Raw genomic sequence first — 72,089 nt, forward strand, 5'->3', positions numbered from 1 at the left:
CCTTTAAACAATGGGACTCTGCTGAAATCAGTTTCTGTCTCCAACCCAATCCCCACCATTCTGCACAGTCAGAAGCAATGAGGCTTGATTTTCCCTGGTGCAGGGACCATGAGCTTCGAGGTCCGGTGAGGAGCTGGAAATACTCCCGGTGTCCCTCCTGACTTTAAAATGTGTGACTGTGCTTTCCGCCAGCCTGTAGCTGCTGCTGCTGCTGCTGCTGCTGCTGCTGCTGCTGCTGCTGCCGCCACCATACCATGTCCTCTCCTCCCCGGCTCCACCCCTCCTACCTCTCTGGATGAGTATTTCTTCTTTATATCTTTGTTTGCTGGGCTTCCATGCAGTCTGATCTTCTGGAACTTCTGGTTGTTTCTCTGTCTTTTTTTTTTTTTTTTTTGGTACACTAACATCAGGAATATACCTGTGAACATTATTTATATACAACATTAAAATCCAGAATAAAATTAAATTTTTATGTTAATGGATTTGTTAAGTAGTTATATTGTATCACTTTTAAAATGTACATGTATTTTGGTTTATTTTATAGATGCCTTTTAAAAATGGTGATTAGGAATACTTTAATATTATTTATTATTGCTATTATAGTATTTATACTATTTAAATAGTGGTATTTTTCATTAAAAAATTTTAAGTATATTTTATTGATATATTGTTACAGTAGTTTCATTTTTTTTCCCCTTTGCACCCCTCCACCCAGTAGCCCCCTTCCCTCCAGCAATCCCACCCCAACTTAGTTCATGTCCATGGGTCGTGCATATAAATTCTTTGGCTTCACTCTTTCCTATATTATTCTTAACTTCCTCCTGTCTATTTTGTACCAACCAATTATGTTTCTTAGTCTCTGCACCTTTCCCCCATTTCTCCCCTTTCCTCTTCTCAGCTGATAACCCTCCAAATAATCCCCATACCTATGATTCTGTTCCTATTCTGATTTGCTTAGTTGGATTTTGTTATTATTTTTTAGATTCAGTTGTTGATAGTTGTGAGTTTGTTGTCATTTTAGTGTTCATAGTTTTGATATTCTTTCTCTTAAGTTCTTTTGACATTTCATATAATAATGGCTTCATGATGATGAACTCCTTTAGCTTTACCTTGTCTGGGAAGCACTTCACCTGCCCTTCCATTCTAAATGATAGCTTTGCTGGATAGAGTAATCTTGGTTGTAGGTCTTTGCTTTTCATCACATTGAAATCTACTTGCTAGTCCCTTCCTGCCTGCAAAGTATCTTTTGAGAAATCAGCTTATAGTCTCATAGGCAACCCTTTGTAGGCAACTCTCCACTACACTCTTGTTGCTTTTAGGATTCTCTCTTTATCTTTCACATTTGGCATTTTAATCATGATGGGTCTTCGTGTGGTCCCTTCTGAGTCCAGCTCACTCAGGACTCTCCGTGCTTCCTGGACTTGTATGTCTATTTCCTCTCAAAATTTGGGAAGTTTTCTGCCATTATTTTTTCACATAAGTTTTCTATTTCTTGCTCCTCCTCTTCTCCTTCTGGCACCCCCATGATTTGGATGTTGCCATGTTTAAAGTTGTCCCAGAGGTTCCCAAGCCTGTCCTCATTTTTTTCAATTCTTGTTCCCTCATTCTGTACTGGTTGACTGTTTTTTTCTTCCTTATGTTTCAAATTATTGGTTTAAACACCAGTTTTCTTCCCTTCACCATTGGTTTTGTGTGAATTTTCCTTCGTTTCACTTAGCATAGCCTTCACTCCTTCTCTTATGTGTCTGCCATACTCAAGAGTATCTGTCAAGCCTGCGAACATCTTTAACACCAGTTTTTGAAATTCTGCATCTGTTAGGTTGCCTAGCTCCTCATTTGTTAATTTGGCTATCTCCTCATCACTTAGTTCTCCCACTGGAACCTTGATCTGTTCCCTCTTTGGGGCCATACTTCTCTTTCTCCTCATCTTGACAGGCTCCTGTGTTTGTTTGCCTCTGTGTCTTAGGTAAAGCTGTCACTCCTATTATGTTGTAAGGGGCAGAGCATTAGGGATTCATCAGTACAGGGTGAACTTTTTCACCATGTTGTGGTGCTGTATGTGGGGAAGGGGGAACAATGCTACTTGCCCAGCACTTGCCCGTTTTCCACACACTTCTCCCACTTCTGTATAGGACTGGTGCCCCTCTAGCTGTTTCCCTGGCCTTCATTCCAAGAGTGGGTGGGTCTGTGGATGTTCTAGGACCATGGGGGCCCTTTAAACAAGAGGACTCTGCTGAGACGCTGGCAGTTTCTGCCTCCACCCAACCGCACTGGTTTGCATAGTCAGAAGCAATGAGGTTCGATTTTCCCCAGTGCTGGGATCATGATCTGCACCATCTGGTGAGGAGCTGGAAACACTCTCCTGACATTTTAAAACCTTTAACTGTGCTTTCTGCTGGCCTGCCACTGCTGCCGCATCCTCTCCACCTCAGCTCTGCCCCTCCTACCCGCCTGGATGAGTATTTCTTCTTTATATCTTTGTTTGCTGGACTTCCATGCAGTTTGACTTTCTGGAACTTCTGGTTATTTCTAGTTTTGAGGTAATTGTATTCCTTCTTAGCTGTGGAGAAAGACGCAGCCAGTCTGTCTATGCTTCCATCTTGGCCAGAAGTCTCATTAAAAATTTTTAATAGAACAAAAGAATGAACAAATGCTGAGACTTCAATACATCTAGGCCCAAGGAAATTTATGGAAGACCATGAGGCCTTAAATCAAAAGCTACAACGCATGCAGTAATTTGCCTGAATTGAGAATATAAACAGAAAGGAACAACATCACCTTTAAATCTGCTGGTGCAAAACATTTGAAAAATTATGAAAAGTAATCAATTGCGGTCATCATGACTGATAACTCTATATCTTCGATCCCAAAGCCATCCTTGTGTCTCCGGCTTTATATCCAGTGATCTGAGACATTCCTCTTGGATGCTTCATGGTAAACTGCCTCCATATACCTTCCAGGTTAACAGACTTGGAAGCCAGACTGCCCAAGTTTCACTCAGCAAGCAGTTTAACCTCCCTCTGCCTCAGCTTTACCATCTGAAAAATGTGATTATAAAAAGCTCTACCTCACAGAACTAGCAGGAGGATTAAAATAGCTCCTGGTACATATAAAATGCTTGTAAATGTTTAGTAAACAGATAAAATCTTTTGCTAGGTCATGGCTACCTCATTGCTACCTATCTCCCAGTGGCTCACACCTCCCATTTATTTTCTTCCAAATGTCAAGTTCTTTCTTGTTTCAGAGCTTTCACTTCCTTTTTGCTTTTTCTGTCTTTTTTTTAAAGTATATTTTATTGATTATATTGTTACAATAATTCCAATTATTTTTCTTTGCTCCCCTCAGCCCAGCACCTCCTCTCCCCCAACAAACCCCCTCCTAAGTCCATGCCCATGGGTTGTACATACAAGCTCTCCTGCCTCACCCTTTTATATATTCTTATTCTTCTTTTTTAAAAATAATTAATTGATTAATTAATTATTTTAACAATAAAAAATAACAATCCCTCACTCTCAGACTTAAGACCCTTTATAATACTATAAAGGACAATAGGTGAAGGTCTTGAGCTCCTCTAGCTGCTTCAAGCTGGACATGGTTGTTGTCCTACCTACCCTTGGGTCCAGAAGTCCCTAATAAGAGGGGGGTGTGGAGGGGAGTGTGGCCTTCCCACATGGAGAAGGATCATTCAGACTCCAGGTCGGTTGACTGTCCCCAGGCAATGGCATGCTTGATTTAACAGGCTGGCATCCTTGTTGTATTCTGGAGGCAACAGATTTGGCAACAGGGTTAAAAGACATCATTCAATCTATAACCACTAGATGACAAAAGACAGGTATTAATTTTTCAATGTCCCACATTAGGGAAAAGAAGGGCTTCTTTAGAGGAAGGTGTGCCAGGCACATCTCACCTGTCCAAAACCCTTTTGCCCATTATACTTAGTTTGGGCTGAGGGAAATAGTTTAGGTTTCCCCCCTCTCAGGCCTCTGGGCCCTTTCTGTCCAAGCCATTAGGAGAGAAAAGAGAAACCAGTTTTAAAGTGAAGCCCACAGACCACCCCATTCTTCACCAACCCAGCCACTTAGTTCAGCCAAACCATTGAGTCTCAGGAGGCAGCGCTGCAGACAGGATTAAGTGAGGCCTATACGTACAGACAATCACTCAGGTAATGAGATAATAGGCTTATGCCCTTTGAAAACAGAAAACACATGTTAATTTATGTAACATAACCCACACACAAGTCTCTAAATCTGTAGGACTGTCTTATCGGAAAGACATCCAGTTGCAAGGCATTTGACATTCTTCTTGCCTATAAATTAAACATCTTTGATAATACCACAGACATAGTTTAACTTTCAAATAAAAACAAATTTAAATGAAAAGAAACTTTAAAGATCGTTAGCTGCACTACTTTATAGTCTACCTCTGAGCATTGTGATTTTCCTTCAATCACAATTTTTCTCCCTAAGATTACCCTCCTTGTCATTAATGGACTGCATTAAGTCCATTTTTAATTTATCCTGTTCATTTGCATAAACACAACAAGAGCAGAAAATGATCACTTATGATCTTTAGTTCTGTTTTGCTGGAACTTACACAAGGAACATTTAGGGTGAGGTTCAGTCTGCCCTTCAGGGCACAGAAGCTGAGCCACATACCTGGCATTCAGCCTTGCCTGTACACACCTGTCTTTTCCAAGTCCTTCTGGTTTCCCATTGTGCCTTAAGGTCCCTTCTAGCCATCTTTCAGAAAAACAACCTTCATTCCTTTCCTGGAAAGATTGCCATGGACTGCACATCCATCCAAGGTACCAGGCCTTTTATCTCATGGGTTTTTATTACCTTTGAAAGTCAATCCCAGTTCCTCAAGGCTTTTTGGTAACAACCAGAGCCCAAGCATGTCGCCTTTAGGCATGACATTCCAGTCAAAGTCTTGGTCAAAAAAACCTCTATTAACAACTGGTCTTATTAGTTTTATGCAAAGAAACTTATGTCATTACTTACCTCTTTAGAATGGCAAACTCTGGAGGAATTGGATAGGGAGAAAAATATACAGTGTGAAGGAAAATCCTTGTCCTTCTAATACTCACTGAACTTGCATTTCCATTCTTTATATTTTTATTTTTTCCCTCACTAAAAATTTTTTTGTTTATTTTTCCATTACAGTTGTCCTACTTTTTTCCCCCTCTTGCTTCCCTGCACCCTGCCCCTCCTTCTCCCACATTCAGTCCCCACCCAGTTGTCCATGTCCATGAGTCATTTATGCATGTTCTTTCACTAGACCCTTCCCCTTCTTACCCCCTTCTCTCCCTCCCATCTCCCCCTTTGTTACTGTTAGTTTATCCCTTGTTTACATACCTCTGGTTCAATTTTTCTCATTTGTTTGTGTTGTTCATTAGTTTCCTGAAATAGGTGATAGCATAAGGTATTTTTCTTTCGTTGCCTGGCTTATTTCGCTAAGCATAATTCTCTCTAGTTCCATCCATGTTGTTGTAAATGGTAGAAGTTCCTTCTTTCTTTCAGTACTTATTCATTGTCATTTTCCCCCTTTGTACTCGTGTTCCTCTCTGTCTCTCTCTGTTTCTTTATCTTCTTACAGCAGACCCTTTAGCATCTCTTGCAATGCTGGTTTGGTGGAGGTGTATTCTTTTAACCTTCTTTTGTCCTAGGAACTCCTTATTTCACCTTCCATTTTGAATGAGAGTCTTGCTGGGTAGAGTATTCTTGGCTGTAGGCCTTTGTTTTTCATTGCTTGGAATATTTTTTGCCATTCCCTTCTGGCTTGTAGTGTTTCTGCTGAGAAATCTAATGATAGCCTTATTGGAGCTCCCTTGTATGTTATTAGTTGCTTCTCTCTTGCTGCTTTTAGGATTCTCTCTTTGTCTTTGAATGTTGCCATTTTAATTATGATGTGTCTTGAAATGGGCCTGTTGGGGTTCATCTTCATTGGGACCCTCTGTGCTTCCTGGATTTGCATGAGTCTTTCTCCCCTCATGTTAGGGAAGTTTTCTCTCATTAGTTTTTTAAAGAGGTTTTCTATCCCTTGCTCTTTTTCTTCTCCTTCTGGAATTCCTATGATACGGATATTATTATGTTTCATGTTATCCTGCAGCTGTCTTAGAGCCTCTTCAGTCTTGTTCAGTCTTTTTTCATTTTGTTGCACTGTCTGGGAGTTTTTGTCTACATTGTCCTCCAGCTCGCTGATCCGATCTTCTGCTTCCTCTAACCTGCTTTTAATTCCTTCTACTGTGTCTTCAATTCAGAAATAATATTCTTCATTTCCTCCTGGCTCTTATTGATAGCTTCTATGTCCTTTTTCATGCTGGTGTAATTTTCAGTAAGTTCCTTGTAGTTTCTGTTGAGCTCATTGAGCTTCTCCATAATCCATGCTTTCAATTCCATATCTGATAGTTTGCTCCCCTCTATTTCATTTAGCACTCTTTCTGGGGATTCTACCTTTCCTTTCGATGGGGGTTTGTTTCTCTGTCTCCCCATTTTTGTGACTCCTATTGTTTGTTGGTGCTTCTAAGAATGATCTGCACTTCCTGGATCTGCCCCTGGTGGCGTCAGATCCTGTACCAGTCTGGGCCTATGCAGCCTGTTGGAGACTTCCAGGGATCTACTGCTTTTGTCTGACTTTTTTAGTTGTTAATCTATTCAATCTGTGATTAGCTGTCAGGCTTAAGGACTGTGGGTGTGGCAGCTTAATTCCTGTAGGTGGGGCTTTTGCTTCCCCGCAGGCTGATGCCACTTGGAGGTGGGGGGACTGGTCTGCCTGCAGCACTGGGGATGAGTCAGCCCTGGGACCCAGTTGGCTGCTCCCCTAGTTCTCCCCACAAAGCCACCATACCAAACTCTCCCCAAGCATCTTCAGTCCTCCCCGCCCTCCCTCCACCCGAGCCCAGGGCAAGTGGGGGCCAAAACCCAAAACATTTTTGCACATGATCCACTTAAGAGCTCTTTTTCTCCAGCTGTTTCTCTCTGGCCAGCAAGAAACCCTGTGGCCCCTCACCTTTCACAGCTGGACACCACCCTACTTTCCACTCTGTTGCGGTAGGCTGGGAAGCCCAGCTGGGGGACTGGACCCCACCCTTCTCAGGGGCAACCCCCAGCCATCAAGCTGCTTCCCAGTCCCTTGAGCTGCCACCTGCGTGAGCCCAGCCAGCCCTTCCGCATCTTTGCACTCCCCACCGGTCACGCCGTGATGCAGTGGCCTTCTCCGTCTCTCTGTGGTCACAAGACTCCTCTCCAGCCAGGGTTCGGTTGGTCACCCCAGATGATCTCTCCAAAATCAAGTTGCAAATCCAGACTAGTCCTGGGAGGTGGTCAGTGCAGCCTCCAGTCACTCTTCTGCCATCCTGCTTCTCCCTGTCTTTTTTTTTTCTTTCTATTTTTGTCCTCAGAGACCACCAGAGACTTCCTAAAGTGATAGCATTTTATACAGCATCCAAGATTTTTGCACAATGGCTTCCATCTTAGTAGAGTTTAAGAGGGGAACAGGGATCTGTCAACAAGGCAGATATTGTCCTTGAATACCACTAATATAAATGCCATAAATATTCAGGAGTCATAGAAGTCATACACTCATAGATCCAAGTTCTGGCTTCCCCATTCGTTGGCCAGGATATCCTGGGTCATTCACTGAATCCCCCACACACAATACTGTTCTCTCAAAAATTATGACAGGTTATGCCTGCCCTCCAAAATTGTTGAAAGGATTTCCTGAGGCAATGGATGTTGAAGGGTCCTCTACACCAAAATAGGTTCACAATTTAGTGTTGTTATTATTTTTATTATTATTAGTTGCCATTATTCTGTTCTCAGGGTGACTAGCATTTAAATATATCATCTCTCAGTTAAGCATATGTCTTTATCTTGATAAATATGTTTTGTTCTAGTTTGTTGCAGTTGACTCATTAGTTGCAGTGTTGTGTAAAACAATGAAAATTTATGCCAGGTATAAAAGCAGTTCCTAGGTGCTATATTGTCAGAGACCTGGACTCTGTCACACTAGACAACTTAATAAAGGCCGTTGTTTGGTAATGTGAATGGAATGTGTTATGTATGTTTTCTTTTCATAAACATTTCCTTATACCTGACAGAAAAAGGATAAAACAAAGAGGGAAGCAAAAAACTCATATTCAAGGGCCTACTGTGTGCCAGACATTTATGCCAAGAATTGAGTCCACCACCGTTTTCACGGCCCAAGGACCAAGGCAGAGGTGTGACAGAACCTTCCCAAGCTCTAAGCAAGGTTACAGAATGGTGGCCTATTTGAAATGTTTGCATTTAACAAATCAATGCCTTTAACAGGAAAAAGAGTGCAGTGCACTATAATTTTATTAGCTATAGCATAATAATTTTTAAAAATATCAATTCAAAGTGCACCCCAGGGCATGTGGTCTGATCATAGGTCACACATACAAAGGTGTGTGGTGAGAAACTTCTGCTTTCGGTTCTGCAGTTTTCAATTCTGCTTTAAGTTCAGCTCAGGTAACTGTAGGTATAAGCTCCCTAGGAAATGCCATCCAAGGTCTAATTTGTAAGTGTGAGGCCTGAGCTGGCAGTGCAGGCCACAGGGCCTCCACCTGGGATGGACCTGGTTCACAGCAGAGTGTTTTGACCTAGGACTTTGATACAGCCATTTGATATGAAACTACCTTGTCAACATGTAAAATGACCATCTTTTCAAAAAACATAAAAGAGATATCCCCTGCCAGTGGTGGATTCAGTTCTTATATTTCAAAGAAAAAGAATAAATTTGGTATGAAAATAAGTTATTTATTTAGAATGAGAAAAAACATACAGCAAATTACAAATTTTAAAGAGCTGCAAAAGGACAAACATCAAAACCCAGAAAAATAACAATCTTTAATAAGAGCCAAGCAGACCTCTAAAGAATGTTTTTCCATAATTTTTAAGTATATATTTCTTGGTCATTCCTTCACATGCCACTGTAATTGTAATATCAGACCTTAGAATAGAAAGATAATTCTTTCTCCTAGCATCATTGTTCAAATTTTTTTTTTAATTATTGATAGTTTAGAAAACTTTCTGATAGTTACTGACAGTTTAGCATTACAATTTGTTACTGGCAAATACTTGTATACTCTCAGGATTGTTGTCACACTTTGGGAAACTTCTATGAGGTTGCATGTGCACTGTAAGATTTCAGGCATCTCAAGTTTTCTTGTGTGGAGACCAATCTTAATCTTTGAATAAACAGAACTAGTCAATGAACTTGTTATAATAATACATTATAAGTTTTATGTTATCATTGTTGATGTCAGTATTTTATTTTCACGTCAGTTACAAATGTAAATATTTTTCCAATATATCTGTGTAATTCAGTGATATGTTGGGGTACATAAAATATGTTTGTCCTACAAACACAGTAAATCTGATAAATACCCTTTTGAAAGATTTCTGAAATATTTCTAAAAGTGTCAAAATATTTTCCAGTATACTTCTGGCAGCAAAGACTTTCTGTTTTGATGAGGCATTAATAAGAACTGAGTGGTTCTCTTACAATTTTGTATGACCAATGATTGGAAGAATTTTCCACAGACTGACTCTGGCTCCATGTATTTCAAACCATGTTTCTCCTCCATCATCTGCCTACTTTCGGTGGTGGAAGCTTTAGCTAACTCACAAGTTACTGTGAAAGCTCTGGGCTTACACTTCTGTGTCATAACATTGGTGAGTCAGCACAGGGGATGGTAGGAATGGTCCTGGAAGTGATTTCTACACCAAAACAGCTAGCTAAATAGCTCCTCCTAGTTATGACTATAAACAATGTAAATATACCCCCCCAACCTAAGTGTAAATGGATCCCCAGCTCAACTTTTCTGTAGACTATTCTCCAAGTGGCCTGTGGCAACCCCAGTGCCACTCAACATAAGGGAAAATATAACAAGATGAGGTGAGAGTAGAAAGAGAAAGCAGCCTTCGTGAACTGGAGTTAAAATATTTTACATGTATACATTTTGTTAAAGCAAATGACTCTACATATTATTAGGGCCCTCCCGGGGATTTTTGAAGGGACCCATGCAAGTGAGGGGTCTTGAAGTTTATGCTTCAGCATTTTGCAATGAATCTGCCTTGGTCTCTAATTTTCACTCTATCCCTAAATTAAAACGATCATGAAGAATTTTCTTCTTTGAAAATTTTATTTCTGTATTATTTGAATACAGAATATGTTATTCTATTTGAATAAACTTTAATTTTAAAATCTGAAAAACAGCACATATTTTAGTCTATTGGAATTGACCAAGTTAGACTCTAGGGCTAATCCCCCAACCTGCATTTTGAAAGAATTTAATAATTAGTAAAATGTCTGTACTTAATGGACTCCTGAGAAAACTATTAGAAATCTGAGTGTTTTCTGGGTAATATGGAGAATATAAGATCCTATTGTGCTATAGATATCTTCTTCTTATTTCCACCTCCACCTTGCCAAGTGGATGATTTATACCCACTCAAATAAGATTTTAGAATCAAGAAGTCAACTTAAAGGTATTCACATCCTATATCTTTTCAAATGAAAAGACAGAAAGAATACTTCAATTAGCCCTGACTTCTGTGGCTCAGCGGGTTGAGTGTCATCCTACAAAGCGAAAGGTCTATGGCTTGATTACTAGTCAGGGCACACACCTAGGTTGCAGGTTCAGTTCTGGTCAGGGCAGACGTGAGAGGCAACCAATCAATGTTTCTCTCTCACATCAATGTTTCTCTCCATTTCTTTATCCTTCCGTTCCCTCTGTCTAAAAATAAATAAAATCTTTTAAAAAGAATACCTCAAATTAACACATCTATTTACTGATTAAAAGAAAATGATAGTGACAATTGTCATTTCAGAGATAAGTTCAAGATATTGAGATACAGATGATACAAATAAATCCTCAGAAAGTGAGCAATATCTAGATTTAGAACAACGGGTGGCCTTTTCTGAGACCAGGAAGTGTGGTAAGACTATCACTCTTTTTTTCTATGTAGTTTGCCAGTCATTTGGGACCACATTTCCATACCATCTGTCTCCCAACCCTGTCACTAACCCATCCCTGATTTCATCTACTCCCTAATCCCTACCCCAGGAAGAATAGGTTGGAAAGGGATGAAGTTCAAAGATGAGGTAAATCTGATTCATGTGTCATTCTTAATTAAAATAGATATGCTTTTAGGGTTTGGTTTTTAGTAATGTCAAAAAATTGCCACCTTGATATCAATTAATCAAATGGCTACATCCAAACATCAAGAACTCTAATGAATTAAATTAGGAAGCAAAAATCATGGAGGATTATATATATGTTGGATAAATTCTTAAAGAACAAATTTACCTCCATATTGTACAATATCTCTGGGTAGAACATCAGAACACATATCTATAACTCTTCCTTATCATTCTTTAGAGCTTATTTTATGGGTGCGGCTCAACAGTTATTTTTAATAGAACTGCATGTTAAAGAGCTTTAAAAGCATACTCTCTTCTTTATTTGAATGTTAAATTATAAAATAAAACAACCCATAGCAATGATTCCATTCTTGTGTGCTTTGGGGCAGCAGTTTTACCTTACTGAAGAGGAGCCTAAAAATGCCAAAGGAGCCCCTCCTGGTGAGCAAAAGCTAAATAAATCCCTGGTTGCACCAAAGTGGGTGGCTAGGCATTCACATGTCATACATACCTCCACTCCAGGGCCTTGTTGATGAGTCAACAGAAAAAAATTTGGCAAAATGAATCCACAAACCTCCCATTGGCATCTGTGGCCTTAATCTGACTTTTTGAAGTGGATGTCTCCAAGACTAGGCATTCATTCATTTATTTGTCAAAGAATGATGACTTTCCATGTACTAGGAAATGAAGATACTGCATTGACTGAAACAGGTATGGCTGTTGCCTTCATGAAGCTAGTAGTTGTACAGGAAAGATAGAAAGTAAACAAAATATCACTCAAACAATTAATTAAACATAGAGAGGACCCCCACCCCCATTGCCAGGAATACTGGATTTTACTCCAGGACTTGGAGAGGTGAAAAAGTGTTTGTCAAAAGCTCCAAATTTATACCCTTTCACTATGAACCCAAGTAATGCTGCTTCTACTCTAGACCCAAAAAGTATAAGGAAGGTGGGCCCCAGTTAACCTGGTAAGCTTGGATTACTAAACCTAGCCCTGGGACACCTGATCATAAGTCCACCCTGTGTGTTGGAAGATATTATATTGGAAGAGTGGAGAAGAGTAAGTTTGCTTATCAGACCAAAACACAAAGGCTATAGCCCTATATCCACATTTTTATAGGCCATAATGATCTGGGACTTGTTCTAAAAACAAACAGAAAGCCAGGGCAATATTATAAGTAAAAGAATGATGTGATAAGATTTTTTAAAATCACCCTGACTACATGGTAAGTAATAGGGTGGATGGGACAAAAAATAGAGGCAAAAAGAACAGTTAAAAGTTATTTCAGGCAAGAGATGATGATGTCTTGGTTTAGCATGGTGACTTTGATGATGGAAAATGGTAGATAAAGTCAAGAGCTGTATCAGCAGGTGACTGACAGATTTCCAGCTTGAGCCACTAGGTCAGGGATTCTTAACCTGGCTGCTCATTAAACTCTCCTAAAGATCCTCATCCCCAAGATTCTGATTTAATTAGTTAAGCAGGGGGTCCAGGCACAGGTATGTTTTTGATGCCTCTCAGATATTTCAAATGTGAAGCCAGGTTAGAGAATCCCTGAATTAGGTGAATAAGAGTTCCCAAGGGAAAAAAACACCTGACCAACAGAGTTTGAGGAGAAATTCCATGGGTTTCCATTCTTATGTGGGTTTTGTCAAAGGAGCCCAAGTTATATAACAAGTTGGAAGTTGGACACACACATGGCTGGATGATAGAGGAAAGATCTAAATTAGAGACAGATGAAAGTGATTGATATTTACATTCTAATTGAACTGATGGTAGAATGTGCAATTACCTAGGAAGAGAGTAGGAGGAGCCTGAGAACCCCTTCTCTAAAGATAGAGGGTGATGAGTCAGCAGAGGAGATTATGAAGGAGCGCCGGTAAGTTAGAAGGAAACCAGAAGGATGGGGTGTTGCCAAAATCAATACAAGGGAATGTTCAAGAAGAGAGAGTGTAAGTGGATTGAAAGCTGTGTTTAATTTTGTCAGGCCCCAGCACTCCACCCTCCTTCCAACAGTCTAACCTCTGGATTGTTTTCAGTCCCTCCCCATGGTAAATTTCTATTTTGGCAAGAGAGCTGTTAGCAAGGAATTATCAAATTTAGGAGACTCAAATGCCTAGTTTTTCAGAATTTGGAAAATAATTACAATCTCAATTCAGGTACTAAACATAAATAATAACATTCTCTGTGCACATGCACTCATGACTTCTAGTACTTAGATAGGCACACATTATGTTCACCTATTTGTGGGTTTAAACTTGGCAAATATTGCAACGCTGTTAGAGTTCAGTAGCATTCTTTCTGTTGCCAAGCATACCCAGGGCAAAACAAACCGAGTGATCTTTCAGCACTTGTTTCCTTTTGGGGCCCCTACCATCATGTGTACAGATTTTTGTTAGTATCACAGTGTCTATACCATTTAACTTTATTTCTCTACATGTGTGTCTCCTTCTGACTTTTCTGAAGGCAGGTAATAGTCTTATGTGAGCTTGTAGTTCCAGCACCTATCACAGTGCCTAGCACTTGGTATGTACTGAATAAATGTTTGCTGAATGAATGGAAAGTTGCATGATTTTTCTCTGAGTTCATGAACAGCCAATCTGGAAATTCCATCTCCAAGCATTCTTTCATCATAGACTATAAAGTACTGTTTAAATAAAGGATGTGGTTTATCCATGTTTAAGTTTTAGGTCAATTTTCTATGGAGTTAGTAAAATCTCGTTCCAGTACAAATTATTTAATCCCTTGGTGCCTTGGGTTTTCTGCCTATAAAATAAGAATAGCAAGGCTGATTTCCCTCAGAGCTGCAGTGAGGATTGTCAAAGTCAGAACTCTATTTGCCCATAAGAGGTACTTGTTGGGTTTGAGGACCAGATGATTATCATTTCTGTCTTGTTCTCCCTCTGGGTATATTTTTGTTCAGATGCTGTGAGAGAGCAACAGGTTCTTCGCGTCTGTTTACAGCTGCACCTGGAGCAGTTGCTAACAGGCTGGATCTCATGACCAGTGTAGGATTCCCCGAGCAGGGAGCTGACTTAATCATGTCATTCTTTTCCACAGGGAAAATTTTTCCAGAGGGCCCCAGCCCCTTCTGAATTGGACACAGAGCAAATGAAGTATTGGTGGTCTTAGGGCAGAGCTAGGCCAGCTGCAACAAATGTAGTCAAAACTGCCTTTAAGGTCATATCAGTCTCAGATTAGTTTGTTCAGAGTTCATCTCCCCTTGAGTTCAAGTCTGCTGTTGAGTTGATTTAGGGTCTCTTGGTGAAGAATCTATCAGAGAAGAGATTACCTTAACAAAGGACAGTTTTTCTGACTGCAATTTAAATGATACATTTTCATTTATTGTAGGTACACTTGTAAGAGAGTGAATAGAAGCCTCAGAATTTGGGGGATGGGACTCAGTGGAGCACAGCCATTTTCCTGAGAGATACCTAGTTTCATTGTTATGGGAATGGCTATGGCTGACCCACAGTGCCAAGGAGATGGGAGGGGCTTTGACCATAGAATGGTGATGAAAAAGCTTACCGGGCCTATGTGAGATTTTGCCAGTGGCCAGGACAAGTCATCACACTGACTGTGTCACAGGCTATGGTCAGGGTTTTAAAAATAAGGCAGCAGCAATTTAGGAATCTGAGCCACTCAGTTTAAAAGGATGTAGAAGGACCCCACCAGCCCACCAGGAAGCCTGGTGTATAAGAAGGTGCCACATGGTTCTGGGGTAAGAGCTGGAGAACACCGCGACCCAGGCAGAACCTCCCCAATCACGCATGGATGAATGGGAGCTGTCGGGAGAGCTGAACAGAGTCTGGGAAATACGGAGCCACGGACTTCTGTTTTCCTAGAGGGAGATGGTACCTCTGACTTCTCTGTTCTGAAGCTAGCCTAATTTGGCAAGAGGAGGCAGGATTGCGTGCTTGTGGGTGTTTTAAAGGGAATGGCAGAATTTAATGGCAGAATTCGGCCATTAATCTCAATCTGTATAACCTTTAAATAAGCAACTCCTTTCCTTTTCACCAAACTCTGGTATTGGAAGTTATGTTTTTTGGTGGTGGGCAATCGAGCCCCTCATAACTGAACAGCTGGAGATTCTGTTTCACACTTGACACATAATACATCCATTGACTGAGTGCTGATTATATGTCAGACTTTTGGGTATTGTAACTATCTCCAGTTTTACACACCGAGAGAGTGAGGCTCAGAGACGTTAAACAATCTGCCCAGTGTCACATAGCTAGCAACAGGCAGAAACACCAGACAAAACTGCAAGATCTCTGACTTCCAGCTTAGCCTCTTTTCTACAATTCAATATTGCTTCATGGACCCTTATCTTCTCTCTATAGGTCTCTAATAAGCTTTATTTATTTTTAAAAATATTTTATTTATTTACTTTTAGAAAGAGGGGAAGGGAGAGAAAAATAGAGGGAGAGAAACATCAATGTGTAGTTGCTTGTCTTGTGCCCCAAACTGGGGACCTGGACTGCAACCCAGGCATGTGCCCTGACTGGGAATCAAACCAGCAACACTTTGTTTTGCAGGCTGGCATTCAATCCACTGAGCTACACCAGCCAGAGCTAATATGCCTTATTTTAAAGCTACATTTGCAATCCTACCTCAAAGGATATACATGTGGGCTTTCTTGTCATTTAAAATTACTTTGAAGCAAAAACAAGAAAATAAAAGTAAATAAAAGCAAATATAATATTTAGCTACCTGACTTAAAATATTTACATCTGTGATCACCTTTCGTCCTTTCCTTAAAAACAAAAATCTAACTCTCTTCCATAGCTTTTCAATTTCTTTCTTCTATTTCTCACACACAATCTTATTAGATTTATCAGTAATTTAGCCCTTTGAGTTTAAAGTGAATAGCCAGTGTATTGACTATTTACTCATGATCAAAGGACAGCAGCCCAGGTTCCCACAAACTGCATGCAAGTCTGGGTTTCTTGTGCTTTTAACATTATACCCAGGAGGATTTTTGCAGATTCTTACGTTTTCATTCACAAAGACCTAAAAACATCATGGGAACAAGATAGAAATTAATAAAGTCATGACGCAGTCCCTGAAGAAAGACAGTTCCATTTTCTCCAAGAAGTACTAGGCAGACTACACAGCCAACATAAGAACACAGGTTAATTTTATTTTCCTTTCAGGTATCAACTCCAAATGATTGGTAGTAGCTCCCTAAGTTACTGAGTTAAGCAAGATTCTGAGGCTGTGCCCAGGCTTAGCGACAGGAATGCCACAATCCATTTGTGATATCTCCCATGGGCAGCAGGGAGTTGTGGCAAGGCTGTGCACATGGCAAGATTTGCCACTTGGAGAGAAGACAATGGCCCAATTTAGAACTCAAAGGAAACTGAACTCCAAATAAGGGGAACATCACTTTTAGAATGGCAAGAGTCCCATTTCACAAATTACCCCTTGAGAAAATTTATGTATTATATACTTCCAATTAAAAAAAACCGAAGCACAAAGAAATAAAAAGAAGGGCATATTATTCAGGGAGGGAACAGGTAGACCATGTTACTGTGATGTCTCTGCATGTATATGCAGTGACATAGGGACTATGCTCAGTTAATAAGGAAGGACACCAGGTCTGGTAAAACTTGCCCTGCTTCAAACTTAGATGGCAGCATAGTTGATGGGGGGAGAGCGAAGCCTCCATTTGAATATTCCAGCTGAAAAATACAAAGGGACCATGCTGGCAGGGCTGACATTCAGCATTTGAGCTGATCGCATCAGTAAAATAGATGTCCAAATGTCATGAATACCTATATGGGAAGCTTTTCTTTTATTGATCCTGAGCAGGACTCTTAGTGGGACTTAGGGTACTGTCAATATAAGATGTCTGTTATTGGTGGTCCTTTTGGTATGGACAGCTCCTCCTAATATACTGTTTGTCTGATAGGTTACATTCCTCTGCCTTGGAACATTCATCATGGAGGGAGGGAAATAGGCAGGTATTAAACTGCAGCTCAAAGTAGTGACTGTTATCACAGAGACACGGATGATACACAATCAGAGGCAGGGGACTAGATCTGCCTGGGAGGGCCAAGGAAGCCTTCTTGGAGGAGCCATTAAAGCCAGTTTACGGGGCAGAAAACCATGAGGAGGTCATTCTGGTCATAGAGAAAAGGATAAGCAAAGGGAGGGCAGCAACAGCATAATCAGACACCTGCACCTAGTTCCCTAAAGCAGAGTGAGAGGAAGGAGTGGGTGGAAGGTCCAGACCATGATGGGTCTGAAAGTCACTGAAGCTTTTAGAGCAGAGATATGGCATGAACATCTTTGTCCTTTGATGTTCTTGGTAGCATTTTAGAGACTGACTTGGAAGAGAGAGAAAGAGAGACGTTAGTTAAAAAATTACTGCACTTGTGCAGGTTTAAAAAAAAAAAAGACTCAAGAAAGGAATTAAAATCATCAGGACTTAAAGACTGATGGGTGAGAGGAAAGGGGAAGAGAGGAAGAAAAGAGGTTCAGGTGTCCCCGGGTTTCAGGTTTGGGAAAATAACAGGGCTGGAGAAACCAGGAGGAGCAGTGAGTTCGGTTTCCCTGCATGCCTCCTCCAGCAGCAGGAGCTACAGCAATGCTGATCGGTGGAGAGCGCGGGCTTTGAAGTCAGAGATTCACATTCAAGTCCACTGCTTTCCCTCCCTTTCAAGATCCTCATGGTGTTGAACAAGTTAGTTAGCCTCTCTGAGCCTCAACTCTCTAACAGCAAAACTGAAATAATAACGTTGAAGATTGAATGAGAGTATATATATATATCTGATACTTAGTACAGCTCCTGGTATAAAGAACTCAATATTGCTAACTATTTTTGAATCAGTAAATACATTGCGTTGTTTTTGTTTTTGTTTTTTTTCCCCAAAGTAAGCACTAGGATAATACTTTTTATTTTCTTGGTCACATAAAATTCACTTGCTATTTTTATATCATTGGCTTGACCCAGATTTCTGCTAAGGCATTTATGATATAACACATAAAAGCTGCTCTTGAATTGGCCTCCACTTTAAGGACTTACCATTGGCTCCTTGACCAAAAAGTCAATATAGCCTCCTGGGAACCTGACCCCTAGGAACCCACACATAAGAAAGGATTAGGCTGTGCCCTTTGGATAGAACTGGGATCAGTCCTAATCCAATCAGTACTGTGACTTGATTTCATACCTCCCTTCACACAGTTCTTGTAAGTGATCCCTAACAATTTCAAGCAATAGACAAAATTGTTAAGCCCATGAAGCAGACAGTGGTATCCATAGTGTCCAACAGAAGACTTGGCACATGACAGTTACTCAGTAAGTTTTTGTTGGATAAACACATGCACTCCCTGTACAAACACTGCAGTGTCTAGTCTCAGAAGCAACAATTCCACTGTGTTAATTCCTAAACCCTTCTTCCTTCTATCTAAGTATGTCCCCTAAGCAGCATAAATTGTTCTTTATAGACCTTTCAGAGCATGTAAATGAAGTGTTTAAATTGCCAATCATAAAGTGAAGACTACAAAGTAAATATGGATTAAGACATTAATGTAAATATGAGTATATTCCTTCAAGTATACATTGATAAACTAAAATGTTTTTGTCAGTGATTCATTCAGTAGATTGGTCAAGTTTCTCTCTGAATGTGAATGCATCCACCAGAGAATTTAAGGCAGTATAAATTAGTAGAACTTATAGGTGCTTGTGTTTTTCAAACCCATTGAAAAGAACCTTATTTAAGGATCTGTGATTTAATGAGCCTTTCAAAGCTGAAAACATATTCCACTGGGATTTAAAACAGAAAATAGATTTAAAATATAAAAAACAAAGCTAGTTTTGTGTTTCATGGGCACAGAAAGGTGCTAGAATTATTTACTGCTTTCTGGGCTTTGCATTATGACCAAATTGATATTTTCCAGGTTTTTCATTAACTTAAAATGTTCGGAGGTAAACACATCTTTGCCATGATTAAATCCAAGGCGTTTCCACAGCTTCCTTCTGAGCAGCAAAAAATCAGGTCAAGAGGTAAGAGTTCTAGTCGATCCTTTTGGCAAAGCAGTACTGGAGAAAAATGCACAGATTTCCCCTAGCAGCGGGGCTGTGATCTAACAGATACAGCAAGCAGAGGCTCTGCAAGCAGAATGTCATGGTAAAATCATCTGGTTCAGAATGTTCTAACCTCCAAAACCGAAATTCAGGCTACCTTGTCTTAAAAATCCCCATAGATTCCCCAAATTGTAAAAGAAAATAGAGTTGACCTGCTCACCTTCACACAGACTTCATCAGCCCACCATAAAAGGTTCTGCAAGGGGAGAAGCTGCTACCACCTCTCTGGATGGTTCTAAGCAGATCCAAGTTAAAGAGATAAAGCTCTTAGAATTTACTAGGATTTCAAATTTCCTTCCCAACCTGAATTAGGCTGATTAAATCAGTTTTTATTCATAACTAGTCTTTCAAAACAGATTGAAATATCAAAATGAATAGAAAAGCCAATATAGTATAATTTTTTCTTCCCACTCCCTATACTCCACCCCTTAGTCTTGAAGACAGTACATCTCTAGGATGGCCCTCCACTGGGTTCACAAAGCCAATCTGATGGACAGAGAATGCCATAAAACTGACTCTCAGTTGCCACCAACGTTAGAGGCCCAGTTGGTTGCCCAGCCGAGCCCTGAATAAATTGCCAGGGAGAGGTAGTGAAGAACACTCAATAGGAAAGCCCAGAACAATTTTTTAAAATCCTTTTCCTGGACCCTGGTATCTAATTTAGTATGCAGCTAAATGTTGAGTGCTCACTTTTTTTTTTTTAAGTATGTTTTATTGATTATGTTGTTACAGTAGTCCCAATTTCTTTTCCCTTTACTCCTCTCTTCCCAGTACCCACCCTTCCCTCCAGCAATTCCACCCCCACTTAGTTCATGTCCAAGGGTCATACATGTAAGTTCTTTGACTTCACCCTTTCCTATATTATTAACTCCCCTCTGTCTATTTAGTACCAACCAATTATGTTTCTTAGTCTCTGCATCTTTTTCCTATTTCTCCCCCTTCCCCCTCCCAGCTGATAACGCTGAAAATGATCCCCACACCTATGATTCTGTTGCTGTTCTGGTTGTTTGCTTACTTTGCTTTGTTTTTATTTTTTAGATTCGGTTGTTGAAAGTTGTGAGTTTGTTGTCATTTTAATGTTCATAGTGCTGATCTTCTTTTTCTTAAATAAGTCCCTTTAACATTTCATATAATAATGGCTTGGTGATGATGAACTCCTTTAACTTTACCTTGTCTGGGAAGCACTTTATCTGTCCTTCCATTCTAAATGGATAGAGTAGTCTTGGTTGTAGGTCCTTGCTTTTCATCACATTGAATACTTCTTGCCAGTCCCTTCTTGCCTACAAAATTTCTTTTGAGAAATAAGCTGATAGTCTTATAGGTACCCCTTTGTAGGTAACTCTCTGCTTTTCTCTTGCTGCTTTTAAGATTCTCTCTTTATCTTGAACCTTTGGCATTTTAATTATGATGTGTCTTGGTATGACCCTCTTTGGGTCTAGCTTGTTTGGGACTTTCTGTGCTTCCTGGACTTGTATGTCTATTTCCTTTACCAAATTTGGGGAGCTTTTCTTCATTATTTTTTCATATAAGCTTCTGATTTCTTCCTCCTCCTCTTTTCCTATCACCCCTATGATTTGGATGTTGGCACGTTTAAAGTTGTCTCAGAGGTTCCTAAGCCTCTCCTCATTTTTGTCAATTCTTGTTTCCTCGTTTTTTACTGGTTGACTGTTTTTTCTTTTTTATATTCCAAATCATTGATTTGAAGCCCAGCTTCCTTCCCTTCACCACTAGTTTTGTGTGGATTTTTCTTTGTTTCATTTACTATAGCCTTTACTTCTTCCCTTATGCGTTTGCCATACTTAAGCATATCTGTCAAGTCTGTGAACATCTTTATCACCAGTGTTTTGAACTCTGTGTCTGTTAGGTTGGCTATCTCCTCATAGCTTAGTTCTCCCACTGGAGATCTATTTCCTCTTTGGGGCCATACCTCTCTGTCTCCTCATCTTGACAGGCTCCTGTGTTTGTTTGCCTCTGTGTCTCAGGCAGAGCTGTAACTCCTGTTATGTTGTAAGGGGCGGAGCCTTAGGTATTCATCAGTGCAGGGCGACCCAGTTCACCACATTATTGTGCTGTGTGGGGGGGAAGGTCTGAGAGGGAACAATGCCGCATGCTCAGCACTTGCCCCTTTTCCAGGCACTTCTCCCACTTCTGTATGGGACTGGCACCTCTCTAGCTCTTGCCCTGGCCGTTGTTCCCAGAGTGGTTGGGTCTGTGGATGTTCTAGGACCATGGGGGGGGGGGCCTTTAAACCAGCAGTCTTTCCCTCCACCTCAAATCCTACTGGTTTGCAGTCAGAAGCAATGAGGCTTTATTGTCCCTGGTGCTGGAACCATGAGCTATGAAGTCTGGTCTGGTGCTGGGAGTGCTCTTCAGGTATTCCTCTTGACTTTTTTAAATGTTTGACTGCGCTTTCTGCTGGACTGCCGCTGTCACTGCTGTTGATGCTACTGCTGCCACCAGCACAGCACATCCACTCTGCACCAGTTCTGCCCCTCCTACATGTCTGGATGAGTATTTCTTCTTTATATCTTTGTTTGTTGTATTTTCATGCAGCTCAATTTTCCAGAACTTCTGGTTGTCTCTAGTTTTGAGGTAATAGTATTCCTTCTTAGTTGTGGGGGGAGATGCAGCGTGTCTCTCTAGTCCTCCATGTTGGCCAGAACTCCCCCAAGTGCTCACTTCTTGACCCTTCCAAGAATGAGTCACAAGTTGAGCTATTTGTTTATTCTATAACTTATTTTATAACCACATCCCCTTTTCGCTTATCTTATAACTACATCTCCCACCCCTTAATTCACTTAAGATGAGGCCAGACCTTCACAATGCTTATCTATAATGGGATATTGTTCTGACATTCCAAGAGGTTAGTGTATAGTGAGTGACTGGCTAAATGTCGCCAACATTATCTGGTTCATATATACAGATACAACCTCTTAAAATATCAATTTAAAAAAATCAGAGGAAGCGATTTGAAGATGGCATCCTCCAAACTGAAAGGGCCAGCCACAGAGGCTGAGAAAAGTGAATTTTGTAACCAGAAGCCAAAGCCGGAGAACAGAGATAAATAGAGCTCCTCGCTATTTCTGATGATTGGGAGGAACCAGTTATTTCCAAAGAGGACAATCCCAGGAGACTCTTAAATGAGGGCAGTTTTGCAACTTTGTTCCCAAATTATAGAGAGTCTTACTTGAAAGAGTGCTGGCCACTGGTACAGAAAGTCTTGAATAAACATCATGTTAATGCAACCCTGGACCTGATCGAAGGCAGTATGACTGTTTGTAAAACAAAGAAGATTTTGATCCATATATCATCATTAAAGCCAGAGACCTAATAAAACTATTAGCAAGGAATGTTTCATTTGAACAGGCATTGGAAACTTTAACAAACTATTACATTATGCTTTGAGGAAACACGGTTACAGCAATTTGGACCTTTTAGTGGCTTAAAGGAGACCTTAATGATTAAATGAGAGCTTGCAAAAGATTCTGAAGGTTGGGAATGACTTTTGCCACAGTTCAATCACAAAAATGTGAATAAATGCAAGGAACCAAAGGGAAAAAAATCTGTTAAGAAAGAGTATACACCATTCCCACCAGAAAGTCATATTGATAAAAAATTGGCTAGTGGTGAATACTTTCTGAAGGCAAGTCAAAAAAAAAAAAAAATGACAGAAAGTGAAAGCAGTAAAGGTTAAATGAGCAGAAGCTCCCAGTAAGAGACAAAGCTGTGGGGGGAGGGCGGGGGGGAGGGAGGGGACTTTTATTCTACCTACAGAAAAACCAGGTGTAAAACCTGAGAAAGCTTCTACTGAAACTAAAATCGATGTGGCTGCCATCAAGGAAAAAATTAAGAAAGCAAATAATTAAAAAATGGGAGCTCTTGCAGCTGAAGAAGTTAAGCTTAAAATGGAAGAAGATGAAAAGAAAAAGAGGAAAAATGAAATTAGCATTTTAAAAAAAACCCTGAATTAGAACTTGTTAATCTATCTCCTTTTGTAAAGAATTTTGAGATATTAAGACATTAGTTGCCATATGTACAAGAAGTTAGTCTGATTAATTTTTTCTGAGTTTGTCTTATTCTTTATAACAATGTTTATATAAACAGCTGTTCCTTATAAATATACATTCTTATAGTCTCAAAAAATAACATCAGTACAAGATACAATAGAATGAGGAAGATATTTTAGGGAAAGTGAGTGTTTTTTAAGATCATTTTATCTTCTAATATACGTATACCTCACAAGAATGCCCACTATACAAATAGATAATTCTAATTGTTAAATAGTTCTTAAAATTGAGCTGAAATTACCTTTCTTATTATTTTCAACTTCTGTCCCTAATTCTAGTCTCTGGAACAAATCATAGTACCCTTCATATATGGAGATACTTTTTGAAGAAAGCTTTAATTTCTGGCTTGGCAACTACAGCTGCTCCTTTTGAAGCAAAGCCTGAAATTTTAAATTAAAGCATTTGGCGAGCCATCAATCAATTAATCAAAAATCTTGAGTACCTAACCAAATGCCAGGTACAATATTCAACACTGGGAATAATCAGTAATAATTAATCAAATTATTCCTAAGGAGTTGTTTCCACTGGTTCTGTTGTTCTTATTTTGTAATGACCCCATGTGAAGAAAAAATCAATGAAAGCTAAACAATTTGGTGGGGAGGGGGGAGAGAAAGACATCAAAATAATGTATTGTGTGCTAGTTACAAACGTACCTGGAAGAAAAATGGGATTAGGTATAAGGCAGAGAGTAATAATATTCTTTTGGCTCATAGCAGCTCCAGGTGCTTTATATTTATTATTTCATTTTGTTCTTATCACAATTCTGTGAGGGGGGTTAGTGGATTGTACTCTCAATCTCCAAAAAAAGAAACTGAGGTTTTAAGAGGTTAAAGTGCCCAAAATGCTGTGGGAGAGGCAAGATCCACACCCAAATCCAATTCCAAAGTGTAAGCTCCTTAAACTGTGTGATACTTATTACCTGTAGCAAAATCAATACAGTACAAGGGCATTAGCACTTATCTTGGGATTTAATACTATATGTGAGTGGCTAACACTCTGCCACTTTCTGCTATTTGGTTTTTTTATTTTTATTTCTGTATTTTATTTAATCTTTATTGCATTGTTTTATATTACCATTAGTCCTCTTATACACCCCTCCCCCAGCAATCACCACACTGTTGTCCACGTCCATGAGCTCTTTTTCCTTTTTGCTCAATCCCTCTGCTATTTGTTTTACATATAGACCAACCAAAGAATATAATTATTTTTTTCTAGCTTTAGAATGTTCTTCAGTCATTGACTTACAATATAATTGTGTATATTTTTAATGCCATAAATCTTTTTTATTAGATGTTTCCAAATTGGTAAGTTACCAAAATGTTGTAGCCTGATAATTACGTAATAATCAAAAATTTAAGAAAACATGTCATAGCAGAGAACTTTGGGGAGAGAAAAATCATTTGGTCGTCTATTTTTCAGGATATTTTAAAACTATCAAAATCAATGAGTGTGAGGGACTAGTTAAAGTAAATTTAAGGGGAAACAGGTTTCTTGTGCATTACTGAAAGCATAGCTCTCTCAACAGTAAAATTGCAGCTCAGGGAATCATCGTGGGTCTCATCTTGGTCATTCAATTAAACTCTGACCAGGATTCTGCTTGGTCCACCTCTCAGCAGGAGATGGCTTAAGTCATGCCACTCAGCCACCCATTTTCCCATCATATTCATTTCTGCCACAGTCTAAAAACAACCACAGTGCTGGCGTTCAAGACCCTCCTCACATTTTTCCAGTGATGGGAGACAGATCCACTTAGCTTGTAGGCAAGGCACTTGAATTTTAACATTAAAGAGTAGATGACAGAGAAATGTGGTTTTCCTCAGTGTGCCATGCCATCTCTGACATTTGCCATGCAGAACCACACATTCCTTTTGGAGGGCAAGTTTGCTTCTCATTGTTCTGTCTCAAAAATAATTTCCGATATGGATGCCTGCAGTTAACCTCATTTATTGACGTCACACGTGGGAGATGTGGAGAAAAGCTCTGTGGCGCTGTACTCTGAACTCCATCCTCTGTAGCGAGCAAACAGCCAAGGTAAGATGCTCACATACAATGTTTTCAACTTCCCTACAGGGGTAGAAACCTTGAATGGGTCTTTTGTATTAGAGTCCCTTGTAAAAGTTCAGTATGAACTTTGCATCTGACAAGCAGCACTTCTGTCCCATTTTTATCTTGGCTTTTAGAGGCAACATCATGTAAAGGTGTGCAAGAAATCAAAATGGACCACATATGAGTATTAAACATGAGGGCAGCCCTGTATCCCCCCCTGCAAGGTCTGTGCTGGAGTGATCCCAAGAGCATGCTATGAAATAGCACCACCCAGCTTCACTGGTCTCTAACCCACCAGTGCCAACACCCCGTGCCAGTAACTGTTGCTCTAGGAGCATTTTGGTAGAAAGTCATTCCCAAGGGCTGTGCATTCTTACTTTCCTGACTCAGTCTCAGCTTGCTACCACAAAAGTCCCAATTCCTTTCTAGCCCACAGAACAGCTGTATCAGCTTGATATAGTGCAAAGGAAGTGGTATTTAGTGACTGCTGGTAGCCAAGAATGCCTCGCTGCGTACTAGGGATGGAAGCTGGAGGTTAAAATGTTGATTCACTTCAAAATCTTCACTGCCTTCCAGGACTCAAGCATAAAAAGAAAATGTGGAACAGTGAAAAAGAAGCTACTCAGTAATAATCTTTTATATGTGATTTGTAAGTCATTTTCTCTTACGATGTATTAACCAGCAAGCTTTTGGTGAAAGCAGAAACCAACTCAAGCTAAACAAAGCAAATAATAATAATGATAATCAGTTATGTAGATACCAGGGTTCGATCTTCCAGTCAGGGCACATCAGAGAAGGAAAACTCTGACTCCAAAAAACCTCCGCTGCCTTGCGGCATACCTCTTCAGGGGAAAGGCTAAGGGAGTAAACCCCGACAGAAAATCCGGAGCCGGAGTCCCTAAGGCGGTTTGACGTTGTAGTCAACACCGGCAACTCCTGCGGCGCACCTGAAGCCAAGCTGTATTGACTCCGTCTTTCCTTTGGACCCTTCAGCTGCGAAGAGAGGGGGGGGTCTGCTGCATGGGCAACAGCAGACCCTCCATATCACCCTGCCCAGGCTCTGTAGCTTCAGCTTCACTGGAGAGGACACTCCAGCGTCATCGCAAGATGTCGATTCAACACGGGAGGAGACAGATACCGTGTCACTCCCGAGTCGGACTGCACAGCCATTCTTGGCGGTGCAGATAGACTCTTAAGAAGCTACACCATCGTCTCTCGAGACGGACGGCTGCCGACGAAGACGACAAGATACCAGGGTTTCTCACTGCCTCAGGCAGGAACACAGCTGGGCCTCAAGAATGAGGAAATGGAATTCTCTGGTCCAGGACACCCTCAAAAATCCTTTCTTTTGTCTTTATTCTCTTTAACTGCAGGGCAGATTTCTCTCTGATTCAACAGCATAATGGGAAAAAAGGTCACCAACCAAACTTTTTGAGTTAGCCTCTTCTTTACTTAAAAAAACAGCCAAATGAAACTGAAAGTTTTGGGTCTTAATTTCAAGGGTTTAAAGGGCCTCCTTGGTCAGGTGTCCAGGCAACCTCTGTTAGTCACCTGGGTAGGGAAGCTGGGTCATATTGCTCAAATATGTCTGGCAGGAGATCAGCCATGCAGATGGGAGTGGGCCAAGTAGTGAAGGGGGGAAAGTTATAACAAGAGTGAGGGTCGAGGACCAGCAACCCAATGGGTGCTAATATATATATAATATATATTACCTGATGCTCTGCCCCACCTACCACAGTTGTTATTATTATTCTCATTTTACAAATGAGGAAACTGAATTTCAGAGAGATTAATAGATAGTAAACAAAAAAACTGAACATGGAATCAAGTTCTTCTCATTCCCTTCACTGACCCTTATGAAACAGACTACTTTAAGAGAAACTTAAGAGGAAAAGAAAAGGTACACAGGTACCCACCCTCTACCTTCAGAAGATTTTAAATTTAAGTGGAAATTCAAGACAGACTCTTACAAAAATAGTTTAATAACATTTTGAAATCAGGATGTAGCAGACAAAGCATCATGTAAATATTTCAAACTATTGAAAATAGTTAAACTTGATTCTTATTTGGAAGAAATTTGGGAAAGAAGGGGAGAGGACATTTCAGACTTAAGAAATGGAAGAAGTCACACATTACCAGTAGAAATTCCCATATTAAAACTGAAGATTTGACTCACTCATACCTTCTATTTGCAGAAAGGCAAGATTGATATTTCCAGAGAAATAGAAGGTGAAAGTAAAATTGCAAAGAGTCCTAGGGTTCCATATTTCCAAGCGTTTGCAGCCCAGGACCCAGCCTCAAACATAGCCAATTTTTTTAGAATCTGTTTTCTGAGGCAGCCACCGCAAAAAGTGAGGGAAGAATCATCTGTACAAAGAGGAGAAATTCAAAAACAGAGTCCTGATGACCCCCAGAAACAGGACAAGAGGAGGACCCAGCAAAAGAGATTGAGAAGAAGTGGCCAGGGAGGCAGGAAGAAAACCCGGCATTTCTTCATCTTTTCAATGAATTTGTTACACTACAACAGTGATTTTGTTTTTTTAAACTATGACCAAGAGATACATCAAGGACAGCTATAGTAAAATGTGGACTGAAAGGGCAAATAGAAAGGGTAAGTTCTAGTGCCCTCATCCCAACTTCAGCCAAAGCTGGTCTGTGTTTTCTTGCTCCAAATAAGGGGCTGTTGTATGAGATTTCATTTATTTAAAAATTGGCAGGGTCTAGGAGGAAGTAGAGTCTCATTACCCCTGGATAATCTTTAAGGTCTATAGACCCCTCTGGCTCTTAGTTTATTTGATTCTGCTGAATTCTTTAAAAAAAAATTTTTTTTTTCATAAAGCTACATACCACTGTCATCTGATAGAGATGGGGCATTTGAGTTGGTTCTTATATTTGAGATTACCCGTTTGCTATAGCAATGAAGTCATATGAAAATAGGAAGAGAAAAATAACAACTGGCATTGAGAAGTGGGAAGTCAGTTGAGTTTTAAATGTAATCCAGGAAATGTTTTATTAAACAGCTAAGGCATTTACCGGCTTAGACTAGAGAATAAGCCTGCTCTAAATCCCACTAGCCTCATGAGTATTGCATTTATCTAAGAAAGCCACAGAAACACATTCCAAGAAAGTTTCTTGCTATAATACACTGACAGAGCAAAACTAACACAGGCCTTTACCCACAAGTATTATTAATCATAATAAATAATAGTCACTATTTATAAGCATTAAACATGGGCCAGAAATGGAGTTAAGGTACTTAGAAGTATTCATTCACTTAGCTGTCACAACAATCTCAAGGTAGGTACTCTCAGACACTTGTTGAAAGAATATCATGGCTGAAACTAAGTTCAGATAACTTGCCCAAGGTCACCTCACAGGATAAGTAGCTGAACAGGGGCTGTCTGACCCCGAGGCCGATATTTGTAATCACTGTCCTTTGATTACTTTAGTGGATTTTAATAATGGATGAAGTGAATACTGTGGTATAACTCCCCAGCTCTCCCTTTGTTCCTCCAGCTGCCAGGAGCATAGACTACTGATGGCTCAGAGCTGAGTGTCTCCTTGGACAGTCCCTTCTGCCAAAAGGATCTGCCAAGGTTGCTTCCCCTGCTTGGAAAAACTTGTAACCAGTGGTGCATAGATGCAAGGGCACAAAAGGCCAGGCTTTTTATCAGCTCAGAGACCCTTTGAAGGGCCATTGAGCTCCAGCCTTTTTACCAGTTCGGAGCCCCTCTGAAGGGCCATTGAGTTCCAGCATTCCCAACTCAAATTCTTACTCTGTCGAATCCTGCTTTCCTGATTCCCTTCCTGAGAGCCCTCCCATTAAATTTCCTGCACATAAATTTCTGTCACAGGGTCTGTGTCCCAAGAACCCAATGAAGACATTGGCATCAGCAGAGATCTGTTTCAGTCACTCTCGTTCTAGTCATTTAATTACCAGCAAATGTTTACTGGACTCCATGAATATATGAGATTTCTTCTTTTGAGTACTGCTTGGTCAAAACATGTGTGCATTTTCATTTGGGTTGCCTTGTTTTAAAATTTACAGGCATTCTTTTACATATTCTGGGTACTAATCTTATATGAGTTAGATGCATTGTATATCTGTTCTTCCTGCCTGTCTCATCTGTGTCTTCAGGTCTATGGTATCTTTTGTTATTCAGAAGGCTTTATTTTTGGACTATCAGATGAATGGGTCTTCTACAGGTCTTTCATGCTTGTGCTTCATGTATCTTGCCCAGAAAAGCCTTCTGTACTGAAAACCAGAGAAAGGCAGTTAAAGCAACAAAGAGACCTAACTTTGCACTGCTCATATTGGCAAAATTCAAGTTTGATGATCATAACATCACATGAGAGTGTGGAGAAGCAGGAACCTTCCTAGACTGCCAGCAGGAATGGAAATGGGTGCAATTTGAGGAGCACATTAGCCAAGTCTAATGAAGCTGAAGATGGTCACACCCCTTAATGCTGAAATCCCACCTTTAGATATAAACCCTATAAGCCAATCCTCACACTTAGGTGTGAGGAGGCACAGGGTTTTGAAAGAGCAAACTATTGAAAGAGCAAAAGATTTGAAACAACATAAATATCCATCAGCTGGAAACAGAAAAATAAATTGTGGAATATTCATACAGTGAAATAATTTATAGCTACTAAGTGAAATAAACATGGATAAGGCTGTAAAACAATATGTAAAGCAAAACAGTTGTTAAATTATAACTTTTACATCAAGTTTATACACCTAAAAACTAATAAAATATATTTTGGGGTACATAAATATATAGTATAAACATGTATGGTAATAATAAACACTCTATTCACCATAATGTTTTTTTCTGGGAGAAAAAGAGGGAGGGAAGAAAATGAACTAGGGTACTCAGGAGCCTCTAGCATATCAGTGACGTTTTCTTTCTTAACTTAAAAATACAGTATAAAATCAAGATTTGATAAAGCTGAATAGTAAGTATATGGTGTTCATCATATTGTTCCAAAATCTTGCCTATTTGAAATATTATACAGTAAAAAAAGTGCTACCACAAGAAAAAGTATTCAAGAAAGGCTTCTTGGTATTATTTTAAATAGATCTCGAGGGATCAAAACGGTTTGATAGGAAATACAGAAAAAAATGAAGAACTGGTTAAAGAGTTTTTACTAAATTTGCTCAGCACATGAGACTTCTTGAAGGCTCTTGAGCAGGGGAGTCCTAAGAGTGCTTCTGCCCTTTGGAAAGATGAGTCTGGCCAGGAGGTGTAAGGAGGTTAACAAGGAGCAAGAGGAGGGGAGGAACTGGAAAGGTTTTTCTGGTGAGCTACCATAAGACCTTCAGGAAACAGCAGCAGCGAACAAGAGGCTTTGCACAGTGATCTTCTGCCTCACATTTAGGATTAATTCATTCATTTTGAATAAACCAAAGGAATGCAGGAGAGGAGAGAAAAAATGTCAAACTGGTTCTGAACAGAGCTGGCTGGATAATTACAGGGGCTGGTGTGATTAGCTGAAGCACAGATTTTAAAAATAAGAGGTGGTTGGGGGAAATTCTTATTCTCATTCTGGTTTTAAATATGTTGCCTATGAGGTACTGATAGAACCGTCAGGAAGAAAAGAACAAGAAGGCAGCTGAAGCCGTCTGGAGGTTAGAGAGGTTAGGAGGGTGGTTTAGGCAGTCACCTGCAGAGAGATGAGAGGTGAGGACAGAAGAATGCTGGTAAAAGCTGAGAAGAAGTGGAAGAGGAAAGGAGAGAAACTTGGGGAGCACAGTGGAAGCTTTACGTTCCACCTTTCTTTGTTCCCGCACAGCAGGACTGCCTCTACCATCTCCTGGCCAGGGCAAGAAAATATGTGAAGGTCTCAAGTATTGGCCTCTTGCCTTTGTTCCCATAACTGGTTCCATCCAGTATCGTGAGGGTCTGGGGTGCATGTGTGTGAACACCCCATTTCTCATGTGCAAACTCCATCCTCCCAACACACACATATGTGACCCCTCAGGAGGACAGATGAGGAACGAGGCCTTCACAGGCCCTGAAAAAAGTATTAGGGTCATTTGGGGCAGGACTTCTCTAGTTCGGGGTACCCAGATTAGGGAGGGGTTGGGCATGAGCTGTGGGTGCATACTCCTTAACCCGCAAAATGTCTTGCCCCATTGGTTAGAAGCAGACTGCAGAGAGGTTCTGAGCCACGTTCGCTAAAACAAGGGGGTACAGAGCCCAATTGCCCAAGTCCAAGGGTAGTACTGCCTCACCACCAGGGCAGGGCCAAATCTGCAGACTGTTGCTGAGCAACATCACAGATCATTTTCAACCTTTCCATTCCCGTTGGAGTCATCAGGAGCCTGGGGGCGTGGTCTGGTAGGAGAACAGAAAAACGAAAGAGATTCCTCTGCACCAATAAGGTATTAACTCTTGATATGTTTCTATTAGCAAAGGAGAATGCTCTGTTGGTAATTCACTCAGTACCTGTCTGGACTTGCAAGGCAGAGAGAATCACCTCCTCTCAGAGCCAGTGCTAGACCCAGGCCAGTTCTCCTGGGCTTTCACGGGAGGCCCCAACCTCTCCTAAGTCAGCAACGTCCTGGATTTCAACAGGAGCCTACAGATGACACACACAAACTGGAGGTTTCAGTGCTGGCCAGGTTAGTGTGTGCAACAAAGGCAACAAGAGCATTTTGTAAATTATTACAAAAACCTGAGATGGGATACTTACCTGGCAGGGGAGATACCATGATCACGAAGGTGGTTTTCCCAGGGCGAGGCTTATCCTTTGCACTCCAGGTGTGTTGACCCCTGCTGTTTTTCCAAATGTCGGAAACTCAACTGCATAAATTGTGGTAGTGGGGGACTACATTCACACGCTCCCCTGTGGAAAGAAATTTTTTTTTAATAATTAAAAAAAAAAAACCCAAGATGGGTATTCCAGGCAAGAAAAAGCTAAAGGAGTTCATCATTACCAAACCAGCATTGCAAGAAATGTTAGTGAAACTTTTTTAAGAAGAAAACAAAAAAAAAAGAAAAAATATGAATAATGAAATGGCAATAACCTACATACCTATCAATAATTATTTTAAATGTAAGTGGATTAAATAATCTAATTAAGAGACAGAGTGTGGCTGAATGGGTAAGAAAACTAGACCCATACATACTCTACCTATAAGAGACCCATTTCAGATTGAAAGACACATACAAACTGAAAAAAAATAGAGTTTTAAAAAAGGTATTTTATGCACATGGAAACAAAAAATACTGGGGTAGCAATACTTATATCAGACAAAATAGACTTTAAAACAAAGGCTATAACAAGAGACAAGGAAGGACCTAGCAATTCCACTTCTGGGTATTTATCAAAAGAAACCCAGAATACTAATTTGAAAAGACATGTGCACCCCTATGTTCACTGCAACATTATTTATAATAGCCAAGATATGGAAGCAACCCAAGTGTCCATCAGTAGACAAATGGATAAAGAAGTGGCAGTGCATATACACACTGGAATGTTACACAGGCATAAAAAAGAATGAAATATTGCCATCTGCAACAGCATGGATGGACTTACAGAGTATTATGCTAAGGGAAATAAGAGAGAGAAAGACAAGCAACATATGATTTCACCTGTGGAATATAACAAAACAAAATAAAGGAACAAACAGAACAGAAACAAACTCATAGATACAGAGAACATTTTGATAGTTGCCAGATAGAAAGGGGGTTGAGGCAGTGGGTGAAAACAAGGGTTAGGATTAAGATGTACAAAATACCAGTTACAAAAGCAGTCACGGGATGTAAAGTACAGCACAGAGAATATAGTCAATAATATTGTAATAACTATGTATGGTATCAATGGGTACTAGACTTAGGGTAGTCACTTCCTAAATTATATAACTGTCTAACCACTGAAACTAAAATATAATATTGTATGTCAACTATAATTGAAAATTTAAAAATTAGTAAAATAATAAAAAGGTTAAAACTAGAACTAAAAATATAAGTAAATAAATACCTGAGATAAATAATAATAATTGTACTTACTATTCATTAAATATGCTGTTTAGACTTTAGCAAGAAAAACTGCACCTCAAAGGAAAACAGAAAAATATTTTCTATCCCATTTCATGTCTTCCTAAAAGAATAAAACTACTGACCTCAAAAAATATGTAAGAAACGAAATAAAAATACACTAAACTTCTTTCCAAGACTTTTGGGGGGCCCAAGATACTAAAATTCTACTTTTTCTGTGTTGGTGAAATGAAGTACTTTCTCCTATCATCTTTCAAGTTTGTACTGCAATAGTAAGATACAGTATCTTACATTTTGAAGTTATGAGAACTGTGTTGGCAAAGACTCTAATACAAATTAGTCCACAACATAAATCAGGGCTGGTTAAATACAAGAAACAGAGATGGCAATACAAGTAATTTTACAATTTTGCTATACACAGTAGTAAGAAAAACAGGAAGTAGGTGTTTATTAGCAGTTCCAAAAATACTAGCCAAAATACAACTCCCCGTGGAGTCTGAGTTATTCAAAATATAGCAAAGAACAGAATTCCTAAGATTATAAAAGGGTAATTAATCACAAGCAGTGTTCACAGACCAGTGATTTGGAAACTACCTTCTTATTGAAGATCTGGATCAAGAACAAACTTCAAAGCAAAATTAATTGATCTCAGATTCACTGCATCTGGTCAATAAACACTCCCCAAAAAATGTCACTTTAAGCCCACTCAAAAGTCTGTTTAATTTAACAATTCTATATACAGTGCATTCAATAGATATTTCTCACCTAACTTGGTTAGAGGATCATTGTCTCCCCACATAAGCTGTTGGCACTAAGAACACAACCTCTTATGGGTACTCTGTAAATTGCATTCAAAGGTCAGGCATGTTGTTTAGGCTTGTTTCTTAGGAATACAGGCTCACCATGAAGCCAGATTCACAAACCAAGAGGATTCACTTGCTTGCACATCTAACATGACCTTGTGGCTGTCAAAATCTTGTCTTTGAGTGAACTCTTTAAATATGTATCCCAACCACTTCCGAATTAGGACAAAGGGCCTGTCATTTCAATGGCAGTGAGTTAAAAATGCATATTTAAAATGCACAAAACATAAATATACTTTAGCTTTTCCAGGAGTGATGTAAGGGTTTTAAATGCACCTTCTGACCTGCTTTGGGGAATTAGATGATTAAGGGTCTTAGGAATTTCTAGCAATAATGATTACTTATGAGAGTGATCAAAAACAAATCTCTTAATTCTGTGACTCAGTTTCTCCCCTGTAAACTAAAGAAGTTTGATGCTTGGCTCAATTACCTGAAAACTCTTTGAGATAACTTTTAATGACTTAATTACTTGTGAAGAACCTTTATATCCTCTGATAAAAGCCACTTAGAAAGTGCAAAGAATCAATGATAAACAATTTGTCTTGGTCATGAAAACCTAGGTACATTTAATTGCAATTTTCTACATACATCTTATGTATATCTATGTGTTCTTATGAGTTTATACTTACTAAGGAGGAGAAGGAGGAAGAGTTCTTTGAAAGCAACTCTATCAAGTAAGAAATTAGCAACAGGCTAATTAGAGACAAATTAGCTCTAATTAGCTCTTACAATTCAATCTGAATGAGACCATCATGTTTCTTCCTTGATTTTTAAAGTCCAATCTCATAGAAAGCCAGGCTATCAACCTGTTATTAGTTGGCTTCACTGTTCTTATAGTTAGCCTTTCATAATGAGCATGAGAGAGAAAAAGATAAGGGGAAAGAGAGAAAAAGAGAGAAGGTGGGGGCTAGGAAGGAAAAGAGAAAAGAACATGTTGGTGTAATTCTCCCTCCTCTGTTCAGATGGTCAATAGGAAGTGTGTCAGGATGATTTCATGTTCACACACATTGTTTCCTGCTGCATGGTAAATAGTAGGGTAAACAGCTTCTTCCCATATGACTGAGTTCTAGACAACAAAATGTGACAGAAGCAAAGAGTGCCACTTCTAGGCCTGGCCCTAAGATAGACAAGTTGTTACAGAACCCCTGGGCTACTCCAGTTGAAAACAAACCCACGGGCTCTTTAGTTAGGGGCCCGATTGCCCGCTGCCAAAATTATAACTCTCAATACCAGAGTTTAGCGAAAAGAAAAAGAATTGTTTATTTAACAGTTATATAGATTTAGTTATTTGCGGATTTCTGTTGTTAAGTCTTATGCTCTTTAAAATACCCACAAACACATATCCTTGCCTCCCCTTACCAAACCAGGTTAGTTTTAGGAAAGTCAGAGAAACCGTTTCCCTACTTTCCAAACACAGTTCAGCTTTACCAGCAGCTGCCAATCATTCAATCTGATTGGGGAGGTCCTTTCTGTGCTGTGGTGCCCTCCAGCTCTCAATGCAGGACCGCCTGGATTCTCAGCCTCCTTGCAAACAGCCTTCTTCCTGCAAACTGCGCGGATCTCCTCTCCTTCTCAAAACCGCATGGCGAGAGCCTCTTAAAGCAGCCTGGAGACCCCTTCTCCAAGCCACATGGAGAAGGCCCCTTCACCAAGCCACGTGGAGGGAGCACACGGGAGAGCGAGAGAGCGAGAGCGAGCACGCGAGCGTGCCAGAGAGAGAGTCAGAGCGCCAGAGCCAGAGCACGAGTGAGAGCCCGAGTCAGAGAGCGAGAGTCTCAGAGTGAGAGCACGAGCGAGAGCCAGAGAGAGTCCGAGTCTAAAATGTCTGCAGCTGCTTATATATCGACGCAGTGGGCGTTGCAAACAGTTCTGACCATTCACAGACCCTTACGTAGGCTCTGTGTGCTTTCCATACCGTCCCCTGGTTCAAGACTCCTCCCATCTGCCTGAGGCTTTGGATGCATTAAACCATTTGCATAAGAAAGACACTAGCCACCAGCCTCAGGCATGTGGAGGCATTCCAAAAGCTGCTTCCTTCTCCCCATCCCCCAGCTGCAAGCTCTGGGGATTTTTGGACTCCCCTGTTTCTGTAACAAAGTCAATCTCTCTCTTTGCATATCCCAGCAGAGGACCTCAAGGCAACTCTAAGGGACAGCAGAAAAACTAAAGGGGAGGAGCAGGATTCCAGAATCTATGCTTAGGGGAGAGTCCCACAGAAGCCATCCTCTGAGCACCCAATGAACTTTGCTTATGTAACAAAACAAAACAAAACAAACAAACTTTTATTGTATTGAGCTCCTGAGGTTCAGGGTTTATTTGTTACAGCATCAGGTAGCTTACCATATCTAACACAGACTAGTGAAGATAAACTCATTAAAATCAGTTTTCTTTAGTTCATCATCTCTAGGTTCTGAGGCATCTGGATAAGTTGGAAAAATGCCTTTCTTGTTCCCTGCCTTGTTTTTCTGGCAGGCCAAGCTTCCTGCTGACCAGCTCAACCCGTGGTGGCAGCCAGGGCCACAGCCTCCTCCTGGAACTTCTGAAATAAAGAAGGTCACAGATGTTCTCTGCAGGTCACACCCTAGAAACTTTCTTTGTACTGACTTGAGTAAAAAGTCCATTTTCTTTTATTCCCAGAGTGATATCAAGCCTCAGTTCTATCCCCCTCCCCACAAATTATAATTAAATATATTTAGGTCAGGGACTGTGACTTGTTGTGATCATTCTCAGAGCATGGCTTCTTTGGTACCTCCATTGATCACCAAGTAGAAAGATCCACCACACAAAAGTATTTTAAAGTCCTTCCATTAATTGGGAAGAACTGAGCATAAGCAGTAGCCCTGAGATTTCTGGCATCCTGGGGCTAAAGAGGTACCTGTTCTCAGAAGGCAGCAGAAAGCCAAAGAGAGTCCCTGACGATGAGTCAGAGAGTGCCTAACATTTGTGCCTCGGACCTCACAGTTTCGACTATTCTCTAAGTGATATAAACCCCAAAAGTCCACGAATATGGACTGAAAAGAATTTTTCCAAAATTATTTTCTTCAAGTTGTTTTCCCCAATACAGTCCCCTTTGTTTCCAACTAAGCTAGAGCTACAAACTAGCAGACTTGGGCTGCATCTGGTCCACAGATATGTTTGTTTGGTCCTCCTCATAGTGTTTTAAAAATAGTGATAGCAACATTTTAAAAATGAGATTTCACACACGAGTCTAGATTTCTGGCTCCTCTTGAAAAATCAGGAGATTGAGCAATACTGGACCCATTTTTCCCCCATGGCAATACTGAGCTGCAGCTTCCCATGATGAAGTGGGGCTCATGCTGTCTGCTTGGCCAGGTTTGAGCACCACCCATCACACTGGTCCCTCTGCTCATTGGTGTTTCCCACCTGCCCTGTAAGGCATTTGGCTTACTCCTTGGACAATATTTTTATTAATTTATGCAGCATACTTTTTTTATGATTTGCTATGCTCTAAGCACTGCTTTTAGATACATCTGGAAGAATAGGACCATAGGCAGGAAATATGTTCTTTTATCATGTCTGGACTCTTCCCTCCTTTCTGCTGGGGGTCCCCCACCACTGGCACTGGGTGACTAAGGTAAATAGGCTCAGCATCATCACTGAAGGGTTCTCGTCAAACAAAAGGGTATTGACCTTGTAGCCCAAACATGCCCTTGCAAGATGAATGAGAGGCCCCTTCTGTGCTTTCTCTGTGGCTGCCGCAATTCCTTATTACCTTGGCAGGTTTTTGTGGGGGGGAAGGAACTTCCAAAGAATAGCAAACATCTGCAGTCTGACCCAAGCGTTGGCTCTCCCACTGTTTCCTACTCTAGAGTGTCCATTAAAGAAATAATATGTGATAGGGTGTCACAAGGTGGCCTGGTGGATTCGCAGATCTGGGCAGACCTTTCTGCTACTGATTAACAGAGTCCCTGGATTTCTTTTGGGTTCATTTTTGGTTGATACCTTATGCATAATTTTCTCTCATTTTCTTCTGCTTCTCCTTCTCTTCCTCTTTCTCCCATGCCTCCTCTTTATTATTACTATTAAGTGGTCTTCAGCTTCTATACATAGTGTGAGCATTCTTATTTGTTTACTGATAACTGTTCCAGTGCTAAACATAAGAACTTCAGGAAGGTAGGAATCTGTCTGGCCCCAGCCTCACTCAAACAGATACTAAATAAATATCTGCTGTATAGATATATGAGAAACATGAAGGTCTTGTGGCATATTCTCATTAGAAGGGCGCACTTCTTATCAATATTTAGGGATGTGTGACAGCATTTCTTTTTCTCACTATAAATTATAAAATACCAGCACATGGAGATTTCACCAATCCAAGGATACCCTCATGAGGCTCAAAATCTCTGGCCCTCCCTTGTGCCCCCACCATTACTGAAATGTCAGGATCAACTCACCTAGAACTAGTGTTGACTGAGCTTCAGCCCATTGCATGAGACAGATGGAAATCACTTGGTGCAAGTGAGGACAAGCCCTCCCTCCCCGCAGCATCCTGGAAGTCCAAATTCATTTTTCTGTTAACTTCATCGAGGAAAAAAAGGAATTTGCAGAAGATTTGCTCTGTGTCTGAGCATAACAAACTCCTTTGGAGGGAATCAAACAATGTCCTCCCTCTGCCCTCTCATCACAACTTGTGTTTTTATTAAGTGTATACCTCCACAGAAATATTTGCCTTTATTTCAGTGGTTTACATAATGCCAGACTAGAGGGAGGGAGGTGAACTAACTTGACCTCAGGCATCATGTGACTGACATTGCTTTGGTTCAATTGTTGTCTGGGAGGGATTGGGGGTTGGGTGTGACATAATAATATTAGAGAAAACAATGGCCATTTAGTTTATATAGAGTCTTTCTTCCTGTGATTTCAAAGCAAATTTCAGGCCTAATACAAATGACATCAAAAAGGAACAAGCCACAGACTTGGCAGCAGCAGCTGGCAGGATAACTCATTCATCCATTTGCCAAGTACCCACCACGCTGGGGACGCGGTGGACTGGAGGGTCACAGTCCTGGCCTGCTCAGAGCTCACCATGCTGCATTCCTTCTAGTGAGATTAACTTCCCCAGCCAAACAGTATGAGCTGGGTACACGTGAAACAGCCGTCTATGTTCTTCAGTTGAGCATCTCCAGTTTCCTCTTCAACAAGGTTAATCAGAAAAGTCTGAGTATCAGCTCAATGAAGGCATGGTTTTTTGGTCTTTAAAAAAAAAAAAGTTTCTTAAAAAAAAAAATCTTCCTAGAGCAAACAGTCAGTCATAACTTACTGATGATGAGAAGGGTCCACTGGAGAGGGGTTCAATATTTATGTCACCCCTTCCATCACAAGGCACTGAGCCATGCTCTGTCCATAACACTGAAGCCCACATTGAATGGAAACTTCTGGAACCTCCCTCTGCTCAATACAGCTACCACAATTCCCTAGAATGTCTGCTTATTTTCTTTCTCCGGCATCCTTTTTATAAGAGTGTCTTCCAGCCAAGTCAATTAAAAAAAGAAAAACTCATTTACCATCTTTGAATGAATCCTGAGAACCATTCAATGCTAATACTAAACACAGTGGAGCAGCAAATGTTTCTAGGGGGAGACGGGAAACAAGGAAGTAAGGGTTATCCATTAAGAGTGGATTCAGAAGTGGGAGGGACTGGATACCTTGAGATGAAACTCATTCACATGAACCAAAACGAAAATCTGCTAAATGCATCTGGGAAGAAAGTAAGATATGAAAGGCATGGAAGGACACCGAGAACAATAAAGGAAGTCCTTGTGGGTGTTTTGCCTTTTCTGTTAGTTGAAAAGGGTGTAAGGATGTAAAAATGTGTAACTCGGAAACCCCAAGAATTTCTTGATCCTTCAGGAAATTCTGCAGAGATTGTCTAAGGATTTATGCTTGTGCTCTTCAGGGAACAAAAATTTTAATCCTGCTATATGAACAAATGAAATATTTGTTCAGCATTTTCCTCTATGGATAACGTGTGGAAACCTTTTGTACTTCCATTTCCCACCCCAGCCCCCACCCTCTATGTTTCTGTTTCTTTGGAATTCTGCAGCTAAACAGCAAGAATCTCAGAGAGGAGCCTCACCTCTGGTCTGTAAGTGGTCAGATAAAGAAATCATTTCAGAGACAGTAGTCACTTCTCAGGACTTCTCCAAATTTCTAACTTATTATATTTTGAAATATAGGCACACACACACAATACACATAACACACATTTCCAATAGTTCATAAGACCCAAATATTTTTTCTTTTTTCACTCCTAAAGATTTTTTAACATGTTTTACTCAAAGATGAGTACTAATCACAAAAACCCCATCACTTCCTTAAATACCAAAAATTTGTTTTCAATTCCCAACCTTCATTATGACATAACCTATATAAAAGGCAGGCAAGTCAAAGACATTCCAGAGGAAAAGTTAGCCCTGCACTTTTAATTATCTTCCGGTATTTCCTCTTTTCCTTAAAAGGCTTAAATAAATTCACCCGTGTTTGATTTTTCTAGTCCTTCCCAAAATCATTGCTACAGCTTTTTTAAATTGGGTAACACAATTTCTGTTCCCAGTTAACTAATGTTCTTCTGTGCCATCCAAATTCAACAAGGAATAAATAGTGTTTCTCTGAACAAACCTTTTACAATGGATTGAATTTCATCTAAAAGCATGTAATTCTGCATAGCCAAAAGCAGTTTCTAATCTTTATATATAGGAACTTGCAAGGCAAGGAATTCAAAGCCATCGGATTAAGTGAAAAATCTGAATGAGGAACTACCAGCCCCACTCAGCTGACACAAGAAAAGCTCTGGACCGTTTTCTAAGTTAATCATTGCTGTAGGTGGGAAAACTTGTGGAATATGCCTAATAAGTCTTGTAGGTCATTATTTACTGAAATGCTACACTGAATGGTTATTTCTCTTTAAATACTAATAACCTAGAAAACCTGGCCTCATTCACCAAGAGGGTCAGCACAGAGGCATCTGATTAGTGTCAAAAATGACTGCCTCTCTTTGGTAAAGGAATTTCCTAAAGGAAACATAATTCACAATGACAAATGTCGGCATTTTTAGAATTACAAACATTACCTACAACTTGACTTCAGGTTATGAACTCACAAAGTTCAGTGCTTGTTTAGGAGCTAGCGGGTGAGTCCCAGTTTTAAAAAATGTAAGTGTATATGTAAATATATAAATAACGAGCAACATACCAGAAGTCTCTGATACTTGGAATGAAAGACTGACATAATAGTTATGATAATAAGACTGTTTCCTTATCATAATCTGCAGTTTGGGGTTGTCTATGAATATATTTCTGAACCGGTTCATCTAAAATGTCATGAAAAGTGTGTTAGGGAAATGTCTGATGTTGGCAAGTAAAATGTTTCCATCCTAATTACTCATTTATTAAGCATGTAAAATCAATTTCTTCGCTGCTTTTATTTTGAGGGACATAAATGTGTCAGTCTCCATCTCAAAATGATAAACTTGCCATTAATGTAGTTATATAGCTTCATCTGGCTTGCTTCCTCATATTTTTTTTGAACAAAGACCAAAAATAAGAAAATGGCCTTAAAAAACACTACTTAATGTTTATAATTAACTTATTAGTAGAACTTCTTGAAGGAGGAAACACTTTGAAGTTCTCCTCAAGAATCTTTTGAGTAATCTGAGTGTTGAAGCATTTTATTTATGATAACCCTTATTTCAGAGGTGTATTGTACATACATATCTAAAATGTATAGATGTCTCTTAGTTTAAATACATGTCTCTAATACAGGATTATTGAATACATGCTCTGAAACTGTGGGTATAATGAATTATATGGCACAAAAATTTTATGAACTTTTTTTCTTTAAAGTAAGAAAAAAATTTAATAGGAAATAGGAAATATTATTGGAAAAACATGAAACATTATTTGCAAACAAATAGGAAATATGAAGTATTATTTGCAAAAAATATTTTTATTATTTACTTTACACTTTAAATTATTATTTAGGCTAAAGAACACATGAATGATATATTCTTTGCTTAGTATATTAATAATTTTGTACAGTTTCAAAACTATATTATTATAATTTTTTAACTAGAAAGGAATTCGGGATCTGAAAGATGCCTCAAATTGTTTATGTCTGGAGCAATGCAAAGGGTAAAACTTTCATTCTGAAAACTCAAGAAACTATTGTAAATGAAATGAGAAACAGATATATACTGTATATCAAACTTGTTCTCACAGGTGTGCTTTCTTAAAGTTAAAATACCCGTGTGAATTTTTAGTTTCCCATAATGTAATGGGAGACAATAAATTCTGAAGTTACCCCATTTGCCTTCAGCCCTAACCACAGAAGAAGTAACCTCTTGTCTATTTAGATTTTCTGAGTATACCCATGTCCTTCTGTGTGTCATACCAAAGCAAAGGTTTGTGTTGCAAGCCAGAGCTTACTGCAAGATCAAAGCCCTGGGCCACTCACAATAAAATAGGAGGGCAAAGCCCAAAGAATCAAAGAAACAAAGGAAACGTTTAGGAGATAAGGATTAGTCTCAGATATGACATTTCATCCAGATCAGATCCTGGGCAGAAGTTCAATTCAAAGTTTATAAGACAAAAATACAACGCAATAAGCTTTAAGACTAGGTTGATTTTCTTTATCTGCTTGTCACCAATTTTCTTTCTCTTTTTTAGAATCAGAGAATGTCCTTCACTGAATAACTGAGCTTTTCTCACTTTTAAAATCCTGTGTGCATATAAGGTTATGTGTGAATAGGTAGGATTATCTTTTTATTAAAGTACCTCCAACCTAAATCTTATAAACAAGTATGATGTAGCATTACTACAAAGGATTTTTAAAAACCCAAGAGTTTAATTAAAAAAACAGTCTCTGAAATTAATCTATTGGATTAATACTAATGAAAGTCTTTATAAATATTAAACACAACTTTTCAAGATAAATACAAAAATGACATATAAGTACTTAAATAAAATTTAAATTTCCATAGGAATAAAATATAGATAAATATACTTTGGAAAGGCATTTTAAATAGCATATTATCTAAAGTGATTAAGTGGTTTACTGAATGTGCTGCTCAAGCACAACTTCAAAGCGCATGTCAGTTCTGCTGTAGAAGCTAGATATGTTTTTAGGATATATAATTTTGATTATTTTAGTGTGTACACAAACATTAAAATAGTCTAAGCTACTTGCAAACAACAAAAATAAAATCATTTCACAAAACTTGGAAAGACTTTTCTAAGTTATTCCTTTTTTTGAAGATTTAATATAGTTTTATGAAACATACTACCTCAGCTATGTCATCTTATACAACTAAATCATCTTGCAAAGTTCAAAATGTTTAAAAGGTACATTTAGGTTATTTTTAATGTACTTAAATAATGTTTCATAACTAAAATTATTATTTAAAATTCTTGGGCTGATCATAGAATCACATTTATAATTATTCAAATCAAATTTTCTGCCCTGGCTGGTGTGGCTCAGTGGACTGAGCACTGGCCTACTAACTGAAAGGATGGCGGTTCGATTCCTGATCTGGGCACATGCATGGGTGGCGGGCCAGATCTCCTGTTGGAGGTATGTGAGAGAGGCAGCTGATTGGTGTTTCCCTCCCTCTCTTTCTCCCTCACTTTCCCTCTCTCTAAAAATAAATAAATAAAAATCTTTCTAAGAAATTTATTAGTGGAATTATAATTAAATTCACAAATTTGGTTACATAAATAAATTATGTAAATTGTTCTAATGTCTGGTATTATTACAGGATAACCACACATACTGATGTTCAAAAAAATCAAATCATTCTTATTTGAAATTAATATATACTGGTCCCCAAAACAAAGGCATAAAATTATATTTCAGCTTAGGATTTGTACACTTGTGGCCTTAGAAATTCTGATAAGCATTTTACAAATTCCTCTTCAGTAGCTCTGATATTTTATCAGCTTCCCAGTGAAAACTATGTAAAATATGGTGTCCACTAAAATACCAACACCGCCGTGGTAATGATTATAACTATTGTTCCTGAGCTCTTGGGTCTTGTCACACCCTGTGATGATGGCTTGACACTGGGAAACTCCAGTCACTAGAACAAGCTTGAAGGGTGATAGCATTGTGCCCACTCCACGGATGAGGTAAATAAGTCTCAGAGAGGTTAGGTGATCTCTGAGAGAAACATGGCAGTCACTGGCAGAGCCCCAGCCTTTCGATTTAAAAATAGGTTACCTTTCTCATAACTTCACTACTCATAGGTAAAAGAGTCCATGACACTCTGCGAGCATAAGGAGGATCAGAGTTTCTCTTCAAAATATCCTTGTTTTCTCTTACATTAATGAAAACTTTAAAAATAAAAGTAAAAATAAAAAGCAGAGCAATGGTGGAGACTGGCAGTAAAGATAAGGACCCACGTCAAATTTATATCCAAAACATTTAGTGTAACTATTTTCAAGGCTTTTTTACATGTAATTAGACAGTTATCCAAACTCTCTGGAAGCCCATAACTGTGTCAAGATAACCTCTTACAAAGTCTCACCAAGTAAAACATGCACATACAGAAACTTGCCAAAAAAAGTACAAAAACCAACTAGAGTTCAAATGCTTCATTTGATTAAGAGTTTTCTTAACTAAATGGAATGTTTCCTTCGATTTTCTCTTTGGATTCTAAAGCTATATTATGAAATTGCTTTTCAATTCCCCATACGGTGATTATTTAATCATGCCTTTACCAGCTGTGAACATAGCTTCTCTCCTGATAACAATTTATTTTTAAAGGAAATTGTCTTTGAAGAAAATATTTTGATATTATGCCGCAAAATAAGAGTTGAATGGAAGAGACAAAAAAAGAAGTCAAAACAAAGATCACAAAAAGAATGAGTTCTATTTGGTCTGTGGGGGAAAAAGAGGATGGTGGCTACATAAAGATAAAACAAAGCCAGCCACTCGCGTGGGAGGAAACAATTGGCCTGTTCCACATAAACAAAACGAGCTGGCAGCCCCTTTTTTCCGTGTTCCACGGGTGTTATGATATCCTTTAGACACAGTCAAATATCCAGACTCTCCTGTCCTTTCTTGTACTAGTTCTCTCTCGGCCCCCATACATTGTCTTGAGTATGTCAGGTTGTACTCGTAAACTTCAGATCTTACACATTGTTCAAAAATCTTTACTTCTAGGCATATGAGTAAGGGAGGGACCTCAGCCTTGGAGGGACACAGGCAGAGATGAGGTATAGAGGAACCTCCTCAGACAGCAAAGGGAAAAAAAGGTAGAGAGACAAAAAGAAATTAACTCTTTTCTTCTGTTCCTGGCTACAAACTCACTCAACTGTGGGATAGGGAAAAGTAGTCAGAAAAAGGCATTAACCAAGGAGAGGGTGAGACCCCAATGTCAGAAAGTATGGAGAAAAGGAACTTTTTGCCAAGGCTATAAGGCAGGGTCTCCACTTCAGCACTGTTCAACATTTTGAACTAGACAATTCTGTGAGCACTGCCCTGTGCCCTGTAGGATGTTTAGCAGCATCCCTTCTCTCTACCCAATAGATGTCATTAGTGCCCCCAACCCCTCCACCAACCCCACAGTCTTGACAACTAAAATTGCCTCCAGACATTGTCAAATGTCCCTTGAGGAAGTCAAATAAGAACCACTGCTACTGGAGAAATCCGTGTGGGAAGGTTCAGAGCCAATCAGAAATCAGTTTCTACAATACTGGGACCCCATCTCAGGAGGCTCATTCAATATTTATTAAGCACCTACTTTGTTTCCTTTTCTGCCCTGGATGCTGGGGATTTTGAATTGAGAAAGGCTATATCCTTGCCTTCAGAGAAGCTGCAATTTAGAAAGAGAGAATACATAGTAAAAGCAGCAGGCAATGCCATAAAAGTTGGGAAATAATGTGATCGAAGGGCAAGTTGAAAATATTAACTGATGAACCCCAGTGGCTAGTGCCAAAGCTTTGTGACAAGGCCCAGGAAGCCCCCTGCTAGTGCAGGCAGTGACCCTTTAATTGCTGGATCATTAGGAGGTCCTGGGGGTTTCCTGGGCCTTGTGGAAGTATTTAACTATTTAACAGCCTGTTCAGTCACCCTAGGGCACAAAGCCTGGAGATCCTGCCCAGGCTAAGACAAAGGCAAAAACAAGAGAAGGGAGGTGGGGGGGATGGCTTGGTGACTACAGATAATACTTGGGCTGGATCTCAAAAGTTAAGTGTTTACCTGGTGGACTGAAAGATGAAGGGAAAAGAGCCAGCACATACATACAGAAATGTGGATGTAAGAATCACCAGGGAATTCAGAGAGAACATAAGAGGTCTGGTGTGGCAAGGGCCCCAATTGCAGGGCATGGAGAGGCAGAGATGGGGCTGGAGATGTAGACAAAGCGTGGACTCCTCAAATGGGCTTGGTCCTACAGGTGCTGGAAAACTGCTGAATGGTTCTAACTAAAGGAGTGACAAGATTACTATGGCAGGAGTTTAGCACATAAATTGAAGCAAGGATGGGTTGAATAAGAACATAGAAGGGCAATCAATATGAAGCTCTGAACTAAACACAGAAAAGGATATTAGGAGAAATCAACAGGAATGAGTGTGCAGTTTGATGTAGGAAGTAAGGAGAGTCATTACAGAAAGAAGAGACCAAACCTTGTTAATACATAATTCCTTACATATGTCCTCACTGGGCTACTTCAGAAAGCTATGAATTCACAACTGCATAATTGTGACCCCTACAAAAAATCATCACATCTACATCAAATGTGCTGCAATTACAAATACAGCAGTTTGAAATAGTGGCTGTCATAAAACCCTTATATATTTTTTGAAATGGGAAACCTTTTGGAACACATCTTAATTTATACTAAGGGACCTAAACACCCGAGGACATAGGCACAATGCCAATTTGAGTTTGTATTGAGTAGCCGTGACCAGATTTTGCTTCATTACTTAGACTTAAATGATCATGTCTAATAATAACAATCTTCAAAGTAAAAGAGACCTTTTAAAGCCTTTGCTATAGTTAAATTTATCTAAAAGGCAGATCTTCTCATCAAGGAAATTGAAGATACACAAGGCTTCTTCCATACACTTAAATTCAACTCTTTTCCCCCTTTTCTTTGTGACCATCAATAGCTTAAGACAGAAACAGCATATGGGAAACTTAGAAAACCATTTACACTCGGCGGCTATGTCCAGCTGAATTACCGGTGTCCACCATGGCAGAGGTTAAACGTGAACAGGTGTAAGGAGAGACTTCTGTTAAAACACTGTTTCATGTGACTTCATCTCCCAGAGAGTTAAGGTTCGTGTATCTTTTATATCCCCCTACCATGGCACAATTTTGTTTTCCTCCTCTATTCATTTCAGCAGCCTTGTATTCTTTACTCTTTCTTCCCATTTTCATTGCCCACCCGCACCCCAAGAAAAAAATGCTCATGTCTTCCTCTTAGGTTATTTTGTGTCCTGCTGGAACTGATGATGTCATCATTGTATACCCTAATCTAGAACTGACAAACATGTAGTCCCTATATACCCATCACTTTGGCCTTGCCCATGGCACACATTTATTTAAAACAATAATGTAGTACTGCCTGTGGATTTCTCTCAATACATTCTAGACAAGCATGACAGATGGGTAGGAATAGGTATTTGAGGTAAAACCTAATTACTATCTCTGTATGTGGGATCCTGGTCATGTGCTCCCTGTCTTGTCTGTATATGTAGTTCTACCTTCACAGCTTCTTAAGCAGTAGTGGTTCAGGATATATCAGGCAGGCTTTAAAAAACACATGCAACTTGCCTTAAACTCAACCACAAGCTTCTTATCAAACCAATTGCAAAATATACCAGGCACCTACCTCTACAAATTTTTATTTTAGTCCTTTCTTCTTTCCCATTTCCTCCTCTCCAACTCTCCATCCCAGTTTCAGCCATGGTGTTGGCCATTGTTTCAAAAGGATGACTACTCTCAAAACCTAATGAATCAATGAGACTGTGGATGTTGTTGGAGACTTTCTAAACTAAGGTGAGGTCATTGCTTCAACCCAGAAGGACTTTTAAAGAGACTAATTCTGCTTGTATCCATTTTTAAAGGATATACAAAGTGCTTCTCACCTGTTGCAGGCAGCTCTGTGCCCTTGGGGTCCTATCCTGTTACTTGCTGGTGCCATAGATAAGGGCCTCTGGACTTCTATCTTACAACAAAATGGAAAATAGAAGAATTGACAGTGGGAGTAGGAACTCAAACATCCCTACGTAATATCCGACTGCTGGTCCCTTTTAGATTTACCCAAGCTGCACAATGGTGTATGTAAGGAAGAGGAGGGAATGAGGAAAGGTGGGAGGGAGGGTGTTAGAATAGGAGAGAAGACTAGGAAAATGGAAGAGGGAGGAAAGGAGAGGAAAAGGGGGAGTGGGGAGGTGGAAGAAGAAAAGGAAACGATATGAAGTGCTATACATGGATTTCCTCATTTAACACTTTTCCTCCAGTGGGAAGCTGAGGTTTAGAAAGCTTAAACAACTCGCTGAAGATCTCATAGCTAGGAAATCACAAAGCAAAGATTTGAACCCAGGTAGTCAGAATCCAGAGCCTGCTATTACTACAAGGAGTAAAAGAAGCAAAACAATCTATAGAAGGTTAAAGGAGCATTCTAGAGAAGTTTGAGCATCTTTGGGAGAATGGAAACAGAGTTAATGCTACCCAAAAAATAAGAAATCAAAGGTACAAGGATTCTGGAGATTTTCTAGTGTAACTGGATTCTTTTCTGAGGATGAAATAGGCTAATAGCCGCTAAGAGATTTCTCTTGAGTCAGAATGAGAGGGGAGCCTCTTTCTTCCCAACCCTAAGAACTGTCTTCATAAACAAACTTCTAAATAGTTGGGATGGGTCAGGGGCAGTGGGGAGGGAGGGGTGGTGAATGGATAGCAAGGGGAAAAAAAGGACTGGAATTGACTATTGTAGCTGTTGCCCTCACAGAGTTCAACTGTAATGGTGCCATGAGCCTTCTTCTCCTCTGCCTCCTGGGTGGGGGTCAGGGGAGGCCCTGGGGTGAATGCAAGGGGATTCATTCAGTGACAGTGGATCAGACCACATTCCCAGTCTGGCTAGCTCAGCTTGCCTGTGTTGAAACAAGTGTTCCAGGGCAGGCATTCCACACCAGCGGTCATAGCATTCTGCATTCTTGGAAGGGACCATCACTTAACAGGAACGTGGATGGCTTTGTTATGTCTTATCTCCTAATCTGCAGTTGGAGGTTTTCCTTCCTTTTGCAGGTGCTCTCATTTCCTTCATTATTTGTTTATTAGAAAATCTTGTGGCCTTCCAAAGTCATTCTTATGCTAAGGAAGGTCGAATGTGATAACATATTTGTGTTGGCCAAGAGTGAGGACATAGCAAATACCGAAAGTCACATAATCACATGTAACTGAAAGTAGTGCTTCGTGTGTAAACAAAGGTTCCCTGCCCCCCTCAGTGGAGGTCACAAAAGTTTCAGACGCACAGAGAGAAGACTGGTGCTACAAATGTGGTTGCTTGAGTGCTGTGGAGGTTGTGACTGGAACTATTTTTAAGGTTTAATTCGGGGACAGTATGGGTCCGACTGCATTTCTCAGGCCAGAAGAGTGCTGCAAAGCTCTAGACTGGACCAAGCTTTCAGCATGGAAAATAAGCTCCCCATTCATTGACATCCCTGGAGCTTAGTGGGGAAAAAACAAAGCAAAATTGAGTGGTGGGCCAGAGAAAAACCTGCCTTACCCATGTTTCCAAGAACTAAAGGTATGAGAAAGCAGAAAAAAAGAGAAACCAAGCAATCTTTCTGGCCAACCACCAGGTAGATGACTTTACTTCTCATGTAGCCTCTAAACATTAAGTAGACAGCATAAATCCACATTTCTATCAAGTTATATGATCTTAACATTGCTAGAACCAAAGAATCTCAGCATGAACATTGATTTTATCATTACTTCACCATGAAATTCTTTTTTAAGTTGAAATAAATTACTGTCATATGAAAATGTCCCATTCTTGGAATTCCAACTTTTTATCTGTTGCCACAGTACATTAAGGACCATTCATATGAGTACTATGTTGTATAACCTAGTGCCAAATATACTTAAGATAATAACAAAGGTCACATAAAATATGCAATATAATAAACAAAAGAATGGTATAAAAATAAAGAGAAGGGAAATCAAGAAATGGGAATATAAAACTATAAGCAGGAAGGTGGCCAGTGAATAGAGTATATACTGTGAAGTTCTATACACCTGCTAAGGGTCAACTACAATCTATTTCAAAGTTCTCTAGCTGCCAACAGAAACAAGAGAATATTAACAGATACACAGCCAAGAGTGTCTATGAGCTAAGAACAAACCAACTGTTTTGGAGAAGCAATGTTCTTTGCGGTAGTAAGACCACAAGGGAACTTTGAAAGCCTCAAAAAAAGGAGACCCTATGTTATGTAACAAGCACTGCTTTAGACTCATTCATTCATTTATCAACTCTCTACTGAGCCCCTACTAAGAGCCAGGCACTGACTGAAGAGGTGAGGACACAGATGAGGAAATACGTTGGCCCTGCCCTCATGGAACCTAACATGTCATGGCAGAGAAAGACACCAGGTCATCACAGAAATTGTCATACAGGTACAAGCGTGGCAAGGGCCACAAGGAAAGGAAAGCAATGCTAGGAGAACATCTAAGAAAGAGAATCTAACTTCACAATGTCCTTAGGAGTAAATTAACATTGGGTTTCTTGGGAGTGCTAGAGTCACCAATGCCTCACCTCCCACAATACTTTGAGAGAAAAACACAGAAAGTTTATATCATGCTAGTCTCAAATTAAGTAGTGTCTGTGAAAGGCTTTGAAAATTACGAAGCACACTTCTGGTCAAGATGACAGTGTAGGTGAATGTGGCCTGCCTCCTCACACAACCACAGCAAAATCACAACTAAAATATAGAACAAACATCGCTCAGAACTCTCAGAAAATATCAAGCTGCATGGAAATCCAACAACTAAGGAATTAAAGAAACCACATTCATCCAGAAGGATAGGAGGGACAGAGGCGTGGAGACGTGGAGACGTGGAGACTCAGATGCTGTACCAGCCAAACACACTTGTGGTGGGTAGAAAATGGAGGGATATCTCAGGAGCGAGGGATCCCACCCCCACACCAGACCACACAGCCCAGGGGTCTAGTGCCAGGAAGATAAGTCCCCATAACTTCTGGCTATAAAAACTATAAAACAGTATGTAAATATAAGGCATTTGATTTTAAATTAAATAAATAAAAAGTTGTTCTCTATCCTAATGAAGAAGTAATTTAAGTAAAATAAGTTATGTAAGTCTGATTAACTATAATTACTTATAGCAATTTAATCCTTATAATTTAGTGATTATAAATAGGTAGAATAAATGTACAAATGTTACCTAAGCAGTGCAAAGCAACCATAATTCATTTCTATAATCACCTTGACCATGGATTAAAAGTATGCCAATAATATGTGCTACAACATGGTTACAAAATAAATTAGTTCCTTATTTTTTATATTGCAAACTTATATATCAGTTTAACATATTTCAATTTTGTCACCCTAATAAATCCTATATAATCAAACATGGTTCATACAACATGAGGAGCTCCAGTGTACATGATTTTACATTATTTGAATGAAATTAAATTAATTTTTTTCTTAATTTTATCTTACACCTTACAATGACCTGCTCTTTCTAAAATTATTTTTTTTAAGTGTTAAAGTGCCTTAAATTTGCATAGTACCTACAGCTGTTCTGTGAAGTAGGCAAAGCAAAAAACTAAGGTTCAGGAAGGTTAAGTGGCAAGGTTGTTCACTGGTGATGACAGAAGCCAAGAAGGATGCATCTGCCTGTTCTCTATGGCTCTCCCACTGTTCCACTCTGTAAATAACCAACAAAACTACCTACAAAGGATTTTAGACATAAGAAAGTGTATATACTGCTCCTCACTAATGACAGGAGTAAGAGATGGAAGCTGGGACAATCTCTCCTAAATACAGGCTACACTGAGTACTGACATAAAGTACTTAACTAAAATCCTTCCACAGAGAAGCAAGATAGGTGATCTGGTTTTCCTAGGTCATATTGTTTCTGAAGCGCTGTGTGCATCGTCTCTTTGGCCCCAGGAGCTTCACCAACATCGCACCTGGATCTTCCTCACACACAAGTGAGCGAGCAACGATCATACAACCCCAAACTCATCTTCCCAATGATAACGAATGATTTTACCACCCACTAAATAAAACAGCCCATTGCCTCCTGGCACCACTATGTCTTTTCAGTGAAACCTCTTGGGGTTACCTTCTCAATTATCCAAATGTAGATCGGGTTCATCAAAGAATTAAAACAATGAAAAGAGGTAGTCTTAATATAATGGAACGATTAGGTACGTGCAAATCAGCATTACCCTGTTAGTAAGTGTTCTCTCTGTTTTGTTGAGGTATTCATGTTTGTTTATTTCATATGTAAACAAACTAGAGAAGCACAGGAAGAAATCACAGAGGACCAAAAGTTTAAATGACAAGCAAAACAGATCCAGTTCCTTTCTGGTCACATCTGCTCCTTCTTCCATATATGCAGTGAATTCAATAGACATTTCAAATCAGCAGGTAAATAGGAGTGAAATTTCTGTACTTATAGAGCCAGAAGCCAGGCGAGGCCTCACCTGCCCAAGCAGAACCAATGCAGGGTGTTTCTGTCAGCTCATTTATAGAAATTCTCGGCGCCACAAGCTATGGAGATAATTTTTGTAGAAGTGATAAGAAAACAAGATCTACAGGAAGAAGTTTTGCTTTTGTTTACCATTTCTATTGTTTCTACATGTCACCAAGTATTTCTTTTTTTAATGATGTATGAGGCACAGAGCTAAATACTGAAGGGAATCCTTAGAAACCAAAAACATGTGATCTTGTCCTGATGAAGAGCAGTCTTACACTATAACATCTGTCCTGAGATCTCAAAAGGGAGTCCAAAGATCCTCTTGAGGACTAGCAATTCTCAGAAGTGTCCCTGCTTCTGGCTGATCATAAGCAATTAATTGCAGCCACGTGGCCTAATCTCCTCCTCCCTTTCTATTTTTATTTTTCTAAGTGATCCTAAGTAATTCTGAGGAATAATCCTGATACAGTTTATAGAGGAAAAGAACATTTTTATATTAGGCCTTCAGGAAGAAGAGGGGAAAAAACCTTGCTATATTTCTTTTCCTTTAAGGGTGTGGGTTCAAAAGTGAATCAGACCTGAGTTTAAATCTCATTCTGCTACTTTCTAGCTGTGTAAATTTGGACATCTTTCTTAACTTCTTCAAGAATTTTCCTCTGTAAAAGGCAGATAAGAGTTTGAGTCGAGTCAATGGCTGTGAAGAAGAAATGGGGTGATGCAAGCCAAGGTCATGGACACTGTCGTCCTCATCTGCCCAGTGCCGTCTCCACTCTCTCACCTACTGCTAAGATATACTGAGGTTGCTTCCACTCTGGTACAAAGATAGCCACGGCCCCGTTAGGCTGCATTTGGAACCGTCTGGGAAGTCAATATTTTCTTTTTACATATCCTCCACCTTCGCTAGCATGCTGAGCTGAAAGCATGCTTTCTTAAGAATGATTCTTTAGAATGTATTGTTATGTTGGTTCACAGATAATGAGGCCCTTTAAATCTGCTGCGTCATGTGATTGTTCCAACAATTCCCTCAGGTAAGGAGTTCTCCTTAGAATGTGCAAAGAGATCTCATGACTTGTCCCAAGTCACGCTACTTACAAAAAGCAGAACAGAAATTGATCCCAGGCAGCTCCATAGCAGCTGGAGCAGTCAGAGACAGGCATCTCAGGTTCTTCATCTGCTGGACGGGTGGCTGCATACAAATGCTCAAGTAAACCCCCTGGGTCCTGAATGAACCCATGAGAACCCAGGTGTTGCTGACCCTGCTTATAAAATAGGCCCACTTCTCTCCAGGAAGGCATCTCAGCAGAAGTCCATTTCACTGTCCCTGCAACCCAGGCCCCATCCGCATGGAATGTCTGGAAGAGCCAAGTAAACAGATATAACTGACTTACCTGTTTTCCTTGCCAAACATTATAAAATGAAGTAATGGGTAACCTGCATTAATTCTGCTGGAGTCTCAGACTTTCCTTTCGCTCCCTGAGGAATGGAAAATTATTTGAACGAGATGGGGAACCAGCTTTTCCTCCCTCTTTTTCAAAACTTCTCAAAACACATTACTATGCTACTGGAAGCCATTCAATTCAACTAAGTCATTAAGTTAAATCAGCTGCACACATTTTCTCAGTAAGATGAGTTTGCATGGTGGACTGATTTCATAGAACAGTTGCATGTAAACATCTCCAGGGAAAACCAGATGTCAGTGACACATCAGTACCTAGTTAGTCCTACAAAGAGCGTGGCACTGGCTCTGGACATCATCTTTCCAGGCATCCTGTAACCCGGGGTGGAACTCCGCTCCGGAGCCCAGCTGGTGGGCAGTGTTTTCCCCTCCTCCAGGAACGCTCTTTGCTCACAGCTCTGTCGCACTTAAAGCCGAGAAGGCAGGCCAGGCCACCCAGGGTTCCCCAGCTGAGCTCTCTGGAAACCCAAGGCCTGAAACTCAACAGAGACCACAAGGCCCCTAAGGGGATGGGAGGATAAAACCCCTGGACCCACTGGTTGTTCCAATACATCACCCAGGGAGGTGGGCCAGGAGAACAGAGGGTCCACTGGGAACAAAGGCTTATTAATTATGGGTCCCCTGAAGGCACAGTCCCAGGGAGCCTTCACAACAAAAGGGAGAAGGGACCAGAGGAAGATGTGGCTAAAATGACTCTGGCCAAGGAGAACTCAATAATGAAGTTACTTAATTACTTACTACATTTATTTTTACTATAGTAAAGACTTTATGTATTTTTGTGTATTATATGGATCACAATAAACATAAAACACAAAGGAGGGGCAAACTGCAAGGGATTAGTCTAATTAGTGAAAAAAACATTAAACCGCTGACCCTGTAAATATTCACTTTAAAATCTAAAACTTAAAAAACATGTTGCAAATGTCTTCCAGGGTCTGCCAGGCTAGAACAATAGGCCACCAATAGAGCACTCCTTTACCACTCTTTGCAATTGAGTAGGGTAGTACAGTATTTCCAATAAAGACAGGGTTGCCTCAGTATCTGGAAGCAATAAGCATTGTGTTAAGATTTAAAGGTACGTTAAGAACTTAGATGCCTTGGGAACCAAAACGTGGTCCCAGAAAATTTGAGTAATGTCAAGACATTTTCAGCGGTGGCAATTTCCACCCTTACATCAAAGGCATAGTAACACCATGTTTTAAAGATTGAATATCTGTTATTAAGCATTAGAAAAGAAGCCAATAAAGTTAACAAATCTATAGACCTAGTGCTGTGGGTGAAAGAGAAGTAGACACCATCAACTCTGCCCTGAAGGGGCTTCAAATAACACTGAAGCTGCATTAGGAAAATAATTTACTACCTCTAGTGACCTTACCTCTCCCCCCCCAACCAATTCTCAGCTACCAACTTGTGTAGAAGATCATCAAAACAAATTGGTGTTGCTTTTACCTTCCTATCTATGGCTATAAGTATAATAACTTCTATTTGGTAAGGTAATATGTTTTTTTCCCCCAATTCTTTGCAGTCCTAGTAGAGGTTTCAATCAATGGGGAAAGCCCACACATGCTAGAAGTTGCAACACAAATAAAACAAGATGTCTAAGAAAGAAAATAAAGCAAACTATCCTGATTGAGGAAAGAAGCAAAGAGGATCCAAAGCACCAAAGGACACTCTTCCATGTAAGAAACTTGAATTTGCAGATATTTTTCAACAGAAGACTCAGACCAGTACTGGGACTTTGCTTAGCTGGACACAGCATGATTTCAGATCTTTGTAACTTGCCTGGATGCTGAGATTCAAATGAATTAGGCTGCAGAGAAAAAGGTGGCATTCCTATCAGTAAATTTAAGGGGGATGTGTGTACCCAGAGTAAGTTATCATTTTCACTCAAGGGTAATGTCTCCAACAACTAAAATAATAATAAAAATACCATCTTTCTGTGCAAAGTCCAGAGTCTATAACAAGATGTAAAGGATGAGAAAGAAGAGGACGAGGAGGAGGAGGAAAATGAAATAGCTTTTGAGTTTTTACTTTCTGTCAATCCCTGTTTTATACATTTAACTATTGTGAAGGCAAATAATAAAATTTCATAACTATTCTTTTTTTTAAGTATTTTATTGATTATGTACAATAGTCCCAACTTTTTTCCCTTTGCTCCCCTATGCCCAGTACCCCACTTCCCTCCAGCAATTCCACCACACTTAGTTCATGTCCGTGGATCATGCATGTAAGTTCTTTGGCTTCACCCTTTCCTGTATTATTCTTAACTCCCCCCTGTCTATTTTGTACCAACCAATTATGCTTCTTAGTCCCTGCACCATTTCCCCATTTCTCCCCCTTCCCCCTCCCAGCTGATAACCCTCCATGAGATTCCCATACCTATGATTCTGTTCCTATTCTGGTTTGCTTAGTTGGATTTTGTTTTTATTTCTTAGATTCAGTTGTTGATAGTTGTGAGTTCGTTGTCATTTTAGTGTTCATAATTTTGATCTTCTTTTTCTTAAGTAAGTCCTTTTGACATTTCATATAATAATGGCTTGGTGGTGATAAATGCTTTTAGCTTTACCTTGCCTGGGAAACACTTTATCTGCCCTTCCATTCTAAATGACAGCTTTGTTGGATAGAGTAATCTTGGTTGCAAGTCCTTGCTTTTCATCACTTTGAATACTTCTTGCCAGCCCCATCTTGCCTGCAAAGTTTTTTTTGAAAAATCAGCTGACAGTCTTATAGGCACCCTTTTGGAGGTAACTCTCTGTTTTTCTCTTTCTGCTTTTAAGATTCTCTCTTTATCTTGAAACTTTGGCATTTTAATTATGATGTGTCTTGGTGTGGTCCTTTTTGGGTCTAGCTTGTTTGGGACTCTCTGTGCTTCCTGGACTTGTATGTCTATTTCCTTTGCCAAATTTGGGGAGTTTTTCGTCATTATTTTTTCACATAAACTTTCAATTTCTTGCTCTTTCTCTTCTCCTTCTGGCAACCCCATGGTTCAGATGTTGGTGTGTTTAAAGTTGTCCCAGAGGTTCCCAAGCCCCTCCTCATCTTTTTCACTTCTTGTCTCCTCACTCTGTACTGGTTGACTGTTATTTTCTTCCTTATGTTCCAAATCATTGATTTGAACCCCGATTTTCTTCCCTTCACCATTGATTTTGTGTGGATTTTCCTTCATTTCACTTAGCATAGCCTTCACTTCTTTCTTTATGTGTTTGCCATATTTAAGCATATCTGTTAAGCCTGGGTGCATCTTTATCACCAGTGTTTTGAACTCTACATCTGTTAGGTTGACTATCTCCTTGTCGCTTAGTTCTCCCACTGGAACCTTGATCTGTTCCCTCTTTTGGGCCATACTTCTCTGTCTCCTCCTCTTGACAGGCTCCTGTATTTGTTTGCCTCTATGTCTTAGGTAGAGCTGTCGCACCTGTTATATTGTAAGGGGCGGAGCCTTAGGTATTTATCATTATGGGCGACCTGTTTAACCATGTTGTGGCATTGTATATGGGGAAGGGTTCTGAGAGGGAACAATGCCACTTGCTCAGCACTTGCCCCTTTTCCAGTAACTCCCCCACTTCTGTATGGAACTGGCACCCCTCTAGCTGTTGCCCTGGCCACTGTTTCCAGAGTGGGTGGTTCTATGGATGTTCTAGGACCATGGGGGCCCTTTAAACAAGTGGACTCTGCTGAGACTGGCAGTTTCTTCCTCCACCCAACCCCCAATGGTTTGCACAGTCAGCAGCAATCAGGCTTTATTCCCCCTGGGGCTGGGACCGTGAGCTGTGGGGTCTGGTCTGGTGCTGGGAGAGCTCCCCAGGTATCCCTCCTGACTTTTTAAAACATGTGACTGTGCTTTCTGCTGGCCTGCCACTGCTGCCGCCGCTGCTGCTGCCCCCCACACCGCGCCCTCTCCTCTCAGCTTTGCCCCTCCTACCTGTCTGGATGAGTATTTCTTCTTCATGTCTTTGTTTGCTGGACTTCCATGCAGCTTGATTTTCTGGAACTCTGGTTGTCTCTAGTTTTGAGATAGTTGTATTCCTTAGTTGTGGAGGGAGACGCAGCATGTCTGTCTAGGCCTCCATCTTAGCTGGAAGTCCCATAAATATTCTTAACTTAATTTTACAGATGAGGATCCTGAAACTTAGAAAATGGAGGTAACTAGCCTATAGTGGCCATACTGGGGAGCAATTTCCTTTCCCTTGAAATGGGGCTTCCTCACACTGTCCTTTACTCCTGTTTTCTGGCTGCTTCTTCCACCACCCACTGGGACTGTATATAACTTGTCCTTCCTCATACAGTACACATTCTCTTTGACACGTCTGCGGAGATCAGCTTTGATGCTTACCTCCCTTCCTCAAGTGCTCTCCTCTCTTCTGAAATACTAATCATGTGATGCTCCCCTGACCACCCTCCTGACATGTTCCAGGATTGCAGTCTAGGCTTTCTCCCGGGCATGGTCTTTAGCCCATCTCTCTATATTTCAGTACTGTTTCAAGGCCTTGGCTGAGACAGAAATAACAAAGGCAAAGACCAGGAGAAGGGGTAGTTGCTAGAAATATCTGGGTAAGGCATCAAAGCCTGGTTCATGATGCAAAGAGGAGTCAGGGCATGGCCAGGGGAACACAGCAGAAGCCTCGGAGAGTGTTCACAAATACCACCACTGCCCAACCCTTAGTGACCTGTGGAAAACACCTGAGAAGCTTCTTTTTTGATGGAAGGAAGATGGAGAAGGAGGGAAAACAGAAGAGAAAGCAGGAAGGAAAGAAAAGAGGGAGGGAGGAGAAAAGAAGGACAGGAGGAAGGAGGGAGAGAGGAAGGAAGAAAGAAAGGAAGGAAGGAAGGAAGGAAGGAAGGAAGGAAGGAAGGAGGAAAGGAAGGGCGGAGGGAAGGGAGGAAGGAGGAAAGGAGGGAAGAATAGAAGGAAAAAGTTTTTTAAGCCCCACCTCTGGACATTAATTACCAGGTTTGAGATAAGGCCTGGGGGTCTGAACTGTAATCAGCTACATTTGGGACCCAATGCAAGTGGATATATGGAGTTCCAGAGTTGTCAGGCTAATCTCAGATCAAAGCTTGAGAAAATTAGCAAAAAGACAAAATATTAGGGCCATAATGGCCTGTGACCTTCCGAGGCACTGATTTCTCAGTCCACTCCTTCTGAAGGGCCAGGGGCCCAGGGACCTGCCATGACTTGCTTCACAATCCCACCCACTTGCACAGTTGTCAGTGTGGGTGGTGCAGGAGCTCCAAGAGGAAGCTGTGGCAGAAAGCTGCCTCTTGTGAGGACAGGGATGTCACAACAGTTTTCCAAGCTTCAGGCCAACACCCCTCCCAAGCCACCAGATGTTACAACTGGACTTGTGCCTGTGAGAGTCCAGTGGCTTGAACGGGGTTCTCAGACTCCCCATTCATCTCAGGGGGCAGAGGACGATGGGACATAGGTCCTCTTGGGGTGGGGTGGGAGGGACTGCATTGTAGATGGATGCTAAGCTTGGTGTGTGGGTTTCAGGTGGTTGGTAATAAAGAGCAGCCAACAAACAAAAGCGCTCTGTACGCGCCCTTCAACATGATTTCTTTAAGGCCGGTTTTCTGCTGTGTCTTTTCCCAGGTTTGTGTCTTAAGCAGAATCTGTGTGAACAGCATCATTAGGAGTGACCGTGTGTCCGTTCTGGTTCTCACCAAGAGCGAACACCACCACCTGTGCGGGGCAGGTGAATTGTGCATTTGGACATGTCTCCTTGCCTGAGTCACCAAAGACCTGTGGAAGTTCTTGAGATTGTTTCACCTGCTCCCAACAGCTTAGGTTCATAATCAAATCTAATTCATTCGACGAATTTGATGAGCCAGGCACAAGACACCAGGAAGTTGCTACTGTGGACATGCAACCATTGTCTGGCATTTTCCGTGACTCTCTGTTTACTTCATCCCTGTTGGCCTCTCTGTTTTTTTCCCCTTCAGGTGGAGCCTAATATCAGACTCCTGTAGCACATTTGAAATTTACTGATTCACCTCAGAGACACAAAATAACTATACTTTACTTCCTGCTAACTAGCACACAACTTAGATCACAAGTCCAACTTCTGGAACTTGAACTTGCCAATTCAAGTTCTCTAAGGGGACTTAGGGCTGTGTAAGAGGCTGGCCCTGCCTTTACTAATCCATGCCTCAGGATCTTCTCTCATGTGGGTCTTCTACTCTCCCTGTAGTAAACCCTGGGAGATGGAGCAATTGTCCTCTCTGCTCTGGGACTCCTTCTGGGGCCTGCCCCCAGGGACCCCTTCTTAGGCACCCTCTGGGACCTCACCTCTCATTGTGTCTCAGGTCTTCCTTCCCTGCTGTTGGGCGTATTCCCTTACAAGCCAGAAACCAGCCATCCAACCCTGTGGCTCCTGGTAAATGCTCTGTACTCTCAGTTCACCAAGATTTTGATATTAAAAGCAAAGCATTTAGAATTCAAAATCCTTTGTTTATCCTATAAGGGCCTGTTTCTGAATTAAAAGCAGTACAGCTTGGGTATGAAATAGAACTGTCCAGGTTTTTGGTTTGTTTTTTGTTTTTGCTTTTTTTTTTTTTTCCGGCATGCAGTAATTGAGGACCTGGTCTCTTCTCTTCACAGGATGAGACATGCAGAGATGAATTGAGCAGGTCTCCGTGTGTGGTCCCTGGATCAGCAGCGTGGGCATCATCTGAGAACTAGTCAGAGGCAGAGCATCTCAGACCCCAGCCCAGACCTACCGATTCAGAATCTGCATTATAACAGGACACCCAGCAGATTCATGTGCATGTGGACATTTGAGGAGTACTGACATTTTAACCCTATACACTAGGCCACAATACATACCTATGTTTGACAATGCAAAAATGAAGCCCCATGATAGGTGAGAACCACACCTGTAAGCACCAGGTACTGCCTAGAAACCAAAGCCTCTCCACCCCAGCTCCTCTCCCCACCTCTGTCCCTCTGCGCATTATTCCCTGGAGGGTTCGTACATTTCAGTCTCTAACACTAAGCAAACTCAGGACCCCTGTTCCTCCTCCATTATGCCCCTGGCCTGATGAACACAGGGCTATGTACAGAGCAGAGAGCTCTTGGAGGTCTTGTTGGTGCCAATGAAGACCAACACAGCATCTGTAAAGGAAGTGCTTTTCAAAGCCTATTTTAATGTTTATTTATTTGTAATCTATAAACATTTTTGAGTGCTCACCATATGCAAAGCCCAAGGCTTGATGAAGTGGGGTGGGGGGAGTGGCAAAGTGGATATAGCAACCTTGGGACACACCCCAGGCTCCCAATCTGGCTGGGAAACAGACACTATCAGTAATTATTCTGGGCAACTTTCAGGGAGATGAGGGGACTTTTATTTACATTACAATGAAGTAGACACAACATTTGTCCCTAAAGGTACCACCAAATCAGTCAGTCACATTGGACCATTAATATAGACGTTGAGAGCCAGTTTTGAGGTTAAATAAGACAGAATCTAAACCTGTAGTGGGAGAGTACAACTTTTTGAAGAGAAAATTATTCAGCTAAGTGATGGAATGTTATCAATATTTCATTATGTTGGTGCATTCTGAACAGGAGAAAGTTTATTACCAAACCTGGGGGATTTGTTGTTTCTGTTATTTTGGGGGTTGGAAATGAGATATCCTAGCTAATAGAATTTTCTAGCAAACTGAGTATTACTGTATAGGAAGTGTGAAAGTGAAGTTAATGAGACTGAGTCCAGAAAAGACATGTGAAATCCAGATTTAGAATGTTTTATTCATAATTCACATACCATGAGAAAAAATAATTCATAATCCTGAACCTATATTGAATATCATTCTCTTATAATGCACTTCTCAAGGCAATTTGAAACATTACAATATTTCAGAATAATTTTAAATCTTAAATGTTACTAAAAGAATATTATCTTTTAATAAATTATCTTTTTAGTTATTTGGAATCTAGAAATTGAGATCTTACTATATTTAAATGCAACTTACCAATAAGAAACAAATATTTTGGTGACCAGAATATCCAGAAAACAAACTATTTCAATTGAAAATTATTCTAATCTTTAATTCACAAAGAAATAAGCTTTCCAAAAACAAATAAGAACAAAATTAGTGACCAGCATTTGTAGCTAAATTGCATCAAGAAAATGGGAGAAGTTATTTCCAAGACTGTAATTATAGAAACAAGCCATAAGATCCAGTTAGAAATCTATATGCAGAGAAAAATCCTCAATGCTAAGTTATTAGCAAAAAAATCAAGAAACAAAAATAATTATCTAGAAACAACTGCATATAAGTCATCACTGATGGTAATATATATTTCCAAAGAGAAGGGTAGAAAAAATTGTTATTAATTATTAAGAGGAACCAATCTCAAAAAAGATCCATAGAAATAAAAATAAAAATAAAATTTTTATACATATATCTCATTCCTTTAAAGTCACTTCGTCGGCAGCCGTCCGTCTCGAGAGACGATGGCGTAGCTTCTTGAGAGTCTATCTACACCGCCGAGAATGGCTGTGCAGTCCGATTCGGGAGTGACAATCCCTGCCGCACTTGGTACAGGTGAAGGCAGATGGCTGTTGTTGCTGCTGTTGACGCTGCTTCCGCCTCGATCTTTTCTGGACCGCCTCCTCGTTGCGCGCAGCCTCTGCGCGTGACGTACCTTGCCTGACCGCGAGCCTCCAGGCTAGGCGGTCGTCTGCTTGAACTTCCCATGTGTTGAGATTGATGGAGCATTGTGTCATGTCCTTTTTGCAGATGTCTTTGAACCGCAGTTTTGGGCGCCCTGTCATCCTCTTGCCTTCAGCTAGCTCGCCGTAGAGGAGGTCTTTGGGGATACGGCCTGCATCCATTCTTTTGACATGGCCGAGCCACCTGAGGCGTCTCTCGCTAAGAACTGCATGCAAACTGCTCATATTGGCTCGCTTCGGCACCTCGGTGTTGGGGACCTTATCCTGCCAGGCGACATGCAGGACGCGTCGCAGGCACCTCATGTGGAAGCTGTTGAGTTTCCTTTCGTGCCTTGCGTAGGTGGTCCACGTCTCGCTGCCATAGAGGAGAGTGCTGAGTACGCAGGCTTGGTAGATGCGCAGTCTGGTTTTCTCAGTGAGGCTGGAATTGTTCCACGCTCGCCGGTTCAGTCTGGCCATAACTGTGGCTGCCCTGGCGATTCTCCGGTTGACCTCCAAGTCGACTGACAGAGAGCTTGAGATGGTGGACCCGAGGTAAGTGAAGTCGTTGACAACCTCCAGGGTGTACCCGTCGATGGTGATGCATGGGGGAGTCCCCGTGCCTTGAGCCATAACATTCGTCTTCGTCAGGCTGATGGCTAGTCCGAACTCCTTGCATGCGTAGGAAAGGCAAGTGACTAGCTGCTGGAGTCCCCCTTCGGAGTGTGATGTCATTTAAAGTCACTTACTCTCCTCAATATTGATGTTTCCCCTCTACCCTCTTTATAAAAAAGAAGTCTTCAGAATCTGTGATTACCATGATTCATTCTCAACTTCAAATTCTATGACCCCATGGTCTAGTTGCTTTTCTGTAACTTTTCCCTTGCTCACCAGATTCATCATGGATGATCATTCATATGAAGGTATTGTGGGTGTAAGGCTGACCCTTCATTTCCAATATAAGATTAAGAAATGACTGAACGGTCTTATTAACATGTCTTTCTCCCCACTGAAATTGTTAAATTCCTTTCATTTGACAAAGTATTGGTCACATAGTTTGTTTTGAATAAACAGCTTGAATCAGTCAGTACCTTGTCTGTTGATTTGCTTTCTTTTTACATGTTTCTAATATTAAAATCTAGCACAGTACTATTCATAGAAATATAACATGAGTCACATAGGTAATTTTAAAGTTTTAGTAGCCATATTTTTTAAAACTGTAAAAAGAAAAATAAGTTAATTTGAATATATTTTATTTAACCCATGTTATTTCAACATATAATCAATATTAAAATTATTTATAAGATAGTGGAAGATTTATTTACAATAAATCTTAGAATTTGAGTGTGCATGTTATAACTGTAGCACATGCCAGTTCAGATTAGCCATATTTTGAGCGCTCAGTAGCCATAAGTAGCTAGGGCCTACTGCACTGGTTATAAGATCAGTAAGCTATATAATGAAAGATGTATGTTATGTCTTAAATTTTCACAAATACTTTTGTACAAAAAGAAACATTTTAAAAACCAATTTTTGTGCTTAAAGAGAAAGGTTAAATCTCTGTGGCCATATAGGTCTGATATAAATAAAGAAGCTTGCCAAGTTCCAAGCAGTGCCCTGATGTTGTTTTCGGTTTGTGTGCAAAGTGCATTAGTGTGTGTGGTGAGAAGCTCAGTAACGCTAAGGCTTTGTGGTAGACAACTTCTCAAGGTCCCATCTCATAAGCTTAACCATCAATAGGAGCAGTTATTTTTAAGATAAATACCCAAGGACGCCCATAGTGGCAATGACATTTATAGGGGCCTGCTAATTTGTGACACCTGGTAACTGAAAAGTTTTGAGACTCATAATACATAGTTAGTTTTTAAATCTTCTAAGTTATTGCCAAACACAACCTCCTTATGTTACAGAGTAGGTCCCCAAAAATCCCCAGAGCCTGCAGTTGGGGGATAGGGGAAGAGGACACCTTTCAAGATGCCATTGCATATCTCTGGCTGGTAGCTAGGGTCTTAATTATGCCAATGGCTTTGGTTCTTCCAAGGGCCCAAGGAGATGAGAGGGGGTTTGACCATAGAATGGTGAGGAAAGAGCATAGGGGGCCTGTACAAGGTTCTGCTAATGGTCAGAACCGATTACCACGCCCACTGCATCATAGGTCATGGTCAAGGATTTAAAAATAAGGTGACAGCCATCTTGGGGAGTGAGAGAAGAGAGAACTATGCAGTTTGTAAGGAGGCAGATGAGCATGATGCGGCTTTAGAAGTAGAGGGATCCATGCAGTTTGCAAGGAGGTTGAAGAGGAGATCCATGTGGCTTTGAAAGGGCAGAGAGAACCATGCATGATCCAGTGCAACATGGAACATGTTTTCCTGGACTGTTATATGGAGGCTGGTGACATTGCACCCCAGATCCTGAAGGAGACAGCTGATAGATAAGGGATGGGGAACTTCTGGGCATGTTTTTGGCTTCTAGCCTTTTGAGGAGCAAGGGAAGTGCTGGGTCCCGTGGAAGAACAGGGCTCTGAACCGAAGTGCTCACTGCCCTCCCCAGCTTGGAATATTGTAAATAAAGACCTGTTTTCCTCAACACTAGTTGTTGGGTTTTATACCAAGGTGCCACATGATAGTACCCCCTTTCGCTCTGTAACAACTTATTCACCAAGTGGACGTTATGTCTTGCTCACATGACCCTCTTTCCCTTTACACTTGCCTTCACTGTCCTTTTTAACTTGACTTTACCCATATAAAAACCTGCACTGGAAAGGCAGATGTAGCCTGCCAGAACTACAATGCGTACCTCCCAAGTAAGTGCTCATTTTCTGTTCCCCAAAAACCTATGGGTCAACTTCATAGTAACCTTCACAATGAGTCTGTCCTCCATTCTCCTCTAGTCTCATTTCTTCCCCATCATTCTTTCTAGAATTCAATCTCCTGAGGACTGTTAGTAAAATATGAACGTAGTTCTGGAAATTGACAAGCAGTTGGGAATGGGGGACTGTGATGGAAACAATCTGAAAGAGAGGGGCAAAGCGGGAACAACTCCCAGCACTTTGCACTATCGAGAGGTCAAAATGTGGGCTACAAATCAAATTTGTCCTTGGCTGGATCCACAATTATAAGACACCTGAGCCCAAGGGCTTTAGAGCATCTGTCTGCCATTTGAGCTCAGAACAAGCTGCCTGGATATTGAGACTGGTCCTACCAATTAGCAACAATTGAGCTCAGGATGAGAGCTGTGCTATCCTTTTTCCTCTCCTCAATTTTGTTATTCTAGCAGCTGTCATCACCATTCACATCCACTCACAGACTGTACAGAGTAAAGGAGCCCCATTCAAGTTTTGAATCCAGATTAACTTTGCAGCCTGGCTAATGTGAATTTATGGAAGCCAATGGTAAATATAAATGCTAGCTGCACTCCCACTCACCATGGGATGTTAGTGGATATTTACATTTAGAAGTTTAACACATCCTGGCCTTAATCCAATATTCTCTAACATTCTCTAAACAGTCCCAGTTTTTCTCAACCCTATGGTTAGCATGTCTAAAGAGAGGACCAAAGGAGGGAAGACATTAGGAAGTGGTTATAAATATAAACCACCTTTTAAGATTTACACAGGGATTTTGTTAGTAAATTCAGAGAATTGTGTATGCTAGAGCTCAATTTTTGCCTATACGCTTGGAAACTAACAGAAGCATGCAGGGAAGTCATCTGTTTTGTTGGCGCCCCCCTCCACCCCCACCCTTGCTAACTTGCAAATTAAGAAAAGAAGGGGACCAACCAAAGGCAATTATCACTGCATTACCTTACTTTCCAGTATTAACTACCAGTAAAAGACACATAGAGAGTAAAAACAAAAAATAAACCCCCTCAGCATATCAGTATTTCAACTTTTTCTCCACCTGAGTTTAAAGCATTAAATAACAGCACTTTAGTCATCAACATTTAAGGTATAAAAATACTTCCTCTCCAAGACTGTTTTGGCAATTCAAAGACCTTAGCTTTTTTTAATAATTTTAGAATCAACTTGGCGATTTTTACCAGAAAACCAAAAAATCCAGGTGGAGTTTTGATTGGTCTTACCTTGATTCTACAGGTCAGTTTAAGGAGAATTGACAGCTAAACAATATTAGACTTCTGACCTATGAACTAAATATATGTATATATTCATTCTCTATTTACTTAGGTCTTTGTTAGTATTTTTTCAGCAGTGGTTTGACCTTTCCAGGGTAGATGTCTTCTGTGAAGTTTGTTCCTAAATGTTTTATGCTTTTTTAGGTTATAGTAAATGGAATTATTTTTAAAATGTCACTTTTAAATTTTTTGCCTGAGGAAAATAAACCAATACCCTGAACCCTCTTGCAGTCACATAGCTTAGGCACCCTTTCCACAATGACCTCCTGGCGCTTCTAGGTAGCTCCAGGCCCACTTTCTGCCTATCCCCTCTCGCCCTGTTTTTCTACTGTATCTGTAACTAAATCCCTCCTGGGCACAGAATTTTGCTGATCCTATCTCCTTCCTGTAGTTTGCTGCCAGTTGCTAGAGTTTGTGTTTTTGTTTTGTTTTGTTTTGTTTTTGTTTGGTGGGAGGGCATGCACAGGAATCCTCGGGTCAGATGAAAAGATTCAATCAGCACGGCTGTAAGAAAGCAGATGAATGCTCGTGTAAACATATTCCGCTGCCTTGAACAGATGCATGCTGGAAATGTATAATCAAATTAGAAAATGTCCTCTCTTCCTCCTTGTGCATTTCAGAGAAACAGCCCATTCCAGAGGCATAGGAATCACTTAAATAACCCTTGCTGCCTCTATTCTCTGCGGAAATGAAGAAGTGATTATGCCTTTGTGCAGGAGTCACTAGCCAGGTAGAACAGAGTAAAATGCAAAAGATAAATAGGCTTCTCAGCATCCTTAATTTACATTTCAAAAGCCAAAATAATGTTTGCTAACTTCTTCCTAGCAGGTAAGTTTCTCCCAGGTCTAAGTAAGAATTGACCAAGAGCTAAGGTAGAGCTCCCGAGTAAGTAGTAGCATTATTTTAAATGGCATTCATTGAGCCACATCTCACAGTTCTCTCTCTCTGTTTCCATGTCTCTGTATCTCTCTTTGCACGTCTTTCAGTCTCTCTCTCTGCCCCTTCCCCCAACCCCCTCTTTCACTCTCCTGATTTCTCTCTCCCATTTGGACTCTAGGTGTTGTACGGAGAGGTTTGAGGGGGCAATTCTCTGCATAGCTCACTGAGCACTGGTGAGGAAAGGCCTTCCCAGTCTCATCCCCATCTAAACACACACACATGAAACTGGACAGGACAAGCAGCTTTCTGGCTCCTGATCTGCCCAGTCCTCACAGAGGTAACAGCTGTCCAGGGAAAGAGCTCTGTCTGGAGTGGCTGCTTGAAGTTTTTAACTCTAATCCTTTGAGAATACCCCACGGCCTTCTCTGTTCTCCAGGCCCTCCTCCTTGACAGCTAGTTTTCAGAGAATCATCTTCTGGGAACTGCCTCACTTCCCAACTTATATTTAGCATGTGCAGTTCATACTTACTTCTGCCATCATCTTAAGCAGCCTACAGAGGTGAAATTAGCCCACAATGAGAAGAGCTAGCATTTGTGTAGCACTTAAAATGTGCCAGGAACTCCTCCAAATGGTTATAATAAACCAATCTAATCCTCACAGCAACACCATGAGGTAGGTACCATTAAAATCCCTATTTTGTAGATATGAAAATCAAGACACAGAGAAGTTAAGTAACTCACCCAACATCCCACAGCTGGAAAGTGGCACAACAGGAATTCGGATCCAAGTAATCTGGCCCCAGAGCGTTTACTCCTAACCACAATATTAGTCTGCCTCTCCCAATTGTTAGAAACAAGGTCATAGTGACTCCCAAACCAGTAGCAAAGTCATTGGTAACAAAAGGCAAATGTAATTGAAGGGTCTTAAGGGCAAATGTAATTAAAGGATCTCTGAGAAGGGCGTGGATAACATTAGCATATTCACAAATCACAATAGGGGCATTTAGATGAACACGTTAGATTGTACCTCCGGAGTATCCAGTCATGGAGAAACGGGGAAGGAGGAGAGGGGAGGGGAAACTAGTTGCGTTAGGGTGGGGAAGCTAAGACTATAAAACCAGGTTCCTTTGTCTACTTGGGGCGCACATTCTCCTGGCTATGAGGGTGCGCCCGGCTCTGCAGACTCGTGAATAAAGGCCTCGCTTTACTGCTCAAGTCCTGTGTCCCGGTTTTTATTGTGAGCGTTTCTCACACTATGCATAAAAAAGTTACTGCAAAATTAACCCAAAAACCATTCTCCTTTATAATCATCACTTGACAATTTATATTCATAAGCGATATTTACATAAACATGTGGTGCCAGATGTAGAATTACGACAAATATTTTGGCCCTGCGGTGTTGGAGGGAGGATTTCCCTCCAGACCTCTCTGTACAACACCTAGAGTCCAAAAGAGAGAGGAAATTCAGGAGATTGAGAGAGGGGGTCAGGGGAAGGGGCAGAGAGAGAGACTGAAAGACGTGCAAAGAGAGAGACAGGGACATGGAGATACAGAAAGAGAACTGTGAGAAGTGGCTCAGCCAGAGGTCACAGAGAATAGCAGCTAGAACAATCAAGGAGCTTCCCGGAAGGAAACATGATACAAACGTGGAGAAAAGCCTGGTATACACACAAGCTCAACTGAGCAGGAGAACTGAAAGAATGTGCTACCTGTGCTTGAGATAAAAGATGGAACCATGAAGAAACTTTGAATGTGAGAGGAAGCCAAGAAGGATACTAGACTTGAGGGCAAATACAAAGACACTAGTCATCAGAGGGCTATCTGAGGAAGGTACTTCCTATGTTGGAAATAAAGTTCCTGGAGATCGGATATCTGCCGATGCGCATCCCATGGGCATCTGTTCATGTGAGAGCCCCGGTAGATAACCATCCAGGTAGCAGCCAGATCTGCATTGAAGACATTGACCAAGTGGCAGCTCACATGCTTCCTAAAGGGGTGCAGGGGGGCGGGGGCTGCTTTGCTGGCTCTGGTCCCCAAGACCAGACAGAGGTCTCAGGACCTGTGTGAGTGTGGAATCAAAAGTGGAACAAGTGGCCATTGTTTTTATCAACAACAAGAATATATTTCTTAGGGTAAATATGTATGCCATTGAAATTTAAGATAGTAAGTACTGGTTTAAAGAGAGACAAAAACACACTTAAGTCATTTGGAAACATGTGTGGTCATATACAAAGAAAAGACTGGCATGATATAGATTAAAATGTAATTGCCAAAAGTAGTTAGGTTACAGTAACTTTTTTCCTGCAAACCACTTTTCTGTCTTTTCCAAATATTCCACAATGAGCAGGTATTACTTTTTCTCTTATTTTTATTTTGAAAGTTATTTTTGTTATAGGAATATTACATAAACGAAAAGAAAACTGAAATTATACAGTATCCCTGCCACTCAAGAGATAATTTTTAAGATTTTGGTATATATTTTTCTAGAGGAATTTTTTCTTACTGATCTTTTTATTTACATATAATAAAGTTCCCTCTCTGTTGATGTCAGTTCTATGAGTTTTGACAAACACAGTTATGTTATCACCATCAAAATCAAGGTAAAGTAAAAAAGTTGCATTATCCAAACAAATTCCCTTCTGCTGCCCCTGTCCTTTGTTCCTGTAATTTTGCCTTTTCCAGAGGCAAAATTATACAGTAGTAGCCTTTAAGTCTGCCTCTTTCACTTAGCATAATGCATTTGAGATTTATCCATATTTGTGCAAGTGCTAATCCATTGCATGGATATACCATCGTTTATTCACCACCAGTTCTAACCTCCAGGTTAAAATGTCATTAGGACATTTAGATTGTTTCCAGGTTTGAATAATTATGAATATCCAGGAGAGGGATTGCTGGGTCATCTAGTAAGCATATATTCAATTCTGTAAGAAACTGACAAACATTTTCCAAAGGAGCTGTACCAGTTTGCATTTCCACCAGCAGTGTACAAGTTCGGTTGCTCCACATCCTTGTCAGCATTTTGTTTTGTCAGTTGTTGTTATTTTATTTTAGCCATTCTAACACATGTAAAGTGGTATATCATCATAGTTTTAATTTTCAGGTCCCTAATGACAAAAGATGTTGATTACATTTCCTATTTGCCATCTGAATTTCTTCTTTGGTGAAGTGTCTTCTCAAGTCTTTTTGTATTTTCTGCACACTTATAACTGAATTTTGGTAGTTATATATATAAGCTAGATAGAAGTTTTTGTGAGATATGTGTTTTGTAAATACATTTTCCCAATGTGTGGCTTGTCTCTTTATTTTCTTAATAGTTTCAAAGATCAGAAGTTTTCAAGGAAGTCCACTTTTTCTTTTATGAATGATTTTTTTAGTATTGTATCTAAGAATTCTTTTGCCTAACCCAAGGTCACATAGATTTTCTCTTATATTTTCTTCCAGTTTTATGGTTTTAGGTTTTTAAATCTTTGACTCGTTTTAGCTAACATTTTTGTATAAAACATGAGGTATCAGCTGAGGTTCATACTTTTGCATATGGCTAATTGTTTCAGTGTCATTTGTTGAAAACACTGTTCTTTCTCCATTGGATGGTCTCTGCACTGTTGTCAAAATAAACAGTTGGCACCTTTTCAACAAATGATGCTGGAGGAATTAGACTCCCAAAGCTGAAAGAAAACAAAATTGAACATTAACTTCATACCTAATAAAAATTAACTCAAAATGAACTCAAATGTAAAACTTAAACCTATAAGATCTTAGAAAAAAACATAAGAGAAAGTCTTTGGGATCTGGGGCTAGACTGGACAGAAAAATAATAATTTTAAAACTTGATAAATTGTACCTCATCAAAATTTAAAGATTTTAGTATGCATAAGACTATTAAGAAAATAAAAAGACAACATTCCACTTAGGAGTAAATGTTGACAAACTTTATATCTGACAAAGGACTAGTATTGAGAATGCATTAAAAAAAACTCTGAAAACCCAACAGTAAGAAAAAAATCCCAGTGAGAAAATGGACAAAAGACATGC

General features: G+C 40.3%; 1 non-coding gene and 1 pseudogene across 1 annotated transcript; both read left to right on the forward strand.

The window, feature by feature from the left end:
- The first annotated feature begins 22,237 nt into the window (after window positions 1-22,237).
- Window positions 22,238-23,233, forward strand: LOC150016777 (KRR1 small subunit processome component homolog pseudogene; annotated as a pseudogene).
- An 8,833-nt stretch (window positions 23,234-32,066) lies between these two features.
- Window positions 32,067-32,230, forward strand: LOC150016778 (U1 spliceosomal RNA). Its single transcript, XR_016510367.1, has one exon. It is a non-coding gene; the product is annotated as a U1 spliceosomal RNA (small nuclear RNA).
- The last annotated feature ends 39,859 nt before the right edge of the window (window positions 32,231-72,089 follow it).

Source organism: Furipterus horrens, unplaced genomic scaffold, assembly GCF_987537825.1.
Source record: "Furipterus horrens unplaced genomic scaffold, mFurHor1.1.pri manual_scaffold_3, whole genome shotgun sequence".
Classification (NCBI taxonomy): domain Eukaryota; kingdom Metazoa; phylum Chordata; class Mammalia; order Chiroptera; family Furipteridae; genus Furipterus; species Furipterus horrens.